The 72,089-nt window shown below is 41.1% G+C and overlaps 2 protein-coding genes across 2 annotated transcripts; one reads left to right on the top strand and one right to left on the bottom strand.

Annotated features, from left to right (window-relative positions):
- Positions 1-13,783: 13,783 nt before the first annotated feature.
- LOC131069919 (protein DETOXIFICATION 19-like) lies at positions 13,784-70,900 on the bottom strand. The gene is made up of 2 exons (XM_058005467.2): positions 70,304-70,900; positions 13,784-14,332 (listed from the first exon to the last, which is right to left on the bottom strand). Exons 1-2 carry the CDS (start codon positions 70,547-70,549, stop codon positions 13,784-13,786), a joined length of 795 nt encoding a protein of 264 aa, XP_057861450.1. The 5' UTR covers positions 70,550-70,900.
- On the top strand, positions 49,033-50,371 carry LOC131069927 (uncharacterized). The gene is made up of 3 exons (XM_058005477.2): positions 49,033-49,617; positions 49,730-49,945; positions 50,047-50,371. Exons 1-3 carry the CDS (start codon positions 49,092-49,094, stop codon positions 50,289-50,291), a joined length of 987 nt encoding a protein of 328 aa, XP_057861460.2. The 5' UTR covers positions 49,033-49,091; the 3' UTR covers positions 50,292-50,371.
- Positions 70,901-72,089: the final 1,189 nt, after the last annotated feature.

Here is a 72,089-nt window from a genome sequence, read left to right as displayed (position 1 = left end):
ATGGTAAGAACCAACAGACCCCGCCAACCCAAAGCTATAAGGCCAATTGCATAAAGTTTGCTACTCGACCCTTGCGAAGAACGGGCAAAAGACGATTTTTGCCTCCTAAAGAATCAAATTGCTCAGCCCAGCGCCTGGGTATTTTGATGCCTCCCAAGTCCAAATTTGTGGAGTCTGGCGAAGTTGCTGGGAGGTCCGACATTCTGTGTAAGTTTCCAAATTTTCTCTAAGGAACAGATTCCCCCTCCCCCGAGATCACCAATATAGGAGAACGATTTTCGGACCCTAGGTCCGAAATTTTTGATGAAGGCGGAATGTTCTGAAAAGGATGCATAGGGTCCGAAAGCCCGAAAAGACGCTTAGGTCCGAGGTTGCGGTGTCTTGTTAACGCGTTAAGCTCCGAACTTTAAAAAACAAAGATAAAAGAAGCGGAGTTTAAACCGAATGCAATCTCATTTTTCGGACCCCACGTCCGAACTTCGTCCAAAGTGAAAGTTTAAACCGAATGCAATCTCATTTTTCGGACCCCATGTCCGAACTTCGTCCGAAGTGGAAGTTTTAAAAACCTCACGCGTCCTTTTCGGACTCTAGGTCCGAACTTTGCGAAGGCAAAGTCAAAACATAAAGGCAAGTCAAAACCGAAGGCGCGATCACACTTTTCGGACCTAAAGCTCCGAACTTGGCGAAAGTCAAGTTGAAAGTTTAAAACATAGCGCGATCACACTTTTCGGACCTAAAGCTCCGAACTTGGCGAAAGTCAAGTTGAAAGTTTAAAACGTAACACGATCTACCTTTCGGGCTTAAGCTCTGAACTTCGGCGAGTTAAAACGCAAACTTTGGCAGGTTAAAACGAAAACGCAGAGGCCAAGGCAATCACTTTCGACGCTAAGCTCCTAAGTTCTAAAACGCAGAGAGCAAAGGGAAAAACGCAGAGGCCAGGGAAAGGTTAAAACACGAAGCCAGTTTTAACGCGGAAACACGAAGAAAACGCGAAGGCAAAGTTGAATATAATGCGCTCACTTTCGGGCTGGAGGTCCGAAGTTCTTTTAAACAGCGAAGTTTACAACCGAAGGCGCTCATCTTTTCCAACTTGAGGTCCGAAAGTCCGAGTTTCTTATTTCCAACTTGAGGTCCGAAGTTTTAAAAACAAAGATAAAGTTATATCGCAGAACTTATTTCCAACTTGAGGTCCGAGGTTAAAACCGAAGCCGGAAGGTTTTAACGCAGTTTGTAACAGAGAGCCAAAGCTTCAACGAAGGCACAGTTTTAACGCAAAACCCAGCCTTCAGCGCAAACCACACCCTTTACCCCAGGTCCGAAGTCCGCGAAGGTTAAATCCGAAGCCTCCAATTTTGTCAAAATTCGAAGTTAGAAAGAATGCAATTCAAAATTTGAAAGAGCTCTCAAATCCAAAAACAACGAGGTAAGACGCCGCATTACCCTCCCGTCAACCATTTAAAATTCAGATTGCTAGGGATAGAGCCATGTGAAATTGATAAATCTTCTTTCATCCTCCAAACCGTGAAAATTTAAATAGGAAGGATAACCGTTGGGATTCAAATTTTGCAGGATCGTCCGTTCGCTTCGCGCAACGAGGTTGGGCAATCTCTCGTCATTCGCTCCCATCAGGTAAGTACGCTTTAACGCGTATGGTCATTTAAAATGTGTAAATCAAATAGGCAAATGCGCAAAATTTGACATGCTTGGAGTCCGCATCTCCTTTTTATAAAACGTTATTCGAACATCCGAAATTTAAGATTCATTCCCGAGGTTTAGCCAGAAACTGCATCTCTTTTCAAATTCAAATTTCTTATGTTTTGCCTCTGTTCAAAATTAATTCAAAATTCGAAAGTGAGAATGCATAGTCATAAATCTTCAGGAATATGATGCTGTTAAAGTTAATCAAATTGTTAGCCAAAATGATGTTTAAACTAATCCTGGTCTGTTGAAGCACTTTTGTTATTACCTAACCCGCATCATCGTTCTCGTATCACCTTGTAATCCGTGTCTGGCTGTGCAGGATAAATGCCTAAATCGGCGGCGGAATCATCAAAAACACCCGCTGCAGCCGAAACCTCACGAGCATCCAAATCAGACATCCCGCGGAAAGTTGAAAGAATGAAGTATCAATATCAGAGGGGAGGATTAAGAGAGTCAAAGGTCCAGAGCGTCTGGGACAACATTGGTGACACCGACCTTGGCCACATTGATATTCAGGATTTCAGGGACCGGGTCTTCTCACCCAACGCATATGGCAGGCCTAGGCAAATGGTGGAAAGTGGCATTGCCCAAGCAGCAGGTTTTCCTCCAACAATCCAGAACTATGAATTAGTAGTGGAGGCTGCTCGGCATTATGAACCAAAGTCCAGATTAGTGCTTCTGGAAGATATAACTATCGCCGACTTCTCCCCTGAGGCTATTGGTGATGCATTTGATATCCCCTTTCCAAATAATCCCATAGCTACAACAATGGACGAGGCGCAAGGGGCATATGATATGAACCTAGCCCGATGCAGGGCATTGATTAATGAAGAATGGTTCAAGGAGAAAAGGCCTTCAAGCACCAGGATTGTGAAAAAGACCCCCAGGAGTGACTTTCATAATGAACATGGGGACATGGTCACCTTACTTAGCCGAGTCATGGGACTTCCTAAGTCCAGCTACTTTGAAGAGTGGATGTTCTATTTTACAGAGCAGGTCTTTGCCGGAAAGTCTAAATTTGACTGGGCCCAGATCATAAGTGATAACATCCACGCTCAGCTGATTGAGCTTGAGACAAAGAAGTATTTCACCATGACCTCCTATTTGGTCTATATGTTCGCAAAGAACCAGCCACTACCAGGATTAATAATGAAAGGTGAGATCGGGAATGGGCCTGGTCAGGTAAAGGTTTATGACTGCTACCCACAGCTGCATTACCAGGATATAGCTCAAAGGGAAAAGAGCAGCCTGGCTTACGCGGTTGGACAGTACGAACGTGTCAATGACGCCTTCACAATGCGCCTAGTCAGGCTAATGCAGGGAGGGTTACACATAAGGCTCTCGGAGCAAGCTACCATTTTAGTGCAGAGGTATGGGGCCTGGTTCATTCAGTTCCCAAGGTTCTCCTACATCCGAATAGCTGGCTTCGAAGGTGCCCCCTTTTGACTTCCGCGGTACCCAACCGATAAAGTAGTCCTCATGGAGGTGGCAAGACAATCACGCCCTGCCGGCATATTACTACGAGAGAGCAAGCAGGCTGGATTCGCATTTCCAATGATCATAGGCAGCCATGATGTCCAATTGAGAACCCCCACCCTAGCAGAGGAGTCCCTTGCAGAGCTAGCCTCTTATGGCCTACAGGAACATTTCCCAAGGAAATGTTTTGATCATGACAATTTGGCAAAGAGAGCTTACGGTAGACGCTACAGAGCAAAGGAGTCAATTGAAGATTATTGGAAAAATTGCTCCGATGACTACGAAGTCAGGCGACGGGAATATTCTAGATTGAGTGTGTAGCAAATGCGACTCTTTGAGTACCGTCAGGTCCCGGATCAACTCACAGACTCGGGGAACTGCCTCCAAGTCCGAGAATTCGAAGCAGTAAGACACCTCTTGCCAGGCGTTGATTGGTTTCAAGACCCAATCACGGATTTCGAAGCAGTCATGGCAGCCCCGGCAAGATACACAGATCAATGGTTACATCACCAGATTGAGAGGCTAGTCCATGAGGGGGTCCAGTTTACTTACCATCTGATGGGCAGTTTCGACTCTCAGTCTTCCGAAGACGAAAGGACATCAGCTAAGAAACCAGAGAAAAGAAAGAAAGCTAAGGCTTGCAGAGGAACTCCGACATCCAAAAGAACAAGAAGGGAGAAGATTCCCATAAGGAGGCAGTGACCACTTCATCTTCGAGGGACCCCAGTTCGTCCGACGATGCCATAGATTTGGATTGCATACCTGCCTCGCCTTCCTAGAGCGACATAGAGGCATTCCAAGCCAATGATCCTCCTGCTCCAGATATGCCGGACACCGAACAAAGTGGCCCCAATTCGACCAAGCCGGGTGACCAAATAGAAGAAGGAGAAATCCCATCCACCCAGGGGATCGAAGTGCATGAAACTACCCAGCAGAGCCGCCACGAATTGCTACTCCTCCATGCAGCCAAGGACGACTCGACTGTCGAAGGGGAACAAAGAACAGACAAGATTCATGAGCCCGAGGGAACCAAGGAGCCACCGTCACAGGAGGATGTCAGACAATTGTTCAGTGAAATTGGGGAGAACTCAGATGCAAACAAGGAGCTTCCTCCTTCTTTCACTCCTCCGATGGCGGGACAGCTGCTAATTTGTGATCAGCCAGTTGAGAGCATGGGAGAACAAGGTGCTAACTTAACCCTATCCTCAACCCAGACGGTGCCTCAAGAGTGGCTGATCGCCAGAGCTCAGCGCAGGGCCGCCACCAAGTCACCCATCGATCTAGAGGACATCTTCTCACGAATGGATCAAGCAAAAGCGAAAGGGAAGAAGAAACCAAGATCATACTCTAAGATAACCAGGGATGAGCAAAGGAACCGCACTCTTCATATTGCCACCCCGCCCGTGAACAAGCCAGCAGATCAAATAACACTGGTAGATTATAGCGTTACGACTGTCCCCATCGGACGAGCTACAAAAGAGCAAGAAAAGGAGGAATTTAAGGACTCAGTGCAGAACATACTCAGACAGCTCGAGGAAATCACTGCCGAAAAGGATATGTATCGGGCCCGTGCTGAACAGGCCGAGGGATACATCGATAAGCTCCTGCGGCCATTACACAACCCCTCTGAATCCCATATTCCCCCAATAGCATTGGCGCAAAGGACCACAACTGAATTTGAAGGAATTCGGGATACCGCAAAGGCCGTCAAGGAATGGGTGCAGGACATCAAGAAAAAGGGAGAACAGATCCTCAGAGAAGTAAAGGAAATGGCTCTCCATCGAGAGCTCACTCTAGTCAAGCTGTTGGAAGTAAAGAGGGAATCCCTTCACATGCATGAGGTAGCGGCCTCTACCCTTCCCCTCCTAAGAGCTCTTTTCTGGACACATACACAGATTCCCACACTGCCTGACATCCTAGATCCCCATGGCATCAGTGTTCTCAAGGAATGGTACTGGACCGTCACCATGAAGAACGACGCCCAGGAAATTATTGACAAAGAAAATGACGCATGTGAGGCAATTCTGGGGAACATGCAAGAACTAGGCAAGACCATCCTCCAATCAATGGTTTCGGGGTGGATAAATGACCTATCCGACAGTGTAATCCGGCCGGATTGGGAGGAAAGGTTGGGAGCAGATAAGGTTTCTTATTCCATTGAAGACTTGAGTTTTGCTGGTCAGTTCCATTCAGACATATTGTGCTTCGAGCGTAATCGCTCCAGGTGGAAGGACGGTTTAAGGCACATGGACCAGTATCTCGAAGGCATGCAGTACAAAATTCGCCACCCTCCCATGCCACCTTTTAGTCCCCTCTTTCAATTATGTATCAAGTTTCAGGAATATGTCCGCAAGGAACGAGCAGCAGGTTGTGATTTATGGCGAGAATACCTGCATGGCGAAGACCAGTTTCTACAGAAAGAATGTGAAACCAGAATAGAGAAAGTAGTTTCTCAAAAATGCCTTTTTCCCTCCAAGTCTTAAAAGGTGCACTTTTGTCCCAAAAAGGTGACAGTTGACTTTTGGTCAACATATTGTAAAGTTTTTGTGCACCTCCTTTTTTGGATTATTTCAAAAGTTGTAATTATCCTTTTTTGGTAGTTATTGCTCCCTTTGGGGTGGTTGTTGATATTTACCCCCCCATTTATGGCTATGGGTCCCCTTTTTGTAAGGATGAATCTGGGCCACTTGTCTAGATTAGATCTTGGCCATTCATCCATTTTTGGAAACCTATTTAAGGGGACTGGTTTTCCCTCATTTAGGAGGAAGTTCTTGGATTGTTGCGAAAGCTCTGAAGGAATTTTGCAGGAATTAATACAATGGATTAAAATTACCTTCAAGTTTCCTTGTGAGTGCATGGTCTCCTTCTTCATTTAATTTAGAAAGCTTTTAATTATGTCTATTCATTTTGCATAGCAGTTCTTACCAAGCATCTGATAGAACCTTCACAGTCCATACCATTAGAGGATAGCTGATTGCTTTTTTTCCTTTCTGCATGGTTAATCTGGGCTATTTTATGATTCAGTTCGATTATCAAATATATACATATCATGAATGTAGAAGTTCTAATATCATATTTGGTAATATGAAAATCTGGTTTCTCCTTTGAAGATTGCACTAAGTTTATGCAAACATTGAGTCTGAATTACTGATGATGCTTAATTTGGTTTCCTGGAGGTGTCTGTCTGCTTGAGTGAATCTGCTGTCTTAGTTAACATTTACAGTTCTCTTTCTCCCTACCCTTCCTTTCTTTCCTCCTAATTTTATCCCCCTTTTTAGAAATCTGCAGTCCTGCTAAATCAGCTTCAAATTAATCAACATCACCTAAAAGAAAACCGTAAAAGGTCCCTTGGAATTTATGCATGGAATTGCCAATCAAACGTAAGTCCCCCTTGTGTTTCTAGCATAAACACATAAAGCCACTGAGAGATCCCGCAGTCAAGACCTGACAAAAGAAACCTTGAGGTAGTCTCCTTTGATCAAACTTAGAAAACAGCATTAGAGACTTCCTTATCTCAAGAGAGAGTAGGATAATCAGTCGGCTATTCTATTCTGCGTTGGCCGTATGGAGTTTGCAGCAATGCGATTTCATCCGCGTCAACAGTACTATGTTTCAAGTACGAAACCGGGAAGCACTAGGGAGATGCACTCCGAAGCCTCAAGTTCTGTCGCCAAACTGGCAACATAACATTACAAATTTTCAAGATGATGCAATGGGAGCCCAAGTCTCTTATTTATAACTTCACACCATCAAAACCAAATGCAAATTCCCTCAAACTCAACTTCTCTCATTTGCATTTCATTCCACCCCACGTGGACCCCAAGAGTGGCGCCATACTCTCAATTCAACCCTCACGCCAAAAGGCATGGGCCCACGAAAATCACTTGGCAACATTAGAGATAAGTCATAAAATAATATCTCTCTCAATAATTTCGACATCTCTTTATTAAACATGAAATTTGCCAAATACTTAGGAGAATATAGACATTAATCCCAAATTCAAGAATCAGTAGCAATTAATCAGATTAATTTAAATATTAAACCTTAGGATAAGGAAATAATATTTAATTGTGTCACATATGATTCCCATACTGATCACTATCAAAATTGGGATGAAACTGAGCCAGGAAGACCACCGAACTGCTATAGAATCAGGACCCTGTCCATTGCCAAAAATAGAATTATGCCACACTGCCACTTACTAAAAATAGTAAGTCAAGAACTAATGTTCCGGAAAGCATGATCTTCGCGCCCAGAGATAGAGCATGGAGAGCTCAGTACGACAGTATCACCAAAATAGCCATTCCCTGACTTACTAAAAATAGTAAGTCCTCGTTTCATCAATGCTAGACCCTCATTCTTCATTCCACCTAGCCTATGGGTCTCAGGAATAGGCTAATGGACCACTGGAAGGTCGTCAATGAGAAGGGGACATTACAGCAATGCAGTTTCCAAAACCCGGAACTCACTTGTGAGCCCATTTTTGCATCAATTTATCCCTTCCCTTGTCTGTCATGTTTGCACACATGAGCTACCAAATCAATGGATTAAGGCATGGGCCTTATTTTGCAAGCAGATTCCAAGATTGGAGGATGATACAAAGAAGAGATACAACAAAAAATCATGGTTGAGAGCATAGAATGCTTTCAAGATAGAGATAGGTTTCTTACTTCAGCCTTGCAAAAGACCTCCCTCCTGAAAAGCTAGTACTACCCCAAGCAAGAAGATAAGGTTGACGTTCGTTGGCCAAGGACACAAAGATCATTAAGGATGCAAATTCCCATTCCGGTTCAAGATGTCTTCACCAATTCAGAATACTTCAAGCGGCATGAATATCCTCACAAACAAAGGATGATACAGTTGGAGTCGTGTCTTTGGACACTTAGATTAATTATGCATTTGTAATTTTGTTTTGACAAATTACATGTAATGTCAAATTTGTAATTGCTAGTGTCACTTTACTTGCATTTTTGTAAAATGTAATTACATGTAAAGCAACTACAAGTTGAGTTAGATTAGGATTGTAGTTGGAATAAGTCATGGTGGTTGAGAGAATTTCTCTAGTTAGTTAGGATCCTCCCACCTTTTTCTCAAGGCTCCTCTCCTATAAATACTTGAGGGGATCTATTGTAATTTTTATCTTTTGGCAATGTAACAAAATTCTGCTAGTTTGTATGTGCACTCTAAGACTTTGAGCTTAGATGTAAATCAAATTGCTTTCAATAAAGAGGCAAGTTGTGTTGAGACTTTGTGCCAATTCAAGTTGTTATGTGACGACATTTTCTGGAGTTGATTGTGATATTTGTTCTATTGTTCAAGAGGGATTTAAATGCAATCTTGAAGACTTTGAGCTGCTAATTGTATTTGGAGATATAGGTTTGGTTTTTAGACTTGGTCATGCAGACTTTGAGTTGTTTATCATGTTTGAAGCTAGTGTAGAAAGCTCAAGTAAGGAGATAACTTGTAGACTTTGTGTTGCTTCTATTTTTAAAACTTGTGCATGAAAGGTGAAGTACATCATATAGACAAACTTTGATCTGTTGTGTGTTGTACATTGTTATCTTTTTGAGAAGGTTGATAGGATAGTAGAAATGCTGAAGACTTTGTGCTTTCATTTTTGTTTTCCTGTCCCGAGGAAGTGATGAAGGTCTTTGTGCTTTCATGGAAACTTTTCTTCCCTTTATGTTCTAGAAATCCTACAAAAAGGTTTCATTTTTGTATTTGTTGTTATTTATTTCCAATTGCTATTACTTTTTTAAGAAGAGAAAAGAGTATAGTTTTTCTTGATAGAAGAAGAAAGACTGTTGTCCCACCCATATTAGATTAGTTTAGTTTGTAGATAAGGGGAGCCTTCCCTAAATTAGGAGACTATCATACTCACACACTGGCTGAAACCACAATTTTGCACATCCCCCAGGTGTACAAAATTTTCAACCAACAACCTTCACCCCTACAAGTCTGTTTTTTTATTGTTTAGGTCTAATTCAACAGGTATCTCAAGTCTGATCCACGTGTGTTTTAAAGTCTGATCACACTTCAAATCTGATATAACTTGATTACCCTTTCCCTATGAGCGCATATAAACCATAGCCTTGCATAGCGGGTTTGAGATGATCATTTGCACTGCTATATTTACTAGGAAGGTTTAAGTAGGTAGTATGCATAAACCTGAGTGCACTTGGACCATGCGTTTGCACAAAGTTACCTCTCCCTAGGGAGGAAATTAGAACTCAGCTTGCAGAGAGGGTTTAGAAGGCGCTCCTGCACAAATTTATGCATGAAACAAGGGGTTTGAATTTTACTTAGCCAAATTTTATGCATTTCTCCTCTTGGGCGGGATTTAGGGGGTGCCTTGAGTGCATTTTACATAGGTTTCTGCACAAAATTTTTCTGGCTGGGCGCATCTAGCATGTTGATATGCACAAACTAATTCATAAGCGAGTTTGAGGGTCTGATTTCCATCCTTGGTTTGAGTTTGTCTTCTTCTCATGAGCACATATAAGGCATACCCTTGCATAACGGGTTTGAAGTACGTGCATGAACAAAATTATGCATGATCTCCCCCCTCTTATCCAACACTTAGTCAAATTTTAGCTTGGGTGCACATGAAGGGTGGCACTGCATTGGTGGGATTCAAGGGTAGGCTTGCACAATTTTGATCTACCTCTTAGTGACTTAACACTTTCTTCACTCACCCTTCAAAATGAGTAGGTGTCTTGCATAGCAAGATGAGCACATGTAAGGTGTACAGTTGTACAAACGTATAAAGCGGGTTTAAGCAGCTTGTGTGCATCAATCATAGGCTTGAGGTTGAGCGCATATGAGGTAAAGTCCTACACAAAATTCTCCTCCCTTTCTTGAGCACATATGAGGGGTTAAGTTGCACCAAACAAACATGCTGACGCCCCCCCCCCCCCTTGAACCAACACTTAGACCATTTTCAACTAATATCAAGCACAAAGATTGCGGCTTTGAGGGAGTCCATTACACAAAGTTGTAGTGTATTTTAGGGGGTTTATTAGAATGGCGGTTTTAGAGGGTATGCTTGCACGCTTAAAGGGGGGGCAGTAATCCTTTAGTCAAAATTTTCATCCTCTTCATTGCACACCTTGGGTGCAAATCTAGCCTTTACTCACACTAGCTTGTACATGAAATTACCCCCTTGGTTCAACACTTAGACTATATCTTAATCATGAGGTTGGGTACTAGTACAAGATTTGCCCCCCTAAACCTTGCACAAAATTGTACATGGCAAGAGGGGGCTGACCCCATATTTAGACAAATTTTCATGATTTTGCCCATAGTTGAACTACTCGCGACTCGGTTTGACTCGCCAAGCCCCTGAGAAAAAAAATCGGCGAAAACTCGGGAAAAACTGGGAAAAACTCGGCGAAAAACTCGGCAACGTAAAAACACGCTTAATTTTAATAAAAAAATGCATTTTTTTTGCAAAATTTAATGAGAAGATGTATCCAATGAGTCAATAAATGATAACACAAAAGAAACAAGCTGATTCTAGATATATTTAAATGCAAAGTGTCTACAAAATCGCATCCTCATGAGAAATGCTGATGGTTGGAAGCAAAATAGTAAATAGTTTTGGTAAAACCAAAAGTAAATACAACTTCCTCTTCCCAGCTCTAGCCAAAACTAGTTTCAAACTTTCATCATATTTGAAATTTCATCATTCATACTCATAGTTTCAAAATTTCAACTCTAAAATGTATAATACCAGGATTTCTTCAATGCTAATTATGTTGTTATATGGAGCCTAATCAGATTCGGAGGTTAAATTTTCCCTACTTCCATCAGCACAGTTTCCCCCTATATTTTTCGATGGGGGTTTGGGGGCAGCGCCTTCAGGTTGGGGTCAAGGGGCATCGCTGAATCCTGAAATTTGACTAAGTCTGGAAAATTGAAGAATCCTCCAAAAACTAGATTTTGCATTATAACTCTTGGAGGTCTGAAACCACTCTCAAACATCTTGACAGTATATATGGAATATAACTTAAAGTATAAGCTCTTATACTTAAATGTTATATTCCATGTGTATATTCTGATGAAGAGAATGAAACTGACCTAAAAAAACAAAAATTGATAATTTTTTCACATGTTTGGGCCTCTTTTTGTAGTCTAGCCGGGTTTTTAAAAGAAACTCGCCGAGTTTTTGCAAAAACTCGGCGATTACTACAATATGATTTTTACCCCTCTAGGTCTTGTATTAGGCAAACTTAAAATTCTTGACCTTAGGTATTATGCTTGTAGTTCCGGCAGGAACTACAAGAAAACTTAACACTCCATGCCCTATCATCCATCCCTCACAACACCTAACGCTCTGACAAGACTTTTCCAACTTTTCCAACTTTTGCAACAAGACAACATCGACATCTTAGCAATTTTGCAACATTTGCAACATTGACAACATCCCTCAACCTTGACATTCACACAACATACCTTCTCTCACTAGCAAAGGCTAACAACTACGGCCACTGCCAGGCTAAGACAACTCATCTAGAACACCTAAGTGAAGCAAAAAGTGGGGGTCTCCATTTGCAATGGGGCGTGTATTTTTGCAACATAACAACATTATGCCCCCCTTTCAAGATTTTTGTGTTTTTGTGTTATTGGGATTGTTGGGTGTTGCAGCCCTTCATCACTCCCCTACTAGAAGACTCTTTTTTATTTAAAATAAAAAAGATTTTCCCAATTTTCTACTACAAGGGATGCCTAGGAATCCTCAGTGCAGTTAGTAGACACTTGGGAGTCCCTTAAGCATCTTAGGGATGTCCTAGAGTCTCAGAGGCATCCCCATACCAAGGGGAAATTTCAAAAACATCCCCTCATTGAGGAAGACTTCTTTAAAACATCCCTAGGTATGTAGCAGCAATGGTGGGAATCTGGGGGGATGTTTCCCCCAGTTTCCCGCATCTCCTAGACATCCTTGTCCCAGAAATGCATGGATTCGAGAGGGGAGGGGGCATGTCCTCATGGAACAAGGATCTTTGGGATTCTTGTTTTGAACATCAATTCATTATGATGGCATAAAAACAGCCTTCGGGTTAATTGAAACAGCATGAAACTCAATTCGATTCATCTGCCAGTCTGTTTTCTTGGTTAGGTGCATAGGGAGTTTGACTGCAGTAGAAAAGTGTGCGTCTGAGAAAATTACAGAGCATTAGATCTGCTGGGATATTATTGTAGCATTCATTAGTGTCCTTGAAGACATCAAGAAGGTAGTAAGCTTGTAATTTGCAACAGAGATGATGGCAAGTGGAGGCAGATTACCTTGCTCTTTTGAAGTTTCTTACTAAATTGAGGTTCCAGTGTGATCTCCCATGTTGCTCCCTGTTTTTCTGATGTTTCCAGTTCTTGTCTTCTTCATTTAATGCTTACAACTATTTCTAATTATTTCAGCACTTGAATAACTTTCTCATAGGCATTTGTTGACTGTTGTCTTAAGTAAAAATAGAGAGAACAACAAGTATAGTTAATCAAGATGTTTGTAGAAAAGATAAAGATTCTCGTTGGTAAAGAAATATCTATACTATTTACAGACCACTGGATGTCTAAATGATGCATAGTAGGAAAATTTCGGGAATTGAAGTATTACCTGGGGGCCATGTGTAAACACTAATTATTATTGGTCTTGTCTTGACCAGTGAAGGTGTCACTAGTGACTAGTGTAAGAGATGAGGGAGAAGCTTATGAAAGAATATGGCATAAAAAATCTCTGTTTCGTACATACAAAGAAATTTGCTATCACTTAAATGCAATTCACAAAGAATGATCCAAGCTTGACACTACAAAATTGTCAAAAATTAGACATTCATCAGTCAATCTGTGGAAAGTGCAGGATGTGTGGATAGCGGCAATTAAAACTATAGTATGCAAAAAATCAGAATCCACAAAGGAATCGGTATAATTGAGTTAAGAAGGATATATAGATCAGGATAATCAACAAGATAAAGATATTCAAACAAAAGAAAATTTAAGAAACAAAATCAAAATAGATTAGTCTATGGAAGAGAAGGGATTGAAATTTGCGTTGTACTGTGTTAATGAAAAATACAAGGGATATTAGCTATGGCAAAGATTTCACTGACCTAGGAGAACAAGATATACAATAAATTATTAGACATTCCCTACCCTCAAGCACCTGTTGAAGAATCAGAGTATCAAGGGACATCCGCATTCCATCAACGGGCCATGGAGAGTCAAAAATTCAAATTTGATATGCAGAAAGATATGGATAAAGGAAACAGTGGACAGGGATATAACCAAGGAGGAAACTAAATAGTTCTCTAGCTAAATAATAAAGAATAATTTTAATTTGAAGAAAATCCTGATTACAGGAATATGACACTGTATAAATAGGAAGAATTCACCTATATCCATACTGATTTGAATTTCAGTATCTACTCTTGAAATCTCAAAGAAAATGTTCATCTTTTATAATTTATTTCATTCCATCTCTCCCTCTCTTGGCATATAGCACATACAAGAAAGAACGTGTTCAATTTGTCTAACTTGGCACTAAATATCCACTTCTCATATTCATTACAAAGCCATATGTTTTCCCTTTCATATGATAAAGAAGGTCAAAGACTTACCACACCATGATTGCAGATTGAGATCCCAGTTTTAGAAAAGGAACAATAACCTTGAAAGCTTTTTGTGAAAATCCTCCCCAAGTATTTTGACAGCTTTGTCCCAGTTTCATATAAAGTACCAAACAAAAAACTGTCAACCAAAATGATATCGAGCTTGCCAATGCAGCTCCATGAAAGCCCAATGTTGTCTGATGAACTAATAGATAACAAAGAATAAAATGGACAATCAAGGGGAAAACTGAGCACATGGCCAAGGGCATCACAATGCTTTGGGTCTGGAAAAAACGTGTTATGGACTGCATCATAGCATATGCATATATACCAGGAATTAGACTCCTCAAGTAAATTGTTGCCATCATTGACACATCAGCTTGTTGCCCCATGACTATGAATATTGGCTCTGAATATAGCCAAAAAACAGTTACAAAAATTGCACAAACAAATGTGACAATCATGGATGCTTGCAAGTACACACCCAACATCAGATATTCCTTTGCCCCATATGCTTGTCCACACAAAGTCTCCAAGGCACCAGTCAAACCAACCTACATCAATAAATGAGGGCTTAGTCAAGAAATAAAAGATCGTATAGAACAAATAAGCATATTTCTAGAAACGAAGATACATCTATGTATAGGATGAGGTCACATTGAATGTAAGACATCATGTATTGTCCAAACAGAACAAGAACTGACACCATGAATTACTTTCGTCTGCCACACATTCTAACATGCCTGCTAAATTTAAAACTGGGATTTTCCTTATCATTTTCTGAAATCTTGAATTGGGATTCTAAGGGGATCTATCTCCATTGTGGGTTTTTCTTTGTTTGTAGACAAGAAGAGTAAGTTTTCAGTATTTAAAATATGAAAGACAGTTCAGATATTAATCAGAAGGAAAATAACAGATTCCTTATTGAATCAACCCTTGGAGACTATATTGTTGTCACAAATGAGCATTATAACTTATTATAAATTTCCGACATCATAACAATTTCATTTTTAGTTAGTATTTATCTATATATGTTGCTGAAGGAGATAATGAATCACACTTGATCACATCTATTTAAAAGGTTATGATGTTATATTTTCATGCAAAGAATATTTTTTTAAGATTTAGTTGCACCTACATCCTATTGGCACCCAGAAGTTTCCTTCCTAATTTAATCTAGCAGCACAAAGTATGGAATTCCAATGCATTTTAAAGTGGTGGTGCATAGACTCTATAAAGAGGTTCAAGTAAAAATCAGAACTCATGCAGGTACTTCAAAACTTTTTAGGAGTGACATTAGAGTTAAGCAAGGTTGCCCTTTATCTCCTACTCTCTTTGGCCTTTACATCAACAAGATTGAGCCTTGAATAATGGTTGAATATGAAGGGTGTGGATGGTGTTCTCTTAGGAGAGTACATTGTTAGGCTCCTGTTGTATGTCAATGATATTTTGACAGCTAGGTCTACACAAGGATTGCAAGAGAATTTGTGTGCCCTTGAGCACTTTTGCAAAGAGGTAGGTATGTAAGTTAATACTAGCAAGACCAAAATCAAGATCTTCTCCAATAGAAAGAAAAAGAATCAATTTGACTTTTATTTTGATGGAAGTATGCTAGAGGAAGTAACAAATTATAAATATCTAGGGATTGACTTCAACAACAAGTTTAGTTGGGAAATTTGTAAGAAGAGAATGCAATCGTAGGTTTTGTTGTGGTTAATAAATAATGTTTTGTTAAGTAATAGTCGGCCATGAAATTGTTAATTTTGTGGATCAGAATTAAAATTTATCTTCTTCTATGTATTATCTATCACTGAATTGTTGTATAAATCTGATTGTCTTCTTTTATGTTGCAGGAGAGGAGGAGCATTTTTTATTTCAATGTACATTCTCACACATTTCATTTGGTATATGTAGTGGGCTGGGTATGGTCAAGTGATGCCTTGACCGGCTATGTCTTTTGGACATGGCCGATCAAGACATCACTTGATCGTGCCCCCTCACGATAATAAATGTTTGAATGAGAGACTTCATTTATCTCTCATTCAATCATTTATCTTACCGAGGCTATCATGCATTAACATTCCCTCTTAGCTAGGTAAGATAAATGTAAAAGGTATTGGGAGCAATATTCATAAATCGTATGATGTTTATCTTGGGACCATAGTTTCAAGATGTGAATTGCCTCTGTTGGCGTTTCTATTCACAAACTCTTGAGTGGATTGCCTCTGTCGGCGATTCTATCCATAAGCTCTTGTGTGGATTGCCTCAGTCGGCGATTCTATCCACAAGCTCTTGTGTGGATTGCCTCAGTCAGCGATTCTATCCACAAGCTCTTGTGTGGATTGCCTCAGTCGGTGATTCTATCCATGAGCTCTCAAGTGGATTGCCTCAGTCGGCAATTCTATCCATGAGGTCTTACGTGGATTGCCTCAGTCGGCGATTCTATCCATGAGCTCTTACGTGGATTGCCTCAGTCGATGATTCTATCTACAAGCTCTTGAGTGGATTGCCTCAGTTGGCGATTCTATCCACAAGCTCTTGCGTGGATTGCTTCAGTCGGCGCCTCAGTCAGCGATTCTATCCACAAGCTCTTACGTGGATTGCCTCAGTCGGCGATTCTATCCATGAGCTCTTGTGTGGATTACCTCTGTCGGCGATTCTATCCACAAGCTTTTACGTGGATTGCCTCAGTCGGCGATTCTATCCACAATCTTGAGTTATTGTAAGATCGTCACCTTCCAATAACCTCAAAAATACAAGTGGAAATCATTTGGAAGTCGTCACTTCCTTATGATTTACACAAGGCCCATAAAATAATTATTAGTATTAATAATAATAATCAATATTTACAATTTTTACCTCAGAAGTGCTCAATCTTGATTAGTAAGCTCCCTCTCAATCACAAGGTATCTTGAGTTTCTTCTAGAGAACATATTTTTCTGAACATACGTCTGAATTTCTGACTTCAGCAAGGGACGCTTGTAGTTTAAGTTTGAGAGGACAAGTTCTTGCAATGTGGCCATATTCGAGACTTTCAAGGAGATATCAATCTGATCTTAATCGGATCTTCCTTCAGGCGGTTAGGCTTTATAGAAGGAAACCTGACTCTGATACCATGTTAATTTTGTGGATCAGATTTAAAATTTATCTTCTTCTATGTATTATCTATCACTGAATTGTTGTATAAATCTGATTGTCTTCTTTTATGTTGCAGGAGAGGAGGAGCATTTTTTATTTCAATGTACATTCTCACACATTTCATTTGGTATATGTAGTGGGCTGGGTACGGTCAAGTGATGCCTTGACTGGCCATGTCTTTGAATGAGAGACTTCATTTATCTCTCATTCAATCATTTATCTTACCAAGGCTATCATGCATTAACAGAAATGACATTTGTTTTCGAGTAGTTTTTGGTTGCCGACGTTTGGTACTCTTAACCAACCGCCAAGTACTATATGTACTTCATGGTTGTCTTGGAAACCATTATTATTGATTGTACACATTACATTATGGAATAAATAATACATCTTTTGGGCCATATTCTCATGTTGATGTTCTTATGTTACTTTACTATTTAATATGAATTCTATGTACTATTTACTCAGTGTAATCTAAACTAGTTTCCTTTGAGAGTAAACATTTTGGCACTGTTGCTGATACAAACTTGGAGATCTAAGCCATAGAGAGGTAGCATGGCGATAGGCAGTTTGGCAATATAATGAGCCGACCGTTGGACCAAGAAGCACCAAAAAATACCAAAATAAAGGAAGAGACAATGGAGGATAGAGTGACACATCTGGTGTACCTGTGGGAAGTATCCATCAACCAGTACTTTTGAAGGGAGGCTCTCTAGCAAGAGGTCCCTGGGAGCATCATTCGTAATGACCTAATAGTGAACGACGTGGTCAACACCTTCTGCGAAGGATCCCAAGGTTGTTGGCAAGAAACTTCATCAACCTTCAAGAGCTTTAGGAGGAGAGGGACCAAGATTAGTGTTAGCAGCAAATACTATGATGGTACAAAGAAAGGAACCGAAGGGATGAAGAGGAGCGTGACACAAGAAGACGTCATACCTTCGGCAATTAATGCTTCGGCCAAATAAGGAAAGAAGACGTACTGTAAATAGTTGAGAGGAAGGAGCGAGTTGGTGAGAAGATTTATTTGGATCAAAGAACAAAGTGAACAATGACAATGATTGTGGATGATTGTTGAGGAATCACAGAGTTCGACAAGAAGTAAAAGTAGAAGTGTCAGTTGAAGCCATAGTCGGGAGAGACCATCCAAAGGCACAACACCTCATACATTGACGCAGCCATGGTCCAAAGGGCCCCCAAAGAGAACAGTCTGGATCATGAAGCAAGAGTAACACAACGAAAGCACGAACACAAAACATAGAAAATCCAATCAGAGACATTCGCAACATCATATATTCATCATAAATCAACCGGCAACATCCGGAAATCAAAACATTCTTGCAAGACCAGTTACATCATACATTCCAGATTACAATCATCCAGATCTCCAAATTACCGATTATGAAACTAAATTATCACATTTCTTCTTATCTAACTCTATATCTGCTTCCCCCTCTCCTAAAGATCAATTACATAAATATATATATCATCTGGAACACATCCGGGTTGGCCACAAAAGATCACATTCTCCAAAATAGGAAAATGAAACGTGTAAAATAGGTCGGCCCCAAAACGTGAAGATCTCCACCAAGAATGCAAATGAAGTGCAAACCACCAAGGAGGGTCAACCAAGGGCCAAGGAACATCGAACATGGTACCAAACAGATCTGCAAGCCAAGAAATCGCTCCGCACGAGAAGAAATCTCCAACTAGCCGTTAAGCTCAAAACTGCTTTGGGAACCAGGAAACAGGCAATCCAGAAGCAATAACTTGTCGGAAAAGAATCCAAATGAACTAAAAATCCTAGACAAGGAACGAGAACCCGTCTAGAAGCCAACAATCTGATCCACAACTAAAAAGGAACAACTACCGGAAAATTTCGGAAGAAACACAAAACAAGAACAAAACTGAAAGCAAATATGTTTGGTTGATGCAAGATTGCTCATTGACCAAGGATGCTCTTGCATCAGACACCCCAAGTAGAAAAAGATGTTTCATGAGAGGCAACTCATGAACATCAAAAAGGATTCGAGATAGAGACCCCATCCTCACTTCTGATCCAAATGTCTTCTTTGTCTAGAAACTTCTTCCCTCCTGCCATTTTCAGAACTTTAGTTAGATCTTCCAATCTCTTATCCTCTTCTCCTCTCTTTGCTTGTTTCATACCTACACTCTGCCTCTTACCACTATTCCCTTTCTTCTGCAAGTCCAATCTGTTCTTTCCACCGGAATCCATCTTACCTACCACCATAATTCTAGCCTTGTTGTCATCCGATACCACCTTGTTATCAGCTAGATCTTTCTTCAAATCCATGCCAACATCCAGAATAGCCTCTGCAACTTGTTTCTCAACACTGCAATTCTTCACAAAACTCAAGTTCCTCACCTCTTTCTCTTTCAAAGATGCCAAAGTAAACTTCTGCCCATCCTTCTCAATAGTGATCAGGTTTCTTCTACAATCATAGATAGCTCCTCTATCATACTGCCAAGGTCTACCCAGCAAAACATGACAAGCATTCATGGGCAAAACATCAAACAAGACTTCATCTTCATAAGGACCAATATTAAAATTCACCAAGCACTGCTCTCTCACCTCTACCACATGATCATCTTTCAACCAACCCACCTTGTAAGGACAAGGATTCTTAAGCCTCTTCAAACCAAGTTTCTTCACCATCTCTTTTGATACCAGATTATCAGTACTTCCACTATCCACAATAACCTTACAACACTTACCTCCTGATTTGCAAACAGTCCGGAAAAGATTCTTTCTCTAAGTAGGTCTAGTATCCTCATTGCTCTGCTCCATCAAGACTCTTCTAAACATAAGGGATTCTCCTTGCTCTGGTTCTATCAAGTTCTCCCTTGCAACTCCAGTTTCCGAATCTTCACATGCTAATAAATTCCTTGCCTTTCCTTTGTTACCTTGAGGACATTCATAAGCTCTATGTCCGGTTTCCCCACACTTGAAACATGTACCCAAGAACTCCTTACTGCTACCTCCTTTCGTTTGTGTCTTCTGCTCCAGTTCTTTACTCCATTTAGATTTTGGTTCTTTAGTAGTATGCTTCTCCATACTACCACTCATCTAACCTCTATCCGCTACATGTCTCTCCCTTCCCCTAGGGTTATTCTACTATCTTCTCTTCACTTTATCTTCTACCTTCAACACATATTGATAAGCCTCCTCAATTGTAGAAATCTTCAGCATACTCATCTCATCCTAGATGTTAAATTGGAGTCCATTTATGTATCTAGCCACCTTTTCCCTATCCATCTCTCGATGACCGGATCTGATCATCACCTTGTAGAATTATTCAATGTACTCCTTCACTCTCATGTCCTTCTACTTCAAGTTCTGCAACCTTTTGAACAACTCCAACTCATAGTCCCACAGAATGAATTTAGCCTTCAATCTCGCGACCATTTGCCTCCACCGGGTGATTTTCATCTCCTCATTCTCCACTCTATCTCTCTGCAACTCTTTCCACCATAAAGCAGCATGCCCTTTCAACTTAGTTTGTGCTAACCAGACCCTTTGTGGGTCCTTAACATCTTCAAACTCGAAGTAGTCCTCCAACCCTCCAATCTAGTCTATCAAGTCTTCCGGATTCAATGAACCCGAAAAGTTAGAAACCTCAACTATTTTGCCCCTCAGGGGTGTGTGTGCATTCAGCGCATAACAATACAATAGTACATGAAATGTAACAGTACACAAGGATGCAAGTGCGAAGAACTCATATGTCTGTATTCATTGTTTCCAAAATGCCAGTACATTCAAGACACAGTTTCCCTTATGCCTCACACATATATTGAAATAGAAGCCCAAGTACATATATATATGTGTCGGTATAGGTTGTCAGGTGCCAACTACCGACAACCGTCAGGTAACCACCGACCCTTAACACACTTAACATTCTAATTACAATATGACATAATTACCCGACAACATCATCCCCCCGAAAAAGGTCATATGTTGACAACTGACAAAAAAGATGGGGAATGACACCAAGACAAAACAAGAAAAATTAAAGTTGAGGGGGTACAAAGGGCATTCTTGATGTAGAAAGGGCTGACGGTGCTGCCACTGCCAACTGCTCCCTCAGCTGGTGGACCTGTTGCGTCCTATGCTTCAGATCTCGCTTAGCGACCAACTGCCTCTCCCTGGATTTCTTCACCATAAAAAATGCTTCCATGAGCTCCTCCTTCTTGCCGTCCAACTCCTCGAGGGTAGAGGTGAGACAAGTCTCAAGGGCTGTCCACTCTGCCACTTCCTACGTGCGCCCCGCCATCTCCTAGACCAACTCTGCCTTGGCACGAGCCAACTCCTCCTCCAGACTAGTCGCTCAGGCCCACTGCTGTGCCAACTCCATCTCCATCGTGTGCAGGCGAGTGACTAGCTCCTCTCGAGCTATGATGGCCATCATCCGCTCTCTCTGCTGTAGATGCACTATGCTGGGTACGCCTAAGATGGTAGTACCCGTCCCGGAAGGCCTGCTCTACCTGCTGTAGCAACAAGTGTACTCCCCTAGCCCCAACTGTCTCCTCACTCCTCCAATCCACCAACATCTCCGGAGTCTCCACAATAGGCCAACCCCTGGCCTCAAAACATCTCCTAAACTCCTCAGCACACCCTCCTGTGGCAAAGTGGAGGAGATCCTCAATGTCAAGATGCCTAAGAGCCCACTCCTGAATAGAGTCTGCCAATCTCCATGCACTGGCCTCTACCTCCACTGCCATCCTCTGCGTACTGGCTCCCATCTCTGCCAAAAAAATCTCTATGACCTCTGGTTGGATCTCTGTAGTGGCCTGCGTCTGCTGCTGCATCATTGTCATCTCCTCCCCAAACCCAACGGTGTCCTGCACGAAGTCCATCGCCAACTCCTGCCACCCCTCCTGATGAGAACTACCCTTATCTAGGTCCACAATCTCAGGAAAAGGACGTGGCTGGGGTGAGGCAGGCGGGGGTCCTAGTGGTGGCATAGCAGGCATCTCATAGCGACCTAGCCACTCATCCATGGTGGCATCATCATCTTTGGCCATTACGATCACTGTGCCCTCTGCTATTGTCACCTCTATATGTATAGGCTCCCTCAGTACGGCGCTATGAACCAATGATACTGCTGGAGCTCCCTCTGCCACATTCAGTGCTTGAATCACTGGTATATCCCCTGTTGGAACTGCTATGGTGACACTAGAGGGTGTTGGCAATGGAGGTCAAGGTCTCAATTGCCCAAATCCTAGAATGGGCATGGCTGGTATGGCTCCCACCGTCACTCCCGAAGCCGGGAGGGGTGTCAATCCTCCATCTGGAGTCAATACTACTAGTGCATACACTAGTCGGCCCACTCCATAGGTCACACTCCACCCGCGGGTAATCCACGGATACCTCTCGTCACGTGCCCAAAAGACACCGCACGGCCACTACTCTCCTTTGTACCAAGGGTTTTCTCTACTTCTTTTTGGCTAGCAAGGCAGAATGCGTCATGACTCTGGTTGCTCCTAGAAGAAGTATCATCGGAATCTTCCCCTTCCTTTGCACTACTATCATCCTCTTCTTCAATCTCTTCTTCTGCATCTTTGTCAACTGTCTTTGTCTCTTGCTCATTTTCTGACACTACTACATGTGGTGGTCTCCTTCGCTTCTTGCTAGAATGGTCTTCCCCACTACTTGCAACGATATCCAGGTGGGTCCAATAAAATATAGCTGGCTGTGAAGATTGCAACGTCTCTCGAGGTTTCTAGATATACCTCTCTGGAGAGACCTGTGTGCATACAACATCAAGAAATAACCCTATGGCATGGAACGACATGTAAAAAGCTTTGTGTTGTAGGGTCAAAAATTCATGAATTCTGTCGGACAAGACTGCAGCCCAATTGTACACCATCCCATTCCTCAATCCATTCATAAGTGCAATCATGGGTACCGCTGTAGTTGGCATAAAATGCATATGGTTATATTTGATAATTTTGGTCACCCGAAATTGTATTAAGTGATTGTCACTCTCGGTAGTTATGTGTCGGTTGGTTGACGATTGTGTACCTCTCGGCAACCATTGGCTTCTTTAAATATATTGTGAACCGCCAAGGAAGGTAGTACGGTATTGTCGAATCTATTGTAATCCTTGGCCAACCATCTCTGGTCTTCTTCTCTGTAATGATTGCATGTGCGAATAAAGATATATTTTACTGATGTGTCTGGTATGCATTGTCATGTACATTGTTATTTTCTATATTTAATTTACTAGTTGCAGTGGTAAACATTTTGGCGTCGTCGCCTTAAAAGAAACCGAGTTAGCCTTGAGTGATTCATGTCCGTAGATCCCATTAAAAGTGAGAAGAGGCCACAGGGTGGTCAAGACCAAGTGATTAGGTGATCCGACGACCCTCCACCGAAGGAAGCATAGAGACGAGTCGAAGCCTGGAAGTACTTGGAGTGTTGGGACGCTGGAGGTGGATGTGTAGAGGACGCGCGCGTGTTTGAGAGTGCAAGGAAAGCATCGAATAGTAGCAGTCGGAACAATTCACTCAGGTCTGACACACCTGGAAGTACTCGGAGTGTTGGGGCATTGAAGGTAGATGCATAGAGGACGCCTGTGTGGCCAAGAGTGCAGGGAAAGCACCAGAACGTAGGGGTTGAAATAGTCCACCCATGTCTGGCACACAAGGCGAATACACACGTACCTTCTGAGTGAAAACAATGTTGAACACCCACGAGAAGTAGAAACTGTCGAAGTTCACGGGAGACGGGTCGAAGGACCCCGTATGACATTGTAAAACATGCATAACCATTTGGGAGGCAAATGGCCAAGATGACCAAGATACTGGTTGAAGGTGTTTCCAGCCACCCTTCGAGGGATTGCAATTGATTGGTACACGGACCTCAACGCCCAACACAAAACAACATGGAATAATCTGAAGAAGGCCTTCCAGGAGGAATTCAAACTCCTGAGGGGTGATAATGAGATCGTGGCCGAAATTTATAATACCAAGCAAGGGAAAAATGAGCGTGTACGTGCTTACAACCGTAGGCTCAAAGAATTGTTGAACAAGATGGAGAACCAGCCAGCCGACGGGTTGAAGAAGAGGTGGTTCACAGAGGGATTGATACCCTCATTGTGCAAGAAGATGAAAGCAGTGCCTCCCTCCTCGTATGCCGATGCTTACAATCCAATGGACATCGAGAGTGAAAACAAAACCTCCTTCTGAGAGAAGAGGAAGACCGATGATGATGAGAGCACGAAAGGTAGTAGTGACGAAGAATTCAAAACCGTACACGCCCTTTGACGAGATATGTTGAGAATGATGAAAGAATTGAAGGCTAAGAAAGGAACCAACATAGAAGGTAATGAACTATAGTATACTGAGTGCAAAAGTGAGGAGCACACGAAAGGTAATTGTCCTAGAAATATGTTTTGTGAGATTTGCCAAGTGCTGGGGCATTCAATCAAGGAGTGCCCGTACAATTTGAAGATGAGAAGTACACAAGTAATCTTCACACAGGGAGATTCCAGCCCATCGAAATCACAGAATGTATCGCCAAGCGGTTATGAAAATCAATGAGGGAGAAACCAAATACAGTACGACCCCAGAGGACGTCCTATCATACAATCACAACAATCTAGTGAATGGGGACACTTTGCGAGAGACTGCCATAACAAGAAAGACAACATACAATTATTGTGCAAATGGTGTGGACCAGGTGACCATGAAGACACCAACTGCCCGAATCACAAGGGTATTAATATGTTGGACGTGGAGGAACAAGAGGACGCAATATTAGCAATCAAAAGAGAACAAACAAAGAAGGCGATGTATTCAAACTCTGGTATGGAAAAGGAACAAGACGAAGTAGAACAAGTGTTGGCGAAGGAACGAGTAACTTCCAATGGAACTGCAAGTATGTCATTGCGGGAGTCAGAGAAGAACATAGTCTGGCAGGTGCTACAAACAACCATACCCATCAAGGTGGCAGACCTTCTTCAAACTATGCTGCAACTAAGAATGGCAATCGCGAATACAGTCAGTGATGACATAGTCATCCATAAACAATGTAAGCCACACGAGGAGGAACTGATGGGAAAACCATCACTCAAAGGGAATGAGTCTAGTGATACAATGTTGCTGACGGTGAGCATCGGGAGGAAGTCGGCGATCGTCGAGATGGACATAATGGGGAATAAGTTGACAAACACCATTGTCGATGGAGGCTCGAGAGTAAACGTACTACCAGAAGACATGTAGAAATGTTTGGGGAAGCCGAATCTTTGGCCGCCAAGCTTCCACTTGGTAGGTGCCGACAAACATGACATGCAGCCATTGGGAACATTGATGGCACAAAAAGTAATGATTGGGAGACAAAAAAAATTCTTGGACTTTGTAGTCATCTGGTTACAGAAGAAGGCATACGATGCACTCCTCGAGAGGGGATGGTTGGTCACTACCAAGGCGAATCATAAGTGGAAGTGAAACACACTCTTGATTGAGAGTGACGAGAGGAAGCACGTCATTGACTTGAGGAACCAGACGGTGAGTGAAGAACTGGCACCCTTGGACTCTGAGTTTGAGGGTGGAGAGTTAGGTATGGACGAAGGGAGGAAAGGCATGAAACCCAACGATGAAGGGGTGCTCGAACTGGAAGATTGCTTTGAGGATGAGACGAGTTCTCTTAATGGATTATTTCACTGGCAGATGGAGGATTATGAAGTCTTCCACCCCGACTATAACATGCTACAAATTGGCCAAATTGAGGAAGTGCAAAGTCCATTGTACGATATTCATCTATGCAGATCCGGCATTGGTGTGTCTGGGTTGTACGAACAGTTGCCAAGTGAGCTTGTACCGTATGAACAGAGGTCACCGAGTGGGAATGTGGAAGTGTCTAAGGTGTATGAAGAAGATTCATAGGGCGAGGATAAAAAATTGGATGTTGTAGAGCTTGGTGGAGATGCCCCGAAGAAGTTAATACTATACCCTAAACAGTTCACATCAGTCGAAAGTAATTCAGCCGTATGGTTCACATCAGCTTAAAGTAATTCCATTCTATGGAAATCAGCTGAGAGTAAGTTGACCATACAACCCATAAGAGCTGAGAGTACATGGAGCGTACGGTCCACAGGAACCAAGAGTGAAATTGCCGAACGATTGTCACTGTACGCCAAGACTAAAGTTGTTGAAGAACTGTCACCGTACGCAGAGAGTAAAGTTGTCGAATGATTGACTAAGTCCATACTGTACACCGTATGGTTCAAAGCAGACGAGCAAGTTGGCTCCTGAGAGTCCAAGTTGCGTTGACGTGACGAGGTTTACCACACGAAGCTAAGAGCCCCAACTACACCATACAAACTAGAGAAGTGGAGTGCTAGAGATCTATACGGTCAAGGGAGCCAAATTGCAGAGCATTGATACCGTACCCCATACGGTTGGTACACATAGGCCAATCCGTACTAGTAGGTGCTGCACTCAAAAAATTGTGCGGCTGTACGAGCAAGTGTGGAGGCTGCCATATAGAAAACCCATAAGTATATCGTACGTGAAGAAGAGAAGGTCGTACGTGAATACATTGTACGAGAGAGTGTGGAGAAGGTCGTACAAAAAAACCATAAACATGTCGTACGAAGGAAAGGTTGAACCGTATGCAAGGATTGCTAGGCCGTACGGAGGAAGAATTGCATTGTCGGAGAGAAAATTTGAACCGTACACAAGGATTGCTAGGCCGTACAAAGAAAGAGTTGCATCGTACGTTATAATTCTTGAGTCGTGCAACAGAAGTATTGTACCATACGGTGGAAGTGTTGAGTTGGATTAAGGGAGTCTCAAGCATACACCTATGTATCGTACAACCAAGAGAGAAGCACAAGCCTGTACACAAGGAGGATAAGCCCATATGGAAGGAGAACAAGTCAGAGAACACAATACTTGTACAGGAGAATACACCTTGATCAGAATTTTGACTTCATTGGCCTTGTTCCTGACGTCTTAAAAAAGAAAAAAATTGATGCACGCCATGGAGTTCCGTGTGGGTTTGAAGGTTGTAATTTGGTGTTGGCGGCGGGGGCTACCCCGAGACCCTGCCAATACAAGTTGGGGTTGTCCAATGCAAGTCATTGCCTACACTCTTGTCATTAGTCTCACTAGTCTCTCCATATATTACTTGATATTAACTTGTTCTCTAGAAGACAACTTTTTCTTTTGGGGGGGATAATGTAGTTGGCATAAAATGCATATGGTTATATTTGATCATTTTGGTCACCCAACATTGTATTAATTAATTGTATTAAGTGATTGTCACTCTCGGTAGTTATGTGTCGGTTGGTTGATGGTTGTGTAGCTCTCGAAAACCGTCGGGTTCTTTAAATATATTGTGTACCGCCAAGGAAGGTAGTACGATATTGTCGGATCTGTTGTAATCCTTGGCCGACCATCTCTGGTCTTCTTCTCTGTAATGATTGCATGTGCGAATAAAGATATATTTTACTGATGTTTCAGTATGCATTGTCATGTACATTGTTATTTTCTATATTTAATTTACTAGTTGCAGCAGTAAACAACCACTGTGTCGGATGCCCTACTGGCTCCAGTAAGTCTTCTTTTCATGACATCTAGCAGACACTGCCATTCTTCTGGCACGATGTATGATTTTTTCAATCCTCTACCCTTAGGTGCCTTAATCGCTACCCATTCTTGTTCTGAGAGATCACTTCGACATATCAGTTGTAGCAGTTGCTCTTTCCTCGCTGGCGACATCTTAGTGGCATTCTTGTCTACCTTCTTCCCCTCATCTGGTATGCCAAAGACCCTGGCAAAATCCTCGGGTGCAAAGGATATGGTCACAGTGCTATGCTAATAAGAGAATGACGATCCCCTAGTTGCGCTGTCATATGTGGCCACCATCATTCGTAGACATGATTCAAAATCCCTGATCACAAAGATGGGCATTTTGAATTGCCCAGTGCACCCATGCTTTCCTGAGAGACTACTTAATCACATTACTATTTGAGGTCTCCAACCACCAAGTTCTGCATACACTTCCACTTAATCCTTCAAATGTAATAGTGTAGATGTGATTTTTACCGGCATTGTCTTCTTTTTGCCCTTTTCTATGTCTGTTGGCCTTGCAACTTTTACTCCAGACTCCAACACTCGCTTGCCCTTGTCCATGCTTGTCGTGCTTGCGTCTTCCATCCTTCCTGACTTGGATGGTTGCTCTAACTGCTGCAACCATTTTCGCCAGTCCAGCTTCCCCAGTCTTGGTTTTCCCAATTCCATCAATTCGTTTTAATTGCCAGTGCCAACACTTAAATATTAATCAAATACCATTATTTCCCTTTTGCTAGCTCCAGCGATGTTGGTACAACTTTGTACGGAACTCTTTATGCTTGTACGGATTGCAATGTGCGAAGCTATTCATTTCCCTGTTATTGGATACTTTGTACGGCCTCCCCAATCACTGTACGGTCTTCTTCCTTTTATGCGTTGCACGGACAGACTTCTTCCTTTATTGTGTACGGCTTATCTCACTACAACCGTAGGAAAATCATTCTCTCCAACCGTACGAAAAATCATGGTATCTCACCGTACGACCACTTTCTTTCCTTCAACAGTACGATATCTTCCTCATGAATCCGTACGATCTTCCTCGCCACCCTTTGGCCATACGTTGTCCTCCTTTAGCGTCCATACGGTTTTCGATTTGCACCCTAAAATTTTGGTAGCCATACTATTCTACTTGAGTCGTACGAATTTCATTAATTGCACCGTACATGTACGATGCTCTTCTCCTCCTTAGTCGTACGGTCTTTCTTGTCTACTCCATCGGCCGTACGGATTCTTCTTGATGTTGTCATACGACCCTCCATCTCTCCTCAGTCGTACGATGTCCTTCGCCCTGCGGCCGTATGGAGTTTGCTTTGGTTTGTTGGGGAAGTCATACTATCTGCTCTATGCGACTTATGGAATGTCCGTATGATTTTAATGACGAGGCCATACGGTGAGTTCTCCATCATTTTTTAATTTTTTTTTACTTTAAAAAATAATTACCTTTTCAAATTGGTCGGGTAGGCTAGGCCTCAGGACGAACTAGCTCATTCCGCTGCTGCCTGCGGTGGTAGACTTTTACATTCGACCCATTTACCATCTCCTTGATCAATTGGTCGTCCAATGTGGACAACTTAATCGCTCCATTCTCAGCTATGTCACAAATTTTATTTGGCCTCAACCATCTGACTGTAATATCCCCACTTTGAAATAGAATTTAATAATAAATGATAATAATATCCCCACTTTGAAATATAATTTAATAATAAATGATAATAATATCCTCACTTTGAAATAGAATTTAATAATAAATGATAATAATAAAATTAAAATATAAAATGATATAATTAAATATGATTAATAAAAAATTAATTAAGTTAATGAAAAGTCAAAAGACATGAAAGGAAAAGTTGTGACTCCCTCAACAATGATATATAAAAGGGAGAAGAAAACCTCATTTGAGAGGGGGGATAATTTGGTGATGAGAAGTGCAGATTTGATTTAAATAATAAGTGCAGATCTGATTATGAAAGGTTGTGTCCCTTTCAAATGGTAGAAATAATGAAGAGTTCCACTCTTTCAAAGGGTGCTAATGGTGAAAGGGTATGTCTCTTGCCAAAGGGCATACATGATGAAGAGGTGTGACCTCTCCCTCAAATTGAAAGATATAAAGGGAAGGAATCAAAAGCATCTAGTGACATCACCATTGATAAGATCAGATCAGAATTGTTATCATGTTACAGAAAGTAACATTTGTGTTCATTATGGTATGCCTCTCAATCTGCAGGCAACATCTACAGTGCGAACTCCAACCGTAGGCTACAATCTGCGTACAGGTAAGAGGGGTTAAGAAGTCTTAAGGTATAGATGTGTGTGGACATGTGTGCCACACACACACATATGCATTTTTATGAATACATATATCTCTAATGATTACTTATATGAATGTAGCAATAAAGATAAGAATCTATGTAGAATATGTATGTATATTTAGGATCATTAGAAAGATTAAAGAATATGTAAATGAAGACGTAAATTATGGAATGGAAAACAGTAATGAATTATAAAATGTAATATTAATGTGATTATATGATGAAGGTTATAGGGAAGAAATTCCCTTAGCCTAATGGAGGGATTATGATAATCCCTAGAGGGCAGTATATACTGAATATCTATATGCATATATATGGCTTGGTTGACTAAGCTCATCCAAGAAGAGACGGATCTGGCCGGTCCCCTCTGAGGACTTGGATGATGGGATCCATCATCAAGGCAAGGAATTGACATAGGGTCTTCCTTGGATGGCTTGGGTGTAAGAGGTTACACCCAAGACAGGAATCGAATTAACCTTCGATTTCCTGGAGGGCTTGGATGTAAGCAATCACATTCAAGACAGGAATCGAATTAACCTTTGATTTCCTGGAGGGCTTGGATGTAAGAAATTAAATTCAAGACAGGAGTCGAATTAACCTTCGATTTCCTGGAGGGCTTGGATGTAAGAAATTACATTCAAGACAGGAGTCAAATTCACCTTTGACTTCCTGGAGGCCTTGGAACCAAGATGGGTTCCAAGAAGGCGAGCTTCATGGCCGCCTAAGGACATACTTTCGTATGGCAATCGTATCCTTTTTATTAGATAAAAGTTGTGATTATGTTAAGTAAGTATTTTAAAGTTAGATTGCAGTTTAGATTACTTCTATATATATATATGTTTGTTGTATTCTAACAATCTATTTTGCAGGTTAATGATCTCTAACTAGTAGGGACATTACACTGACCTTGAAATTTCTAGGTTTGATCTCATTTCGCCCGTTATACTTCAGCACCCACTGTCCTAGACGAAACTCCATGCGCTAGATATGCTTATCATGCCAAAATTTTCTTCATTGTTGGGCGGCGTCAGTGGCCCATTGGGCCATCATCCTTCGTTCGTCCAACTTACCCAACGCATACAGTCGCTCCTGCAGGCTCTCCATATCTCCTAGCCGGTTCTCAATTGCCATCCTTAGACTCGAGACCATGAACTCTGCCGGTACAATGGCCTCTTGGTCGTAAATTAACTAAAAGGGTGTCTGGCCCATCATGACTTTGTAGGTGGTCCAGTATGCCCACAGTACGGATGACAACTTCTCTTCCCAGTCTTCCTGTTCATCTCCGCGAGACTTATAGATCAGAGACACCAATATTTTATTAGTGGCCTCGGCCTGCCCGTTGGCCCTTGGGTAGTAGGGCTTGATAAGGAATGAAAAATTTTGAATTTCGTCGTGAGCAGCTTGACTACATGGTTCACAAAGTGCCCACCACGATCACTCGTGAGTTGAATTGGAATGTTGTACCTTGTAATGATTTGTTCATAAATGAACTTAGCCGTACTCAAAGCTGAGTTATCCAACAGTCCGCGTGCCTCAGCCCACTTAGTGAGGTACTTTGTCACCACCACAATGTAACGATATCTCCGTTTTCTGCTGGCCTTAAAGGGTCCAATGAAATCTAGACCCCAGCGTTCGAACAACTCCTGGGCATGGGATGGATTAAGGCCTCAGTGATTAAAAATAGACCAGTCATCCAAGAAGGCCTTAAAGTTTCCCACAGACATTTTGTTGAAGATGTACGGCATTCACTTGTACGCATAAACTCCATCCTCCACCACAAAGGTGGTCTTTAACTTGTCCTCAGCTATCGAAATTTGATTGTATCCTGAGAAGCTGTCCAGAAATGAGTACATTTCATGGCCAACCACCTCCTCTAGGATGTTGTCTGTGAAAGGTATAGGAAATGGATCCTTGATGGTGACTCTGTTGAGGCACCAAAAATCCAAGTAGATGCGGATTTGGTTGGCCTCCTTCAGCGAGATCACGATCGGCGAGACCCACTCACTTGTCTCCACCTGAAATATGATGCCGACCTCCAGCATTCGCTTGATTTCTTTGTTCACCTTGGCCACATAGTTTTTATTCATGCGGTACGACCTCTTCCATACCGACTGGGCTCCAAGGACCAATGGTATCCGATGGACGCACAGTTCGGGCAGGACTCCTTTCAAATCTTTGTAGGACCAAGCGAACACGTCCTTGTATTCCATGAAAATTTTGGAGGCTGCACCCTTCAGCACCGGATTCCAATCATCTCCTACCCAGATATTTCGAGGGGTGGCAACATCTCCTAAGTTCGTCTCCTTCACGGTGGGGTCTTCATACGACATTGGTTTGTACTTTGTAAACTTGTACGTCGAAACATCATTCACTCTGGCATCTCCCTCCTTATACTCCTTGTATTCTAGCGGGAACTCATCTTTCTTGCCTGGATCGTCTTCAATTTGCAGCATGAGGCACGCAAGATGGAAGACTTCATAATCTTCCATCTGCCAGTGGAATAGCCCATTCAACGAGCCTCCCTCATCCTCAGAGCAGTCTTCTAATTCCAGAACACCTTCATCATTAGGCTCCTTTTTGTTCTCATCCACCCCGAAATCCCCATCGAAGTCGGAATTTGAAGAAGATGCCATTTCTTCACTCACCATCTGTGTTCGGAGGTCGATGATGAATTTCCGACCCCCCTTCTCCATGGACAGCGTGTTCCACATCCAGTTGTGATTTACTCTGTCTTTAATCAGCTAGCCTCTTCCAAGGATTGCGTCATAGCCCCTTTTCTTCAAGGGAATCACCACAAAGTCGTGAATGAAGCGTTGAGTGCCAATCGTCACATGTTGAGCCATGAGTGTCCTAATGGGTTTGGTACTGTGTTGTCTACACCCACCAGGTTGAAGGTCGGCGGCCATAGTGTCAGCTTGCCCAATTTCTGCCACATCTCCTTGGAAAGTACATTCACCCTGGACCCTCTATCTATGATGGTGTCTGTGAGGATCGTACCCAATATCCCCATTTCCACCACTGTCGGGTGTCTCCCGTTGTTCACCGCCAACATGGGGTCAGCCGAGGGGCTGACTAACACCTCTGTGTGAAGTGTTGTTGTACGGATAGGAACTTCTATGGCATTAGTGATGGCTTCTCTTAATCTCGACATGGTGTTGAGGAGGTCGTGGAGTTTGACAAGTACCTCGGTCCTCATTTCCCGCTCAATATCAGCCTTGGCTGCCCGTACTCATTCCTTCTCCATGCGGGGGCCAAGATAAGTAGCCTTCTTTGTTTGTGCTCTAGTGATGGCGAGCATCTCCCTTTCATTGGACTTTTCAATTGTTAACAAATTTACTCAAGACTTCGGGCAACTCCCGTCATCGTGATCTCCCGGCCCACACCATCGGCACATATGCTAAGAGGTGTCTCCCTTGGGACAATCACGGGCATAGTGTCCCCATTCATTACAGGTTTGACACTGGATCATGGGGCGGCCTTTTGCATCATACTGCACTCAGCAGTTCCTATTGTTGTTTTTTCCTCCTCGTCTATTGCTTTTGTACCCGTCGGAGGATGCTCTGGATTAGCAGCTATCGTGGCTATGGAAGGTTGCTCCTAAATCAGAAGCACTTGGGCGCTTCTTGTTTTCATATTGTACGAGCACTCCTTGGTGGAGTGTTCCAGTACTTGACAAATGTCACATAAATCTTTCTTCAGACACGTACCCTTAGTGTGGCCTTCCTCCTTGCAATCTGCACACCACAATTCCCCTTCGTTTTTACAGTTGCTCCCCTTCATTGCTTTGAATTATTTCATCACAATATGCATGTCCTTCTGTAGAGCGTGAACCTTTTGCTTGACTCCTCTGTTAGATAGTTCAAGTAACCGGAATACAACTGAGAGGGGGGGGTGAATCAGTTGTCACCAGATTACCGAAACCTTAAGCAATTAAAACTTTAATACTGGAACACATAAGATAAATACCAGAATGCATAAACCAATTACCGAAACAGCAGATATACCAATTAAGCACAAGCAACAATTAGAGAATAGATATCATCCACATGACACCAAGATTTGTACGTGGAAAACCCGGTAAAGGGAAAAACCACGGTGGGAAGCCTACCCACAATCAGATAATACTTCTGCAGTAAGTATGTGATTACAAATTGAGGGGTCTGCACTTGTAGGAAGGCCAACAGCCTAGAGCACACTGCTCATTACAAAAGGAGTCTCATTGACTACATAAAAACCTAGACTACAATTCGAAAGGAAGAATGAACTACAATGATAGCATCTCCTATGCCTCAATACAGTTCCAGTTAAGCTCAATATCGGAGGACTTAATCCTCTTGCATAAAACCAACTCGATCACCAATGATCGACCAAATCCTCTGCATGAATGATTATTACATTATTCACTTCTATACCATCCTTATCATTATTCCTTACTTGATTTACAATGAGATCTTACATCATTAATATACAAACCCTCGACCATAAACAATAAGGTCGGCTACCAGACAACAAACCAATTACATAATTACAAAACATGTTGGCCTGAGACCAAACAAATAATATCCAACCCATAAGACATCCCGGAAGCACATCGAGAAGTCCAATCAACACGTTACATTAAGCCAGTCCATAACCTAGATAGTACTAGACCCAATTTAGGTCCACACACGCTAAAGGAATGATCCCAATCAGCCAAGTCTTGAACACGATCACCATCAGCATCCTGAATCCTTACTAGAAGCTGCACCAACACCACTTATGCATAATATCAAAATATCTTCAACCAAGCTCTGCTGGTGAAACCCTCACTGAATCAACAAACCAAGCTTACCAGTATATAAGATAGCATCCGATCACCAAATTAAAACCGACTGACTAAACATGTATCCCAGTAGCATGAATAGTAGATCTAAGCCAAAGCATATCAGAGTACACCGGATCATCATGATCTTACCAGCCAAAAACCAAACAACCTACCGGGACCAAAAGGATACCGGTAAAGCAACCAAAGCAGCTAGTGTTGACATCAATGACAAAACATCAATGCAACACATAATCAATTCCTCCAAATGGGCCAACATCCTCGTCATTGCTGCTCTCAGAGGAACCATCGTCACCCAATGATTTATCCTTCTTCATCGAGGTCTTGCCTTCGCTTTCGAGGTCCATGGCTTGATTGTATGCATCCTCGTACGAGGTAGGAGGGACAATCTTCATCTTCTTCTTGAGAGAGGATCTCAGTCCTTCGACGAACCACCGCTTTTTCAATCCATCGGCGGGTTGACTATCCATCTTTCCGAGCAATTCTTTGAGTTGTCGGTTGTATGCTCGTACTATCTCGTTTTTCCTCTGTTTTGTGCACAAGATTTCAGCGACGATCTCATTGTCATCCCGAAGGAGTTGAAACTCTGTCTCGAAGGCTTTCTTTAACTCATCCCAAGTACCTACCTTCGTCTTGTTTGTATCGGAGAACCAGTTGATGGCTACCTAGAGTAGGGTGGCGAGAAACTTCACCACCCATTCAGCTTTGTTGGTCACTCCATTGGTCGACCAAATCGTCTCACACATACGACAATGTCGTACAGGATCTTCCTTCCTGTTTCCAGTGAATTTAGGAAACTTCTAACTGTTCACCATTATGCTCCTTCGTTGTGTCCCAGTCTGCCTTCCAAAACTCCACCCTCCAGAAACTGACCCTCCAAAAATTGGTCCTCCAGAAATTGGTCCGCCGAAACTTGGTACGTTGGGTCCCACCAAGTTACTCTGACTTCCAGGGTTTGATGAGCTTGAACCGAATAGATTGCTTCTACCACCGTGCCCTTGTGCCCTCTCAACACCTTCAACCGCACCGATATCTCCCACTTCTCTGTTCTCGGTCTCGGTCTCCTTTTCTCTCTTGGTCTCGTCACCTCTAAATGGTGTGTACAGCTCTACCGTACTCCCATCGCCAATCTCTTCCAACGTGAGGGAAAGGTCCCCCAACCGCTTTCTAGTGGTTTCTATCAATACAGAAACTTGGCCCTCGCCAGTGGAGCCATCATTGCCACCTCCACTTCCTTCCTCGGCAATTTTCTTCAGTTGTCTCCTTTGTTCAGCTTGTTGCTCCAATCTTAGTGCCCTCGCTGCTGCCTCGTGTCCGTCTTCCTCTTGTCAATTCGATACACGATTTCAGTCTTTGTTCAGCGTCATGGGCATCAATTCCTACATTCCGTCGAGTGGAAGGTTCTTTGTCGGCCTTCGTCACGTTCCTCCTCCTCCCGTTGACTCCTTTCTTAGAATTGTTGTAAAATTTGTTGCCAACGGTTCTCACGGTAGATTTCCTCTCGGCGAGTTTGTAGGGCAATAAATGCTTGTTCCAACAGGCTAGGCAGGTTATTGATCAACCGATTCACCGCTGGACTTACGCCAAGGGCACTCCACGACGCTCTCAGGGATGTCCTACGTGGTGGCTTCCCTTCATACATAAGTTTCAATTGATGCTTGTAAGATGCAGGTGAAGTCCCTTGTCAGTGCCCTCTCTCCTTCAAACAACTCCTCTGACTCTTCCTCGAGATTGCTACTTGTCCCCTCGCTCAATGGTTGTCCCATTATCGTCGTGCCATGTAGTATGCTCCCGTCATTCCCAAGTTTAACTTAGCAATGGGGCCAGATGTTTTTCCCCTGAGGGGTGTGTGTGCATTTAGTGCATAACAATACAGTAGTATAGAAAATGTAATAGTACACAAGGATGCAAGTGCGAAGAACTCATATGTCTGTATTCATTGATTCCAAAATGCCAGTACATTCAAGACATAGTTTCCCTTATGCCGCACACATATACTGAAATAAAAGCCCAAGTACATATATATAGGTGTCGGTACAGGTTGTCTGGTGTCAACTGCTGGCAACCGTCAGGTAACCACCGACCCTTAACACACTTAACATTTAATTACAATATGACATAATTACCCGACAACATCAACTTTATGAATTTTACTCACTTCCGCCACCGCTGTAAGAAATATTGCTTCTCCCAGATTTGTTTGTCCTTCAACATCTTCGGCCTCAAGCTCTTCTCTTGCCTCTTCATATTCATCCTCCAATTCCGGATTCCTCTGCAAACCAGCCAACGCATTTCCGATATCATTCCTCATCTCATTCTTGAAATCCTCCATCATCTGCTCTACCCTCCTAGGATTCATCCTCCTCGACGACATCTCCTCCCTTTGCTCTGGTGCAACTACCTCAACTCAGCGATTTGACTGCAAGGTTTCAATTGCCTCTTCGTCAGCGATCTATTGAGCACACTTGCAGCCTGCCTCAAATCAGCGATTTGTTCACCCAAGGAATGCCTCGAGGTTCGCAACCAGCTCTGATACCATCTGACACAGCCATGGTCTGGAGGGCCATCAATGAAAACAATCTAGATCATGCAACAAGAGTAACACAATGGAAGCACGAACACAAAACATATAAAATGCAATCAGAGACATCCGCAACATCATATATTCATCATATATCAACTGGCAACATCCAAAAATCAAAACATTCTTGCAGGACCAGTTACATCATACATTCCAGATTACAATCATCCGGATCTCCAAATTACAGATCATGAAACTAAATTATCACATTTCTTCTTATCTACCTCTATATCTGCTTCCCCCCCTCCTAAAGATCAATTACATCAATATATATATATCATTCAGAACACATCCGGGTTGGCCACATAAAAAAACATTCTCCAAAACAGGAAAATGAAACGTGTAAAATAGGTCGACCCTAAAACATGAAGATCTCCTCCGCCAAGAACACAAATGAAGTGTGGACCACCAAGGAAGGTCGGCCAAGGAACATGGTACCAAATAGATCCACAAGCCAAGAAATCGCTCCGCACGAGAAGAAATCTCCAACTAGCCGTTAAGCTCAAAACTGCTTTAGGAACCAAGAAACAGACAATCCGGAAGCGATAACTTGCCAGAAAAGAATCCAAATAAACTGAAAAATCCCAAACAAGGAACGAGAACCAGTCTAGAAGCCAACAATCTGATCCTCAACGAAAAAGGAACTACCGGAAAATTCCAAAAGAAACATAGAAACTGCAACACAGAACAAGAACAAAATTGAAAGCAAATATTTTTTGTTGATGCAAGATTTCTCATTGACCGGGGATGCTCTTGCATCATGCATGGAGTGAGTGGTAGGAAGTTACTAGGAACCTACCACTCCCCAAGGAAGTAGATGAAGACCTGGTGGACCAAGTAGACAACCAGTACAATTAATGTCCAATGGAGACTCCAAGCAAAAAGTCCATAGAAATTGAAAGTAGCCCGTTCGTACAATCCATATGTGACGAAGAAGACGAAGGACATAATCTTGAGGACAAGGTTGCCGCAATATTTGAAAATAATTTGCATGGTATTCAAAACCTATCTACAATAGAGGGACTAAGAATATGGGAGCCTAAGCCAAAAACCTCGGGGAGGAGGAAGTCTAGGAGTGAGGAAGGTAGCCAAGGTGTCAAGGATGCAGATGGTGGACATGTAGAGGGATCACACATGGCCGAGAGTGTAAGTCAAGCACTGGAACATCTAGAGCGAAACAATCCAGTCTACTGTTGGGCACATAGTACACATCATTTGAGGAAAATGATGACCCCTCGACGAGTCCAAGTGTGGATAGGCAGAGACTTCCCAAGTTCACCGATAACGGATCAAAGGATCCCACAAGACATTGCAAGACATGTGAAACCATATAGCTAGCAAGTGGCTAGGATGACAAAGACTATTGGTTAAGGTCATTCCCTGCAACATGAAGGGGAGTGGCAATCAACTAGTTTACCGACTTGGAAGATGAACACACAAAATCTTGGGAAAAATTGAAGGCATTCTAGGAGGAATTTAAACTCTTGAGGGATGACAACAAAACTATGGCTGAAATCTATAATACCAAACAAGGAAAAAAAGAAAATGTGAGAGCTTACAATCGAAGGCTCAAGGAGTTGTTGAGCAAAATGGAAAATCAGCCAGCCAATGGGTTGAAGAAGAGATGGTTCATTGAGGGATTGATCCCCTCACTAAGGAAGAAGATGAAGGTAGTACCCTCATCTTTGTATGTTGATGCTTACAAACGGGTGATGGATATTGAAAGCAAAAGTAAAACATCGTGGGGAAAGAAAAAAGAAAGTGATGATGAAAGCACAAAGGATAGCAGTAGTGACGACAAGCCCGAAACAATACAAGCCCTCAAATAGGATATTCTATGAATGATGAAAGAATTAAAGGTTGAGAAGGAAGGGTCGAAAGAGAACAAGGAAATGTGGTGCATCGACTGTAAGGTAGAAGGTCACACAAAAATGACCTGTCTAAAGAAACTATTTTGCAACATCTGTCAAGTACTAGGACATCCATCAAGGAATGCCCGTACAACTTAAAAACAAGAAGCACACAAGTGCTCTTCTCCCAAGAGGAACAACCAACCTCTTTGACCACACCACCAAAACCTCTTGCGAATTCTAATGAATCACTTGGTGGATACGGTAACAATACGAGAGAGAATAATAACCGCTATAATAATAATAGTGGCACAAGTAGTAGAATACAATATGATGCAAAGGGGATACCAATGATCTAATGCCAAAAATGTAATGAATGGGGTCACTTCACTTGAGAGTGCCAAAGTGGTCAAAACAATACAAGCATGTTATGTAAGTAATGTGGACCCAGAAACCACGAAGACACTGATTGCCCAAAACAAAAGGTGGTAAATATCCTATCCGTGCAAGAGCCAAATGAAGAAGTGCTAGCAATTACTAGGCTGCAAACAAAGAAAGCAATATATCCAAATCCTCGTGTGCAGAAGGAAACGCTTCGAGAAGCCAAAGCTGACGTGGAACAGGCAATGGCGGATGAAAGAAGAGCCTCAAGTGAAGCCGCCAGTACTCTATTATGGTCAAAATCTAAGAAGAACACGGTAAGATAGGTACTGCAAACCACAATACCCATAAGGGTAATTGACCTTCTACAAACTATGCCACAATTGAAAATGGCTATCATGAATATAGTCGGTGACGACACAGTTGGCCAGGAACAATGCAAGCCACAAAAGGAACCAATAGTGACGTCACCAAGTAACCTATCCATTGATCCCATGTTGCTGATGGTGAGCATTGGAAGGAAGACTGTTGTCATCGAGATGAAGATAATGGGGAGGAAGCTAACAAACGACATTGTCAACAGAGGCTTGGGCAACAATGTATTGCCAAAAGAAACATGGAAATGTTTGGGAAAGCCAACACTTTGGCCACCAACCTTCCATTTGGTGGGTGCCGATCAGCATGGCATCGAGCCACTAGGGACATTGATGGCACAAAAAGTTAGAATCATGACACAATGCTTCTTCTTGGATTTAGTAGTTATCCCATTGCAAAAGAAGGCATACAACGCCCTCCTTGAGAGGGGTTGGTTGATCACTGCCAAGGCCAACCATAACTAGAAGCGAAATACATTCGCAATCAAGAGTGAAGGGATGAACTAAATCATCGACTTGAGGAATCAGGCAGTGAGCGAAGAATTGGCATCCTTCGACTCAAAGTCTAAAGATTGAGATCTTGAGATGGACGAAGGGCGAAGAGTAATAGAACCTAATGATGGAGTACTTCAACTAGAAGATTGCTCAAAGGATGAGACAAGCTCTCTCAATTGGTTATTTCACTGGCAGATGGAGGACTATGAAGTTTTCCACCTTGAATTGAATATGCTATAGATTAGGGAGATTAAGGAAGTTGACAAGGGTATAGAAAGTGCTACCTTCCAACCGGAGTACGAAGAGTATAAAGAGGGAGTGGCATGAGTGGATCTAGGCGATGAAGACAACCCGAAGGTGATATTAGTTGGTGACGAATGGAACCCCGTACTAAAAGCCGCTGCTTTCAAAATATTCATGGAGTACAAGGACACCTTCGTGTGGACGTAAAAGGATCTAAAGGGCATATCGCTAGAGTTGTGCGCACATAGAACCCCCCTTGTACAAAGTGTACAACCAATACAGAAAAGGCCTTATTAAATGAACAAAAACAACACCACCAAGGTACATGAAGAGATTGAAAAGATGCTAGAGATGGGTATAATCTTCAAGGTGGAAACTAGTGAGTGGGTCTCACCAATTGTCATCCCTCAAGAAGGAAGCAAATTAGATAAGAATCTATGTTGATTTCAGGTGTCTAAACATAGTGACAGTCAAAGACCCTTCCCAATCCCATTCACCGACACCATACTCGAGGAGGTTGCCAGCCACGAGATATACTCCTTCATGGATGGATTCTCAAGGTACAACCAGATAAGCATTGTTGAGGAGGACAAACTGAAGACTACCTTTGTGGTAGAAGAAAGGGTGTATGTGTACATCAGGATGTTGTTTGGCTTGTGCAAGGCCCCGACTACCTTCTAGCGAATAATATTACACATTTTTGACAAGATGGAGTGGGAAACTTCAAGGCATTCCTTGATGATTGGTCGATATACAACAAGCAGGAGACTCATTTCACCGCACTTCATGAATGCATGGAATGGTGTCAAAGGGCACAACTAGCTCTAAATCTAAAAAAGTGTAGATTTATGGTGTCACAAGGAAAATTTATTGTCCACATAGTGTGCAAGGAAGGACTAAAGATAGACCTTGACAAGATAGGATTCATCTTCCAGATAGAGGCCCTAGAAAATGTAACAAGAATGAAATTGTTCCTCAAGCATGTTGGCTACTACTGGAAATTCATAAAGAACTTCACTCAAATATCATACCCATTGGATATGCCAAAACAAAAGGGGGAACTGTTCACATGGGGAGATGAACAAGAGAAAGCATTCAATGAACTAAAATCAAAACTGGTCAATGCACCAATCCTGGAGTACTCAGATTGGGACAAGGAATTTCATGTGCATGTGGATGCCTCCAACTACGCAATCGAGGCCACATTGGCACAAGTGTGTATACGAGGAATGGACCACCCGGTTTTATTTGTTAGTTGGCTACTCTCCAAGGTCAAAAGGGACTACAACACAACTGAGAGAGAGGAACTGGGCATGGTGTACTCTGTCCAAAAAATTTGGTACTACCTACTAGCGACACCCTTCACATTCTATGTGGACCACCAAGCACTAATGTATTTTATGAACAAGCCAATTATCCAAGGTAGGGTGAGTAGATGGTTGCTCCTACTGCAAGAATTCACATTCACCATTATCGTGTGGCCTAGCAAAAGTCATGTCATCGTCAACCAACTATCGTGGATAAAGTCAAGGGAGTGACTTGATGGGATGAATGAGGACTTAATAGATGCGCACCTCTTCCAAATTGCAACCTTGTTGTCATGATATGAAAGAATTGAGGAGTACTTGTCAACATCCACCTTTCCAAGGGAGATGCTACAAAGGGAAAGGAGGAAGCTAGCACTTAAAAGAAAAACTGTTTAGTTGATAAATGGGTTGCTATACAAGACGAGTCTTGACCAAGTGCTACGAAGATGCGTCATGCAAGAGATTCCTAGAATGTTGGAAGAGTCACATGAAGGGTTGGCAGGAGGCCACAAGGGACTAGATGCCAGGGAATGTGAGGTGTTACTAGCAGGACTATGGTGGCCAACATTGCATACAAATGCCCATGAGTGGGTAGTGGGATGCAATACATGCCAAAGAGCCGAAAAACCACTGAAATGAGACTTCATGACTCTATTTCCTTCACAACCCCAAGAACTATTTGAGAGATGGGGTCTTGACTTTGTTGGACCACTTAAGGCAAGTCAGACACATTAGTGCGAGTATATTGTGGTGGCAAGAGAGTACCTCACAAAATGGGTAGAGGTTGAACACTTCCTAATAATATTGCCATCAGTATGTCAAAGTTCATCTATGAACACATCGTGACAAGGTATGGTATTCCAATTCAAATTATAAGTGACAAGGGAGTACATTTTGTGAATCATGTCATTCGATCAATGACGATAGAGCTTAAGATCTTCCACAAGCTCTCAAGTTCGTACTACACCCGAGTGACTGGTCAGGCCGAATCGACAAATAAAGCCTTGGTTTCCATAATATTCAAGTCATGTGGCATGGAGGAAGAGGACTGGGAAGAGAGACTCCTGCTAGTGTTATGGGTGTACCGCACAACATACAAAGTGATGATGGGACATACCCCATTCCAACTCATGTATGGGCAGGAGGCAGTGGTCTTAGTGGAGTACATGGTGTTGAGTTTGTGCATCGTCGTGGAGAACCACCTTGGAGATACAGAGAGCTTGAAGGAACATCTGCTTACCCTCAATAAGTTGGTTGTGCGTAGAGTGATGGTATAGTGAGCAAAAAAGGTGGTACAACATTAGCAAAAGTTATGGCACGAAAAACATCTCCGAAGGATGAACTTTTGGCTAGGTCAATTGGTTTTAAAGTATAACAGCCACAATGAAATTAAACTAGGGAAGTTTAAGGTTTGTTGGCTCGGACCCTATAAGGTAAGGGAGGTTGGTCAAAATGGAGCCATTAAACTTGCAATGCTTGACGACACCCCATAAATACCCAATGAACAGCTATAAACTCATGATCTACCAAAAGAGGAAAGGACTTATTGTAGTAGTAAACATGTTGGGAAACGCCACCTGTGGGGATTGGACAACTGGGAGAGACAAAGTACAGAAAGAAGACTCGGTGATCAAGGACCAACCATATGCACTAGATAGAGACTAGGCCACACCTGTAACGTGGATCGAGGAAAGGTTGGCAAGAAAAAATGTCAAAGGCATTGTCGTACCACACATCCACAAGCAATTAATGAATGCTTATTTTAGTACACCTACACTTTGGGTATAGATGGCTGGATATTGGAGATGGAAAGCACCATGCAATGAAATACGCCAAGGGTACTTGGTCTATAATATTGATGAAGCAGAGAAGACACGAAAGGAAGAACAAGCCGCCAAGAGAGTTGAACCAATGGAGGAATTGGATGAGGAAATTGACTTGGAGGCATATGGGGAAAAATTGGGCTCATGCCTAAAGATAATTGTGAAGGTAAACGACATGTTTATTGCCAAGCAGGATGGATACAATGAGGACATGATTAGGCACTACATTGAGAAAGGCATGGAGCCTCCACAATTTCCAACCTCGAATTCATTGTGACAAGTCATCCCCAACTCGACGAGGCCACCAAAGATTGATGGGGAGGATGCGACCTGGTACCAACAATATAGAGGTCGGTATGTGGATGGAAGCTACAAAGATATCAAGCTTGCACCCTTGATAAAATATTCAACTTAGAATATATTGGTACCTACTAGAAACCACCTGATACGTGTTGGTGGCGATACGCCTTTGAGATCAAAGTTCGATCTGGTGTTAGACATAGGGGGACAAGGCAGAAAACTAAAGATGAAGATGGAAGACAAACCAAAAGGTAGAAAAGTGAGGAGGTAAGTGGAAGTTACGAGAAATTGAAAAAATTAAAAATTAAAAAAGCAAAGGGTAAGATTTTTTATAAAGGGCTAAAGGTGAAAAAATTAAAGACGAAAAGAATATGGAGAAAAAATTGTGTATTAAAAAATCAAAAATATGGTGGAAGTACAAAGGATCTTGGAAAAAGAAATAAAAAATATGGAGCTAAAGGAAAAAAATTAAAGATGTTCAAATATTAAAAATAAAAAGGGTTAATGATATTAAACGAAGGAAATTATTTTTTGTAACAATAATAAAGTAATTGATCAAAAAGATAACCCTAGAAAAAAGAGGCCCTTATAATCCAATCCAAAGTCATCTTTTCTTACCAAAAGCACAAGAGCCAAGAAGAAGCATATCAACAAGGGCAAGGAATAGAGGAAAGAGACCAAGTCACTGAAAAAAGCTGCCAGAAGGTCATGAGTGTGGTCTGTACAGGTTGAAGTTGTACAGGTACAACAAATTGAAAAGGTCATACAAAGGAGAATCAAGTTGGCACACATGAGAGAAGCTTTACGTGGAAGCATTGCAAGTCGTACGAATCCATTGGACCAAAGCCATATGCGACTAGTAGATAGAGGAAGTTGTACGCCAAATCATTCACACTATACGAGGAACAAGGCTAGTCATATGGGGCTCAGACCAAACCGTACAGAGTGCAAGAACACCTAGCTAGTCCATACGAGAAGTGCTCCACACAATACACCAAGAATACCCATCCGCCTGAGAGGTGAAAACATACAATTTGTATGCAGTCGTACGAGGAGACATCACGCACCCGTACAACATCCACACAAGTTCATATGAACAAGATTTTAAGGCACCGCGCGGAGGGAAAATGCACACAGGGGAAGTTTACAGGCAGTACAACCAAGCAACACCTACTAGGCCATACGAGCACAACAAAAGGTCATACAAGGAGGGTAGGAGACCATACAGGCAACAAGGTATCACGTTGGGCACACATACCAAGTCATATTAGAGAGGATATGGTGAAAGTTTTGGAAATCCCAATCGACAAGGAGGCACCAGAGGCAGTTACCATAACAACCAACTAATTTATAAAGGCCAGACTTCTCATTCAATATCAACTGGTAGTAGTAGTAAAAGCAAGAATGTTCGTCCTCAAGTACAAGCAGACAATGACAGGATCACGACAGATACTCTCACCTAGGAGAGTCTGAGAGGCATTGAGTGTCACAAGTGTGCTTAATGTTTGAGATTTACAGAGATTTGGCTGAAAATTAGAGATCATTTTCAAGTTTGATTGAAAATTGGGAAAATTATCAATCTGTTTTTTAAAATTAATAATCAATATTTTTTAAGAAGAGAACCCTTGCTTCAAATATCAATTATCCTTGATCAACATACAACTCCATGTTTTCCCCCGAGGTGTGTGTGTGTGTTTAATAGTGCATAAAAATACAGAAATGTAGGAAATGTGACAGTACACAGCAATGCAAGTAAACAGAAGAACTCATATGTCTGTATTCATTAATGCCAAATGCCATTACATTCAAAACATAGCTTTCTTCGACAATATCTACACACTAAAATAAGAAACCAAGTACATAAATATAGGTGTCGGTACAGGTTGTCCGGTGCCAACTACTGACAACCATCCCATAACCACCAACCCTTAACACACGTAACATTCTAATTACAATATGACATAATTACCCGACAACATCATTCCCCCAAAAAAGAAGGTCGTCTCCTGACGACATACAAACAAAATGGGAAATGACACTAAGACCAAACACGAAAATCAAATTTGAGGGGGTACAAAGGGCTTCCCTGATGAAGAAGGGGCCAGTGGTGGTGGTGCTGCCAACTGCTCCCTTAGCTGGTGAACCTGTTGTGTCCGATGTTGGAGATCTCGCTCGGCTACCAACTGCCTCTCCCTAGATCGTTTCACCTTAAAAACTGCTTCCATAAGCTCCTTCCGCTTCCCATCCATCGCCTCTAAGGTAGATGTGAGACGAGTCTCAAGGGCTGCCTGTTCTGCTACCTCGTGTGCACGCCTCGCCTTCTCCTAGGCCAATTCTGCCTTAGCACGAGCCAACTCCTCCTCTAGACTGGTCGCTTGGGCTCTCTGTTGTGCCAGCTCCATCTCCATCGTATGCAGGCGAGTGGCTAGCTCCTCCCGAGCTTTGATGGCCGCCACCCACTCTGTCTCTGCTGTCGAGGCACCATTTTGGGTACATCTAAGCCAGTGAAACAATGATTGGGAAAAAATCGCGATCGATCGCGATTAATCGGGAATCGCAGAGGGTCGCGTTTTTTTCCCCAAAAAAATCGCGAAATACGCATTGACCGCGGGTCAACGATTTTTTCCCGTTTAAACACGATTAAGCCCGATTAATCGGCAGATATTAATCGGAAAAAATAAAAATCGCAATTATTTGCACGGAAACCCTAAAAACACGAAAAAGGTGCAAAAGTTTCGGAGAAAAATCTACAAATGGACGCCGCCTCCCTATTGTTTTTCGTCCAAAGTTTGCAGGTGGGAAATTTGAAGTCCATGTTCGTAATTAATCGGGCTTCCGATTTTTCGAGATTGATTGTCTATTACGGTGATTGAAGGAGATCACCAAGCCGGACTATTTCTTACAGTTTAGCGCAGAGGGATCACCAAGCCACAAGCCATCACTGCATTCATCGAGCCTTCCAGGTATTTACAGTTAAATTTTTGTTTTACAAATTTTGTTTTTATAGATTTTATTTAATATTATGTTCGTTTTATTTAATTTCTTAGTTTAAACTTTATTTAATTTCTTAGTTTGTTTTAACAGTATATTAAATTTAACTGTTAAATATACTATTAAATTTAACAGTTAAATATATTTAACAATATATTAAAATTTAAATATACTGTTTAATAATTTAACTGTTAAATTTATTATACAATATACAGTATATTTAATAGTTAAATATTAACTATTAAATATATTGTATATTGTATAATAAATTTAACAGTTAAAGTTAAACTATATAATAAATATAGTTTAATTTAATTTATTAGTTTGTTTTATAGAATTATATTTAACAGTATATTAAATTTAACTTTTAAATTTAATATACTGTTACATTAAACTTAACTGTTACGTATATTAACATGCCGTTAAAATTTAACTGTTAAATTTATTAGTATATATTTAACAGTATATCAAATTTAACTGTATATATTTAACAGTATATTAAATTTAATATACTGTTAAATATATACAGTTAAATTTAATATACTGTATAAATTTATTAGTATATATTTTCAGTATATTAAATTTATTTACTGTATATATTTAACAGTATATTAAATTTAACTGTATATATTTATATACAGTTAAATTTAATATACTGTTAAATATATACAGTTAAATTTAGTATATATTTAACAGTATTTTAAATTTAACTGTATATATTTAACAGTATATTAAATTTAATATACTATTAAATATATACAGTTAAATTTAATATACTATATAAATTTATTAGTATAAATTTTCAGTATATTAAATTTAGTAACTGTATATATTTAGCAGTATATTAAATTTAACTGTATATCCCTCAAAAGTTTAAGATTGAGTGTAATGTTTTTACAGATCTGATTCTTGATAATGCCGCGTCAAAAAGACTTTGCATGGACACATTGCACAACAGTTCCGGGTAGCACGAAGGTCAAGTGCAATTGGTGTCTAGAAGAGATCAATGGTGGAATTTATCGTTTCAAATGGCATTTGTCCAAAGAACGAGGAAATAACATCGTGATATGCAAGGCATGCCCTGCAGATGTCTCGTATCAGGCAAAGCAATCTCTTGACGGGATTGCTGAGAGTAAGGCCAAAAAGGCAAGAATTGGGGTTGAACTAGGTTCTAGTTCTGCAGATCCCAGGACGAACCATTTGGGTGAGGAGGATGGTGAAGATGGGAGTTTCAGGGAATCTGGGTTGACACATAATTCTATAGCACGTGGACCAAACACAGGTGGAGGAAACACTAATGCTTTCTTCCAACCTCGTACCACAGCAGGATCACAAACCACTTTGGAGAGTACAGGATGGAGGAAAACTGTCACTGAACAAGCAAAGAAGGCAATTGCTAATTATTGGTACTCCTCTCACACGGCATTCCATGCTTCCAGAAATCCATATTGGCAACCCATGATAGATGCTATTGCAACTGTAGGTCCTGGGTTTCAAGCCCCATCTTGTGAATCATTAAGGGTTGGTATGCTGAAAGATGCAGTAGAGGATGTTCAAGATGTTAAACAACATCGATTGCAGTGGGCTAGAACTGGTTGCAGCATCATGTCAGATGGTTGGACAGATAGAAGGAACCAAACTCTCATTAACTTCCTTGTCTCTTGTGAGATTGGCATTGTTTTTTTGAAATCTGCGGATGCATCTAATATGATGAAATCCACAAATGCATTGTTTGAGATGTATGACGTGGTAGTTACAGATGTAGGGCCACAAAATGTGGTTCAATTTATCACAGACAATGCTGCTACTTGTGTTGCTGTAGGGAGACTTCTGACAGATAAATATCCTTCCATGTTTTTTACACCATGTGCAGCACATTGCCTTGATCTAACCCTAGAGGACATTGGAAAAATTGAATGGGTTAAGGCGGCATTTCAGAAAGCTCACAAGGTTACCAAATTTATTTATAATCACACAAGGGTTTTGGCTATAATGCGCTCTTTCACAGGAGGCAAGGAGCTAGTTCGACCAAGAGTGACAAGATTTGCAACATATTTCCTTGCATTACAAACATTATGTGAACAAAAAGGTAATTTGAGGCGAATGTTTGTTTCAGCTGAGTGGATGGAGTCTGGTTTCACAACTCAAGCAAATGGCATAGCAGTGGCAGAGTATATGTATTCTACCACATTTTGGGAATCTATTGAACAAATTGTAGAATTTTCAGAGCCTTTAGTAAAAGTCTTGAGACTAGTGGATGGAGATAAACCCCCCATGGGATATGTGTATGAGGCCATGGATAGGGCCAAGGAGGTGATAAAGAGTAAGCTGGAAAATAACAGGGATAAGTATATGCCGTTGTGGGACATAATTGATAGGAGATGGGATGGACAAATGCACACTCCTCTCCATGCTGCAGGATATTTTCTCAATCCTCTGTTATTCTATAAGACTGACTTCCTAGAAATTGATGCTGAGATCAAACAAGGCTTCTTCAAGTGCATGGAAAAAATGTTTCCTGACTTGGAAAAATTTGATGCGGCTACGATAGAGCTGGAAATGTACAAGCATGCTAAGGGCTTTCTCTCTTCTAGGGCTGCTATACAAAGCAGAAAGACAATTCAACCAGGTAGACTCTATAAACTTTTGACAATCTCTTTATTTTGCCAACCACTAAGTTTGTTAAGATTATAAGATATTCTTAGTCTTACAATATCATCTCCATATAATGTGTTTTTCAGCTGCATGGTGGGCTTCTTTTGGAGATGAAATACCAAATTTAAGGTGGATGGCGGTGCGTATTTTGAGCCAACCATGTAGCTCATCAGCTTGTGAGCGTAATTGGAGTGTGTTTGAACACATACATTCTAAGAAACGCAACCGCCTATCACAACAACGGCTGAATGACTTGGTATTTGTTCATCACAACCTCCGCTTGAAGATAAGGAAAGCTCAAGGTGAGAATATTAATATATAGTTGCAGTTTTTTGAATTGTATTCACTATTCATTGATTTTCATTTGTAAGGGAAACACTAATTTCTACATGGGCAAAATCAGGAACTATTGAGGAATGCTTGCCAATTGACCTCGATGAGATATATCCAGAGTGCGAGTTGATTGCTGCTGATGATGCTGATGATGATGATGATGATGTTGATGATGATTATGTTGTTGCTGATCATCCGCTTGTGTCTGAAGATTTTGATATCATGAGGCAAGCCAACTTTCATCCTGAATGGGTTGAAGGAATTAGGACAGGCTCTTGCCCAGGAGCTTCATCATCAAGGCCTCCTGCCCTCTAGCATGTCATTGCCTACATTTGAGATTTTGGAATTTTGTACTTAATTTACAGGTTGACTTTGTTCAAAGTCACAAACTATATTGTAATTGACATTTTGACATCTATCACCATCTAGATATTATTTATGGTGTAGTATATTTTGTGGAACGTAATCAGTGATATGAATATAAGCAACGAAAATCTATTTCCTGCAATTCATGTTTTCAAGTGTCTATTTTATTTGCCTACAATATCTCTATGCCATGGAAATACCCTAAAATATATTAAAAAAGTAGTTTTTGATTGTTTTTCTGCAATTTTTTATGTTTTTTTGTATATTCGATTTTTTCCCGATTTTTTCCGAATTTTTTGAAAAAATCTTATACTTTTGTTTTGCCGATTAATTCCCCAAACGATTATTGTTTCTATGATCTAAGCTGGTAGTACCCGTCCTGGAAGCCTTGCTCTACCCATTGTATCAACAAGTGTACTCCACCAATCCTAGTCGTCTGCTCACTCCTCCAGTCTGCCAGCATATCGAGAGTCTCCATAGCAGGCCAACCCCTGACCTCAAAACATCTCCCAAACTCCTCAGCACACCCTCTGGTGGCAAAGGCGAGGAGTCCCTCAATGGAAGACTGCTCGACGGTCCGCTCCTGAATAGAGACTGCCAATCTCCTTGCGCTGGCCTCAACCTCTACCAAAAATATCTTTATGCCCTCTGGTTGGCTCTCGATAGTGGCCTACTCCTGTTGTTGCATCTCTACCATCTCTTCCTCAAACCCAATGGTGTCCTGCAGGAAGTCCATCGCCAACTCCTGCTGTCCCGCCTCCTGATGAGAACTACCCTCATCTAGGTCCACATTCTCAAGAAAAGGACGTGGCTGGGGTGAGGCAGGCGGGGGTCCCAATGGTGTCATGGGAGGCATCTCATAGCGACCCAGCCACGAATCCATGGTGGCATCATCATCTTCGATCACCATACACTCTATTGCCGAGACCTCTGTATGTACTAGTTCCTTCCATATGATAGACCCAATGCAAGGAGGTTCGTTGGGAACCAATGACACTGCTGGAACATCCTCTGTCGGAACTGCTGTGGCAACCCTAGAGGGTGTAGGCAATGAAAATCGGGGTCTCAACTGCCCAAATCCTGGGATAAGTATGGCTGGTATAGCTCCTACCATCACCCCCGAAGTCTAGAGAGGTGTTAGTCCTCCATCCTGAGTCAATACTACTGGTGCATACACCAGTTCGTCTACTCTCGTAGGTCACACTCCACCCGCGGGTAATCCATGGATTCCTCTTGTCACATGCCAAAAGACACTGCGTGGCCACTACTCTCCTTTGTACTAGGGGCTTTCTCTACTTCCTTCTGGCTAGCAAGACGGATTGTGTCATGACTCTGGATGCTCCTAGAAGAAGTGTCCTCGGAATTGTCCCCTTCCTTTGCACTACTATCAGCGTCTTCTGCAGCCTCTTCTTCTCCATCCTCGTCAACTGTCTCCGTCTCCTGTTTCGTGTCTACTTGTGGTGGTCTTCGTCGCTTCCTACTAGAATGGGCTTCCCCGCTACTTGCCATGGTATCCAGGTGGGTCCAATAGAAAATGGATGGTTGTGAAGGGTCCCTCGTATCCCGAGATTTCCAGACATGCTTCTCCGGCAACACTTGTGTGCGTACTGTTGACGTGGATGAAATCGCATCGCTGCAAACTCCATACGGCCAACGCAAAATAGAATAAACTCACTGAGTATCCTACCCTCTCTTGAAATAAGGGAATCCCTAATGCTGTTTTCTACGTTTTGATCAAAGGGGATAACCTCAAGGTTTCTTTTGTCAGGTCTTGACTGCGGGATCTCTCAGTGGCTTGATGTGTTTATGCTGGAAACACAAGGGGACTTACATTTGCAACAAGCTAGTCTGCTGTGATTCTCAAATTATGCAATCAAGAGCAAAAGGAAAGGGTTAGGAGATCTAAAACTAACAACACGAGTATGTGGGTAGACAGATTCAACATAACCAATTCCTGCTTGGTCAGAATAGCTCACAACCTTGCAGGAACGGTGCAATCTTCAAAGGAACTTGGAAGATTTTCAGATTGGAGATGCACAGCTAAGCACCCAATTCTGGCGCAGCTCAGACGGACACCTGCAATTGAACTAAGCACAATTGAAGGCTCAGGTTAACCACACAAAAGGATACACAATCAGCATATCCTCAGTGGTATGAGCCTGAATCTATCAAATACCTGTACGCCCAAAACATAAAGATCTATCTAAAATGCTGAAAGAAACCATGCAAATAGGATGAAAACAAGACAATAAACACCAAATCAATGTTCATATATTTATCTCATCTGCCTATTACAACAATTTCTGCAACATCTCTATGCTACTGCTAAGATCTAACCTATTCTAACTCTAAAATCTAACTATCTAACCAATTGTCTGACAAAATATCCAACTATCTAACCATCTAACCAATTGCAAAAGAAAGGCCTCTGCCTTTTATAGATATTACAATTTTGAACCAAAGGCTAGGATGGACTGCATCCAAGGGTCCTGATTTGTCTTCCAGAAGCTGACAGCTTTAACCCATGCCCATTATATTCTCAGTTGTCCAACCAACAAATATCTCAACTACCAACCACTTTTGGCTTTAATTCAGGTTTATTCGGTCTTCTTGGTGGTTGGGAATAGTTATCCACAAAAATATCTTGCACGAGACCCATAGGCAGTTTACAATAAAGCAATTTCAGCTTTTTAGGAATTAAATCCAGCTGTGTCTCTTTTCTCGAGAATGCATAGACTAAGTGTTCTTTTGCTTTTTGCCTTCAATTTTGCCGGTGGACTTCATCTATGTTCAACGGCACGGTTCCCAATGCTCGGTTGCTCTTGCGCTCTTGCATCTTTTCTTTTCCAATCTTCAGCGCCTGGCCTTGAATTGCGATCCCTCCTCGATTTGCATTTCAAGTCTTTCTCCTGGTTCTTCGATGATGTCCTGCGATCAACCAATTTCACTTAATTAAATTAATTTGGAAAATTAAATAATTTAATTTTAACAAACATTAAATTTAATTACGACGTCTGGCTTGAGAAGCTCTTTGTGAGATGTATCTTGAAAATGCTTCTCTTTCTCTTCGAATGTGAAATCTAGTCCTTGGTCTTGATGGTGTTCGGGCGATTTACTTCTACGTGTTTTTACCTTTGGAGTCTTGGGCGTTTTGAAATCTTCTTATGGCGTTTGAATGATTCTTATAGCGCGATTCTGGAGGTTTGAAGAACTTCTGCAAATTTTAAAATCATAACACTCATGCTTTTCTGGTGAATTTCGGAGAATGGAGGGCACTTTTTGTAATTTCATCATATTCTCCAATTTAGCACCCCAGGGTCCGAAATTGGCATTTTAAGTGAAATTTCGGACCATTTGGGGATTTTTGCAACTCTTCCAAATATTAAATTTCGACCCCATGATCCGAAATTGATGTTTTGGACGAGATTCGGAGCTCTTGGGGTTTCGTACAAACTTTTTAAGAATTTTCGGACCTAAAGCACCCTTTTGGGAAATTTCGGATTGTTTGAATTTTGCAACTTTATCATTTTCGAACCTCCTGGCGTTCTGGAATTTAAAAGAAAACTTCGGACCATAAGGCGTTCTTATAAATTTCGGAGCTAAACGCGTTCGCAAATTTCGGAGGTTTGAAGGCATTTTAACCCTCTGGCGAATTTCGGAGCGCTTGGGGTTTCGTTCTAGCTGAAGGGTAATTTTCGGATCATTAAACACCTCTGCAAATAAAAAAAACTTCGGACCCTTCAGCATATTTGGAATTTCGCGTTTTAACCTTTTTTATCCCAAGGTCCGAATTTGGGAACACTTTCGGAGCTAAACGCATTTTGGCAAATTTATAACAAACTTCGGAGCTTTGGGGGGGGGCTTTCGCGATTTCCTTTTATCTTTCATTTTGGAGCTAGGGTCCGAAAACAAGCTCTAAGTGCTTTTCGGAATTTTAACGCCTTTGGAAACATTTTGCGTTTTTTTTACTATGGTCCAAAGGGTCCGAAAACATAATCAGTTAGTGATTTTCGGAGGTGGGGGGCACTTTCGCGATTTTCGGACCAAATGCGTCCCCTTTGAAATACTTCGCGTTTCTTCCTTTTGGTCCCCAGGGTCCGAAAAGGAAAACTTAAGTGATTTCGAGGCTTATAGCATTTGGCGAACTAGGAATACTTTGCAAAATCGCGGTTTTTAATCATTTCGCCCAAGGGTCCGAAAATGGACATTTGAAGTGTTTTTCGGACTAAGGGTCTTTTCACTTTTTCAACTTTTGGCCTTTGGGTCCGAAATTGAGCGTATGGAATATAACATTTAAGTATAAGTGACAATACTTTAAGTTATATTCCATATATACTTTCAGGATGTTTGAGAGTGGTTTCAGACCTCCAGGAGTTATATTGCAAATTCTAGTTTTTGGAGGTTTCCTCAGTTTTTCAGAGTTAGCCAAATTTTAGGATCAAGGCATTCCAGACTTAGCCAAAATTTCAAGGTCAGGAAATTCCAAACTTAGCCAAATTTCAGGGCATTTGGAGATCAGGATGACATTCCCGACTCCATCACTCACCAACTTGATCCTTCATATCCCCTCCCTCTTCCGCAAAGACAGAAAGGCACAAAACCGAGGGGTCCCTGTCCAAGATGGGGATGGGTGTGCGATTCGCACAACACGTACAACGTCGAGGAACAACCCTATGGCGTGAAACGACATGTAAAAAGCCTTGTGTCGCTGGATTGAGAATTCATGGATTCTGTTGGACAAAACTGTTGCCTAGTTGTACACCGTCCCATTCCTCAGGCCATTCATAAGTGCAATCATGAGTACCGCCGTGTTTGATGCCTTGTTGGCTCTTGTAAGTCTTCTTTTCATAACATCCAGCAAACACTGCCAGTCTCGTGGACTGATGTAGGACTTTTGCAACCCTCTGCCCTTGGGTGCCTTGATCGCAGCCCATTCTTGGTCTGAGAGATCACTTCGACAAATTAACCACAACAGTTGCTCTTTCGTTTCTGGCGACATCTTCATGGCATCTTATCTATTTTATTTAGCCACCATCATTCGCAGACATGATTCAAAATCCCTAATGGCAAAGATGGGCATTTGAATTGCCCAATGCACCCGTGCTTTCCTAAGAGATTCTTTAATTACATAATTATCTAGGGTTTCCAGCCACCAGGTCCTGCATACATTTCCACTCAATCCTTCAAATGTAATAGTGTCAGTTGTAATTTTCTCTAGCATCGTCTTCTTCTTGGTCTTTCCTGTATCTGTTGGCCCTGAAACTTTTACTCCAGACTGCAACACTTGCTTCCCCTTGTCCTTGGCTATCGTGCTTCCTTCTACCATTTTCCTTGACTTAGACGGTTGATCCAACTACTGCAACCGTTTTCTCCAATCCAGCTTTCCTAATCTCGATTTTCTTAATTCCATTTGAATGATTTAACTGCCGGCGCCAACACTTAATGAACTCTTTTTTTTTCAAATGTCGTTACTTTCTATTTTGCCAGCTACAGTGATGTTAGTACAACATTGTACTTCCTTGCACAGATTGTACGGAACCCTTGTCTTTTCGCTCAATTCGCTTCACAGACCACTAGTACGGATTCCACGTCAGCACCTTCTAATTTGTATGGATGACTAGGGGTATACAGACTCTTTTAGACTTCCAGCTTTGCTAAACTTGGTCGCCTGTGTATGGATTTAACCATACGTACGGAAGTGGAATTGGTGTCTTTCCTTGATTGGTTTCCACCGTATGGACTTATGGTGCCAACTTGTACGGATTTTAACTTGGCACGGTTTTCTCTGTAACTCCAGTTGTACAAAAATCGTCATGGTATCTCACCATACAATTCCTCCTTCTCACTTGGTCGTACGTTATCTTTTGCTCACTTGGTCATACATTGCCCTCCAATCACTGTACGGTTTGTCTTCTGCTACTACTGTACAAATTTGATTGTAGTTGTACTCCCCAATTTAATGCCCATCATACGGTTTTCAAAACATCCCCTGGTCATACAGATTTCTATGGCATGATTGTACGGATGCGTCCTTCCTTTCCATACGGATTAAGGAATATCCCGTACGCTCAATCTTTATTTTGTTTGTTCCCCCGTCATACGGCCTTCTTGTGTTATTTCTACTTTCCATCGTACGGTGTACAGCCTTTTTCACCGTATGGTATGTGTGAACACTTCTTTTTTTTCTTTTTTTCTCTTTTCTTTTTTTTCAATTTTTTTCCACTTTCAATTTTTTTCAATTTTTTTTTTCAACTAAAAAAATCAAATAATTACCTTCTCAATTTGTTTGGCTGGGCCCCATCTCCGGACGAACTAGGTCATTCCGCTGCTACCTGTGGTGGTAAATTTTCAATTTCAACCCATTTACCGTCTCGTTTATCGGTTGGTCACCCAATGTGGACAACTTAATTGCTCCATTCGCAACTACCTCGCGGATTTTAAATGTCCCAAGCCATCAGACTTTAAATTTCCCAGGCTTAATCTCATTTTGCCCATTATACTTCAACACCCACTGACTTGAACGAAATTCCATGCGCTAGATGTGCTTGTCATGCCAAAATTTTCATCTTTGTTGGGCGGCTTCAGTGGCCCATTGGGCCATCATTCTACGTTCATCCAACCTGCCTAACGCATACAGCCGCTCCCGCAGGCTCTCCATATCTCCTAGGCGATTCTCGATCGCGATCCTTAAACTCAAAACCATGAATTCTGTCAACACAATGGCCTCCTAGCCGTACATTAACTGAAAGGGTGTCTGGCCTGTGGTGACTTTGTAGGTGGTCCTATATGCCCATAGTACGGATGGTAACTTCTCCTCCCAATCTTCTTGTTCAACTGCGTAGGACTTATAGATCACAAACACCAATATTTTATTAGTGGCCTCGACCTGCCCGTTGGCCCTTGGGTAGTACGGGCTTGACAAGGAATGAAAAATCTTGAATTCCATCGTGAGCAACTTGACGACATGATTCACAAAGTGCCCACTGCGATCACTCGTCGGTTGTATTGGGATGTCGTACTTTGTAATAATTTGTTCATAAATGAACTTGGTTGTACTCAAAGCTGAGTTATCTGGCAATACTCACACCTTAGCCCACTTGGTAAGGTATTATGTCACCACCACAATGTAACGACATCTCCGTGTTTTGTTGGCCTTCAAAGGTCCAATGAAATCCAGACCCTAGAGTTCAAACAACTCCTGGGTATGGGATGGATTGAGGGGCATAAAGTTCTGCTTTAATGGTTTTCCTGCCCTCTGGCACGTATCACAACCCACCACCCATTCCCGTGCATCATTATACAGGGTGGGCCACCATAGTCCGACCAACAATACTTTGTGTGTGATGGTGTCTAGACCCATGTGGCCTCTTGCGGGCCCTTCGTGTGCTTCCCGGAGCACTCCCAGAATCTCTTCTTCCATCACACACCTTTTGAGGCCTTGGTCAAGTCCCATTTTATACAGGAACCCATTAATTAGCTGAAATCTCCTGCTTCTCAAGACCAGCTTCCGTCTCTCACTCGGTAACATTTTGACTGGGAATAGAGAGGTGGACAGGTGTTCCCCAATGTTCGCATACCACGACGGTGATGCCGCAATTTGGAACAGATGTGCATCAAGAAAATCGTCATTGACTCCCTCTGGTGGCTCTCCTGACCTAATTCAGGACAACTGATCAGCGATCACATCGCTCTTGCTTGGTCGTACAATAATTGTGAAAGTGAACTCTTGAAGGAGCAGTAGCCACCTACTTATTCTACCTTGGATAATGGGTTTATTTACCAGGTACATCAATGCCTGGTGATTCACATAGAAAGTGAAAGGTGTCGCCAGCTAGTGCCGGAATTTTTGTACAGCATAGACCGTTCTGAGGGCTTCCCTCTCAGTGGTATTGTAATTCTTCTCGGCTTTCGACATCAAGCGACTAGTAAAATAGATGGGATGGTCCAACCCATGTCCCCCTTCCTGTGCTAGTGTAGCCCCAATGGCATAGTTCGAGGCATCCACATGTACGTGGAATTCTCGGTCCCAGTTTGGATAGGCCAGAATGGGTGCGGCCACCAGTCTCCTCTTGAGTTCCTCGGATGCTTCCCCCTGTGCCAATCCCCATATGTACGGTTCACCCTTTCTTGTCAGCTTGTCCAGTGGGAATGAAAGTTGGGCAAAGTTCTTGATGAACTTCCGGTAGTATCCTATATGTCCCAAGAAGGACTTTACTCCCGTTACATCAATGGGCGACTCCATCTCCACAATTACCCGTACCTTATCCGAGTCAGTTTTTAATCCATCTTTACAAACAATATGGCCCAACAACTTTCCTTGCGGTACCATAAATCTGCATATCCTCAGATTCAAGGCCAGCCTAGCCCTCCGGCATCTCTCTATGCATTCTCTCAGCACCACCAAGTGAGTGTCTTCACTACTAAAAATCGACCAATCATCCAAAAAGGCCTTAAAATTTCCCACAGACATCTTATCAAAGATGTGAAGGACTATCCTCTGAAATGTTGTGAAAACATTGCACAAATTGAACGACATTCAGTTGTACGCATAGACTCCGTCCTCCACCACAAAGGTGGTCTTCAACTTGTCCTCCTCAGCTATCGAAATCTGATTGTATCTGGAAAAGCCATCCAGAAATGAGTACATTTCATGGCCAGCCACCTCCTCCAGGATGTTGTTTGTGAAAGGTATAGGGAACAGATCCTTGATGGTGACTGCATTGAGGCATCGAAAATCCACGCAGATGTGGATCTAGTTGGCCTCCTTCAGCGAGATCATGATCGGCAAGACCCACTCAGTTGTCTCCACCTGAAATATGATGTTGGCCTCCAACATCCGTTCAATCTCTTCGTTCACCTTGGCCACATAGTTCTTATTCATTCGGTACGGCCTCTTCTGTACCGGCTGGGCTCTCAAGACCAATGGTATCAGATGGACGCACAATTTAGGTGGGACCCCTTTCAGATCCTTGTAGGACCAAGTGAACACGTCCTTGTATTCCATGAAAATTTTGAACGTTGCAGCCTTTAGCACTGGGCTCCTATCATCTCCTACCCAGATATTTCAAGGGGTGGCAATATCTCCTAAGTTCATCTCCTTCACGGTGGGGTCTTTGTACCGCATTGGTCTATCCTTTGAAAACTCGTACATCGGAACATCATTCATTTTGGCGTCTCCCTCCTTATACTCCCTGTATTCTGATGGGAACTCATCTTTCTCGCCTAGCTCTTTCTTCAATTTGCAACATGTGGCATGCAGGATGGAATACTTCATAATCTTCCATCTGCTAGTGGAAGAGTCCATTCAATGAGCGGATGTCATCTTTCGAGCAGCCATCGAGTTCAAGCACTCCTTCATTATTTGGTTCCATCTTGTCTTTGCCTTCGTAGGAATCCCACTCCCATCTGTTTGATTCCTCTGAATCAGAGTCGGATGATGCAAGCTCCTCGCCAACGACTTGGGTCCTCAGATCAATAATGTACTTCCGCGCCCCTTTCTCCATGGAAAGGGTGTTTGTAATGTCCCCAATTTGGATCACAAAGATTTTTTGGCCCATATTCTTAAATTGCCAACCACTTCATTCTATTTTGGTTCTTAGTGTTGACAATTTTATGTTTTATATTGCCAAACAAGATTCAGGTATAGAATGACTATTATTTTAGATCTACTATGTTATCTAAATGGAATAACATAACTACAATCCGATACATTAGATATCAATCTACAAGTTTAGATAGATATCAATCTTATTGATATACGGGTGCACTACTATGACATCCAACTTGGTCGGTGTCTCTGATAATGACTCAATAATAATTACTGCAATTATGACTTTAAGGGAGTAGTGAGTGCTACCGTTGTAGTCCTTTTATTTAAATATAATTGTATATCTTCCTGGAAGTAAGACGATGGGCACTATAACCAGATATCCTTTCTCCCGTATATCCAAAGTATCTGTTATTGATCCCTTCTTATACTTTACACTTTGAAGCGATACCTCTGAAAGACATGACTTTGTCCCTTCAAACCATACCACTTCTTAATAGTTATCGATTAGATTTCTTTAACCGATACCTTCTTAATCTTCCTATTTCTTATCTTGCCTATGCACTACTTTGATTATCGGGAGCAAGCTAATTATCAGTGAGTCTTTGATATATTGATGTAGTCGATAATTACTGATTTAATCAAATGGGAGTCACAATAATATCAATCCCTTAATAACGATAGTTGGGTGATTAGTCGAGCGCTGTCATTGATTCATAAGACTTGACAAATTATCGATAAGTAGTTATCGCTATATATCCTCAATTAACTAGTTATCACCCTCCCATCAATCGATAGTAATATATAACCTTCCTTATGAACCTTGATAATCAATGCTTAATGGAATGATAATTGGTACCAATCAGATCTACTATGATTAGTGCAATGTAATCAATGTTCAATATGGATAGAGTACCTCTGCTGTCTTTCATATGATGGCGTACATTATGCTGCTTAATTTGTTGTTTTGATTTCATGCTGTTAATGTATGCGATAGTATATTGTATTGGTTTGATAAGACCTTCAATCTATGAATGCTTGTCTGATGTGTAAGATGATGTAGTGATTCTATACAATCATTAGATATGGTTGGTTATTTACCTTATCTTGTGACTTATAGCAAACCTGATAGTCGATGTGTCTGATATGTTTAACTGGTAAATGTGTATCCAAAGGTCAAGGGCTATTTACTCCAGCTGAACGAATCCACAAAGGATGAATAAGAAGTAAAAGATGTTTCATGGGTCATTGCCTAATAGACTTGGGAAATCCTTGTTAATATTGATAATTGATTATTAATATCGATATTATTATTATGTTTTTTTATATTGTTAGAATTAGAGTTGTTATAGCTTTATTTATTTAAATTAATTTGACAAGTTTTTAAGTTATTTTTTATACAAAGAGAATATAGGGAATAACAGAGATGCATTATAATTGTTTGATAGTTGCCATATAAATAATAATAATTAATAATCATATATATAAATAATAATAAATGATAATCATATATAACAATAATAATAAATAATAATCATAACAAATAATAATAAACATTAATAATTATATATTAGAAAAAATCGTGAAGTCTCATAAATGAGACGATTTTTAATATTATTAAATGTTAATGTTTTAATTATCGTATTTATTTAATCCAATGTCCAAGGAGGGGTTATGACAGTGTTCTTCTTCCAACTATGGCTCACTTTTGCTGTGACCAGCCACCCTCTCCCTAAGATGGCATCATAGCCCTTCTTTTTAAGTGGGATTACCACAAAATCCAGTAGGAAGGGTTGTGTGCCAATGGTCACGGGTTGGGCCATAAAGGTGCCGAGTGGCTTGATACAGTGTTGGTCTTCTCCCACTAAATTGAATGTGGGTGGCCATAGTGTTGGCTACCCAAGCTTCTTCCATGTATCCTCTGGCAGCACATTCACCCCAGAACCTCTGTCCACGATGGTGTCCTTGAGGATAGCCCCGAGGATTCCCATTTCCACACCACAGGATGCCGACCACTATTTAAGGCCAACAACATTGGATCAACCGAGTGGCTGACCGGGACTTCCGTCTGGGTCACACCTGAAGGTGTGTGTGCGGTGCTTTGTACGGTACTGAAAATGGCGGTCCTCAATTGTGGCTTTGTGTCCAAAAGGTCCTTCACCCTTATCGGCACCTCCATCTACCAGACTTGCCCAATAACATTCTTTTCTACTTCAGTACAGGATGAGGTACTCACCACCTCTGCATTCTTTCGTCATTCTGTCGTCATCTCCCGCTTAATGTCGACCTTTGCCTCCCGTAATCTCTCCTTCTCCGTACGGGGGTTGGGGGTTGGGATAAGTGGCCTTCTTAGTCTGAGCACGGGTGATTGTTAGTACTTCTTTATCACCAATTTTCTAAATATTGAGAAGATTAACCCCTGGCTTGGGGCAATTTGTGTCATCATGGTCCCCAGGACCACACCATATGCACAAGTTCTGCGGTGTTTCCTCTTTCTGGCAATCCCGCGCAAAGTGTCCCCACTAGTTGCAGGCCCAACACTAAATCATTGGTCATCCTTTGGCATCATACTGCATTCGACTCCGGTTATTGTTATTATTATTCTTGCCACTTCCTCCCCTTCAGTTACCTCTGTAACTGCCAGATGATGTCGTGGTGTTGGCTTGAGGCTGGGATGTGCTCGCTGTAGCGAAGGATGATGGCTGCTCCTGGGTGAAGAGCACATGATTCCCTCATGTCTTCATGTTGTAGGGACATTCTTTGGTGGAGTGTCCCAACACTTGGCAAATGTCGCAGAAGGCCGTTTTAGGACAGGAGCCTTTTGTATGACCTTCCTCCTTACACTCCGCGCACCACACTTCCTCGTTTTTGCTGGTGCTTCCCTTCATACTTTTGAATTCCTTCATCATGTGATGCATATCCTTCTGGAGGGCTTGCACCTTCTTGCTCGACCCCTCGTTGCTGCTACTACCCTCGGAGGAGTCCTCCTCCCCAAAGGATTTGTCTTTCTTCTTCCTGGATGTCTTGCCTTCACTTTCCAGGTCCATTGCCCGGTTATAGGTATCTTCGTAGGAGGTGGGTGGTACAAATTTCTTTTTCCTCCTAAGGGACGATTTCAAACCCTCCACAAACAACCTTTTCTTTAATCCATCACCGGGCTGGTTGTCCATTTTTCCCAGCAATTCCTTTAGGCGCTAACTATATGCTCGGATGGTCTCACTTTTCCCTTGCTTGGTACTCAGGATTTCCACCACGATTTCATTGTTGTCTCTGAGAAGTCGAAACTCAATTTCGAAGGCTTTATGTAATTTATCCCAAGTTGCCAGCTTTGTTTTATCAGCATCGGAGTACCAATCGATGGCTACCCCTCGTAGGGTGGCGGGGAATTGCACCACCCATTCTGCCCTGTCGGTCACGCCATTGGCTGACCAGATTGTTTCACATGTACGGCAATGTCGTACCGGATCTTCTTTCTTGTCTCCATTGAACTTAGGCAATTTTTACTGATTCGCCATCATGCTCCTTAGCAGCGGCCCAATCTACCCTCTGGAACTCGAACTCGACCATCCAGGAACTCCTCCAGACACTGGTCCTCCAAGAGGTACTCTGTCGAGATTTGGTACATTGGGTCCCACCAAGTTGCTCTGACTACCAGGGTGTGATGAGCCTGAACCGAACAGATTGCTTCTACTACCCTGACCTTGTGTCCTCCTGACACCTTCGGTCACACTGGTATCCTTCGCCTCTCTATTCTCGGTCTCTGTCTCCTCTTCCTCCTAGTCTCGGCACCCCTGTAAGGTGTGTACGGCTCTACCGTACTCCCATCACCAATCTCTTTCAATGTCAGGGAAAGGTCCCCCAACTGCTTCCTGGTGGTTTCTATTAGTACGCAAACTTGGCCCTCAGCACCCGAGACATCATTGCCAATTGTGCTTTCTTCAACAAGTTTCTTTAGTCGTCGTCAATGTTCTGCTTGTTGTTCTAACCTCAGTGTCCTCGCTGCCTCGTGTGCGTCTTCTTCTTGCCCCTTCGGCACACGGTTTCTATCCTTATTCAGCATCACGGTCATCAATTCCTTCTTGTCATGGGGTTGAAGGTTCGTCGACGGCTTTCATCACGTTCCTCTTCCTCTCGTCGACTCCTTTCTTCAAATTGCTACAAAATTTGTTGTCGACGGGTCTCACGGTAGGTTTCTTGCCGGCGAGTTTGGAGAGCAAGGAACGCCTGTGCCAACAAGCTAGGCAAGTTGTTCTTCAATCGATTTACGACCGGACTTATGCCAAGGGCACTCCACACTGCGCTCTCAGGGACGTCCTCAACCGTGGCCTCCCTCCGTACGTTTCGATGGATGCCTATAGGATGTAGGTGAAATCCCTTGTCAGTGCTCCCTCTCCTTCGAACGACTTCGTCGGCTCCTCCTTGGGATTGCTACTTGTCCCCTCGCTCACTAGTTGCCCCATTATCGTCGTGCCATGTAGTATATTCCCGTCATTCCAAGTTTAATTTGGCAACGACGCCAAATGTTTTCCCTCGAGGGGTGTGTGTGTGTTCAATAGTGCATAACAGTACAGAAATGTAGGAAATGTGATAGTATACAGCAATGCAAGTAAACAAAAGAACTCATATGTCTGTATTCATTAATGCCAAATGCCAGTACATTCAAAACATAGCTTTCTTCGACAATATCTACACACTGAAATAGGAAACCAAGTACATATATATAGGTGTCGGTATAGGTTGTCCGGTGCCAACTGCCGACAACTGTCTTGTAACCACCAACTCTTAACACATGTAACATTCTAATTACAATATGACATAATTACCCGACAACACTCCAGCTGACCAGCTTGTAAATACTATAAACTCTCAAGGTAGGCCATACATCTCTAGAAGTTGGTTGTACCAAGTAAAGGAGGCAATGATAAGTTTTGGGGCATATAGTGATTGTTTTACATAATGTCCACCAAGGAAAAGGGTGTGAAATTTCCAGGTACTAGTGTGGATGTTAAAGAGGGGTCATGGGAACCTCTAATACCCAGGCACACCTCTATGTGTAATAACTACCCCAAAAAAATTGAAATTTTCAATTGAAGCAAAGCTACAATGCAATGCTCTTAACACTTTTTGATCACCTAGTTCTTGAAACGGAAAAGGTATGAGCATACGATATATAGGACCACACTCAAACACGAAGTGATCTAATCAAGTAAGCACACAAGGAAACAAAACTAGCTAGGGCTTCACTTCTTCAATGGATTGTGTTTGATGCAAGAAATTTAAAAGAAAAATACTAGGCGGAAGAGCTAGTCAAGTCTACACTTCTTCAAAGGAGTGTGCCTGATGCCAGAAATTGAAAGAAAACACAAAAGGCAGCAAAGCCAATCACTTCTTTTCTTATTCAATGGAGTGTACAATTACATTAAAATGCAAATATGAAACCATTGAGGTACTATGGACTACCATCTAGGTTATTATAAGATATCTACTATTATAAGATTAAACAATGAGCAATGGCTGCAAATAAGATCTTATACTAAGTTGTTACAAACTGAAAAATACTATTGCAATTGTTAGGAATTGCACGTAGAAAATATAAATTATATGCAAATAAAGATTAAACAAAGGAATGAAAAACACAAAAATAATAACAATGAGGAGACAATTTTTAACGTGGTTTACCCAAACTCAAGCTACATCCACCAAACAAAGAGTCTAATATTATTATCCAGCAAATCAAACAGATTAAAACCAGCAATGTCTTGCAACTCAATACCATTGCAAATGCTACAGAAAATTCTCTATAGAAAACCCTAACCCTTAACCATTTTATCAAGACTTATGTCGGTTACAAAAATAGGGTTAGAATATGTCAACCAATAGAAAAATAACTCCCGACGCCTTTATAAGATGATAAAAGTTGTTTGGGGTCCCACAGGGCGTTGCCCCTCGACCCTGCCCTGTACCACAATAGGGAGCGCGCCAAGGGCGCTGCCCCCAAACCCCCATTAAATGATTTGGAGGGAAATTGCACCGATAGAAGTGGAGAAAATTTAACCTCCGAGTCTGATTAGGCTCCATACAACAACAACAATGATCCTCAATTAAACCAAATAGCATACATAAATCAGTTAAATCAAGAACCAGCTATTTAGTGCCATGTAGGGATGAAATGGAATGCTGTTGTACGTCTAAAATCAATCCAATATTGTTGTCTCGCTGATAAAAACAGAACTGATACACACTGAAACATGCTGCACAACTCTTGTAGGCAATACCTAGATGCACATAACTTCAAAAAGGACTGAAACACCATTGGGAACACACTTATTTTTCCTTATACTTGATGAATATCAGATTTATGAGTCCATATATACTGCTGCAGTTCTTATACAGAGCATATAAAATGACTTTAAAATCTAATTAAACCTTTATCCCTGAAAGTGATTTATTTAAATATTTAATTATTTCAAGCACATAGTCACAAGGTTAAGCACCCAACATTTAAAACTTTCCATTCTCATTCCAATGAGATATTATACTAAGGTGCCCATTAAATTAATTTAATTAAAATAGTAATCTTAGTAATATTAAATCAAATATAGACCACTATTACACCCAACTTGTGGAAACGGTCAAAATGCATTGGAATCGAAAATTGACAACACAAAAGTGATACTAATGATGAATGATGATAATCAAATCCGACAAGGTGACTTATTATAAAAAGATGCTCTCTCCAAAAATCTTAGAGATCACACTAGAAGCCAAAAATAATTTCAGAAAGTGCCCTCCAAGTCCTCTCGACCATCTGAGCTCACTGGTAACATAAAATAACCACTCTGATAAGGCTGACACACACCTAGAAGATCAAAGCCAACTGCAAAGAGAACACGAAAATCGGGACATTACAAATGCCTCCTTCACCAACTTATACAACCAGCAAGTGTAATGGTACAGCCTCCTAACTTCACGCTTCACTTCATAGCAACATGGGCAGCAAGAACAAGTTTGTACAGCCAGAAAAAATGATGATTATTTTTGCAACACTACACACAAAATCAAAGACTATTGTTGTCACGACCCCCAAGAAGAAGTATAACCAGCATAGGGAGTAGTACAACCTCCAGGGACCTCCAAAGTCACCCTACAAATACTTCAAAACAATTGAGATATTTAAACAAATAACATCCTAACCATTGCAAATAAAAAAAGTCCATTTTCAACAATTAAAAAACTTTTCTTGCAGGCACACCTGGACTTTTGGATGAAATCACTAAGTCCATCTAGGAGGTTTTTCATCCTTGAAACTAATATTTCAAGAGGGTTTTCATCCTCAAGAATATTAGAGATGAACACAAATTCTCTCAAATGCAAAAGCAAATATCATAACATGTGTAACCTCCACAATAAGCTCAAATCCTCCTTTTTGTAACACACTAGAGGAAATAAAATGTTAGTTTCCTCGTTTCCCTCCAAAAATATTTTCTTCAAATTAAATAATAATCCTTCATAAAAGCAAAGTCCCCTTTGTGCCTAGTGCCCTTCTAAAGGCTCAACTTAAAATGCTTTCTATAAATTAATTATACCTTAGTTGTCCTTTTGATTTATCCTTCTTAGGACAACTTAAGTTATAACTATTTAATTATTTAATTATTCAGCCAAGTTGCTGAAAGCATCAAAATGAGATAAATATAAATATTTTACCATATCATAATGTTTTTAAAGACATAGGATGATGAACTGTAACAGCTTGATATCAATCTAAATATAGATTGCTTCTCCTAGAAGTGTGGAGAGCTCCCAAAAGAATGAAATCACATTCTGAAAGCATCATGAGGCTCACCAAGATCACCTAAACTCACTGCCATAAACAAAACTATTACTTGATCAATCTTGTGCTCTCCAGGAAAGTTGTTGTTCTGCCTTGCTCACCAATTGTCCTACAGAAAAACTCAAAAAATAGGATAATTGTTCTCAAACAGATTAAGCTTGAGAAGGGTACATTACACTATGTGGGTTAGACATTTTCCAACTGCAGATCACAGCAGATTGTAGTGGGAATTATATGGTTTTTAATGAAGTTAGCAATCAAAAATAATTTTAATTATGGGATTCCAATATGAGTCTATAACTTCATCAATCAGAGGTTAGATATTTTCTTTTTTCAGTTCTGCAATCCATCAAATACATCAGTCATTGCAGTAATTATTTGTAGTAGCATGTTGAGTTATGAATGCTGATCTATCTATGGCGATTTCCTCATGGTGTTGTTGAACAACAAAGTCTTGGCTGTAATTATTTGTAATAGCATGTTGAGTTATGAATGCTGTTCTATCTACGGTGATTTCCTCATGGTGTTGTTAAACAACGAAATCTATTTTCACATTTTTATGTAATGGACATTTTGTCAAGCATTTATTGAAATATGCACACAAAGAGAGAAAAATTATGTAGTTGAAATATCATAGCACTTATCAATTAGCAATTTCGTTAAACATTTTTAATCAGTACATATGACAAACAAGCTAGAAAGATAAATTATTGCTTCTACACAACTATCAAAACGGGTAAAAAGAAATTAATGAATTTTTAGTACAGGTTTCTAGCCATTTGAGAGGGGAAATTTTGGGAACTTTGGAGCTTTACTTTTTTCTTCATAGCTTTCTTTATCTTACATATTCTCAAGAGTATTGAGAGTGAGATTTGCACTGATCAACAAGGAAGGAAGATTCCCATTGTTTGTGACAGCTCTTTTCCATTTAATTTATAGTCCTATGGTACGACAATGTTATATGCTTTATTTCTCTTATAACCGGATGAATCTACAGTCAAGGAAGAGCCTAACAGATTCAAATGAAATAGCCCTTGGATTTAAGGGTTTTTTTCCATAGCTTTCTCTTTATGGCGTATTCTAAGGGCATTCACGGTGAAATTTGCAGTGATCAACAAGGAAGTAAGATTCTTGTTGCTTGTGGCAGAGCTTTTCCACTCAACGTCTCTTTCATGACGGTTTTAGAGTGTAGCAATGTTATATACCCTATTTTTCTCAGCAGGAGCTGAAGGTTGCAAGAATCACAGAAAGGATGATGGAAAGCCCTGAAGAGATAAGTAAAAGTATTGATACCACCTCATATGGGTCTTTGCAATTGACTTGTATTCTTTTATTTCTGTGACTACCCATTTAGCTCCGGAGAGGCATTAAGCATCTATATATGATTTGTTTACTGCCCAGTGTCCTCAATGGCTAAATAAAGAAATTGATGCCACTTCCTATGGGATTTGTGTTCGTTATTGTACTCTTGTATTTCTGTATAAACACTTAGTTTGGTTGCGCATTAAGCACCTGCATATGGTCAATTTTACTATTAGTGAAATCTATTTATTTTCTTATTTCCTTGTCTTGCTTCACGCAAGAAAGCAAGACCATTCAATGAACTAGATTGTCAATACTAAATACTGTAGTCAAAGGAGGTTAAAGTCCTGGGAGACAAATTCCTCTTGTATGCTATTTAACAAACAATAAGTTTTTTGCCATGTAGCAATTGGTCGACTGGTGAAGTTGGCCGGATCAGAAAAATTCCAAAAAAGAAAATTATTCCACCATCCAAAAGCTGGTCTGGATAACACTGAGTCCTTTACAAAATTAGAAAAGATTAATTATCTGTCCATCAAGTGCCAATTGAAAGTTAAATCCTCAATCCTTGGCACTAAAGCTAAGAAGATCAATTACCCGTGCGCCCGATACCGATGGAATGTTAAATCCGGATCCTCAGCACTACTAACATGAAGAAGAACAATTACTAACGGAATATTAACCGTCAACTCTTGCTGCTCAAATGAACCAGATGGATTATATATGTACCAAAAACAAGTGAAATGTTATATCCTCAGTTTTCGATGCAAACAGAGACAATGGGTACTGCTCAAATCTTACACATTAAGCTTTGACTTCTAGTCAGAGTTGACTGATATTCTTTAGACTTATTATGTTGCTTAGCCTGTGATTTAAGAGGGTACTGCTTAAATCTTACACATTAAGCTTTGACTTCTAGTCAGAGTTGACTGATATTCTTTAGACTTAATATGTTGCTTAGCCTGTGATTTAAGACGGGCCGAGACAATGGGCAGTGCACTCCTTTGCACTAAAAGGAAGAAGACCCTTTATCAGAGACAAGATACCATGGAATGTTAAATCCTCAATGCGTAGCTCTAAATCCAAGAAGATCAATTATAGATTTGCATCCCAAACCAACAGAATATTAAAAGTATTCATTTAACATAAAGTAAAATCTTTCTTTATTCTTCTAACGGAAATCGTTACAGATAAAATGCTTCAGATTTGGAAAATGAATCCTATCCTTTACAACCCAAACGGTAAACAAGTAATTGAAAAAAGACTGCTGAGAACACTTACCATTATAACTTGGCCAGTGACCACAGCCCAGGAGCTGGCCAGTGCAGCACCAGCCAACTCAAGCTCACCCAGGTGCCCTGCAAACATGAGGGACACGAGGTTTATAGCGTACTGAAAAATATTTGTTAAAATCATGGGCACTGCAATTTTCAATTGCATCTTCACTTCTTCCCTGTCAACTTTAAAAAATCCCAAGACACCATGTTGCTGCTGCTGCTGTTGTGGTAATAATAGTGGCCTCTCCATTAGTATGCACTGCAAACATAAACTGAATCGATTTCCTTCAGCAGAGCAGGAGCCAAAACTGATAGAGCTTGCATGTAACAAAACACCACTTAAAAAACGTGAATTTAATGTCTGCCAGATTGCACCCTATCGAACGTAATTCCAGATAATATATTATATTGTGATTAGACTTCTGTGTAATCGTTAATCCTCTCCTTGGAAAGCTTATATTGTTGAGTGAAGAATTAACATTTAAGTAGAAAAGACAAAGGGATAGGTATAAGTTTGAGACAGAAATATGGATAAGATGTCGAGAAAAAACACCGTCTGTCAGATTGCACGCCATCTAATGTCATTCAGACTGAGATATGAATCATTGTATTTGCTGTCCATTTGATGGCACATCCAAGAGGAGTAGATTTTATATTATTATTGTAGATTTTATATTATTATTTTCTTAAAAAGCTTTTTGTCATGGTCACCTTGAGATAAAATTTGGATCAAGATGCAGGAATTTGGAGTTTCTATTTATTTAGAGTTTTTAAGTTTGGAAGTGTCTCTTTCACGGCGGTTTTTGAAGTATTTGTTAGTACTCGTCGTTAGTATTATTGTCATCATTTTTGGGCAGTGTTTTTAAATTTGTTGCTAATTGTCTTAGAATTATTGTAAATTTTGTTTAGTGATTAAAAAATTAATTTGAATTAATTAAAATTTAGTAGTTTTTAATTTTTGTTATAAGTGAATTTTTGTGTAGTTTATATGTATATTTTTACATGAAATCTTTTTTTTTTAAATTTTAAGAAAACATATATATATATATATATATATATAGGTGTATTACACTCACATAATAGATGAATAAATATGTGTTAATAAAAACTACAAACATTAAATTTAATGTTTCTGTAACATTCAAATGTATAAAATACAATTTTTTTTATATTTATTTTTCTCCTGTCAACTATTAATTAATTTTATATATCTCCGTCATACTAATAGTTATTAAAAATAGGTATACTAGTATCTATTTTATTAACATTATGTAATTGTAATTGATAATTTTATTAATATATTAGATTTCTTAATAATTAGTTTAAATTTATTTATTTATTATTTTAAAATATATATGCTATACGTTAATAAATTTATTATATATTTATATTTGTGTGGAAGAAGGCATATGAAATAGGACCACCTTTTTTAAATCATGATTCATAATTAAGAAGTTTGCAAGATACAATTAATCTTTTATGCAAGATGTTATATGTGTAAGATGATAGAATTAGAAAAAGAATGTGTATAAAAGAAAAAATTATTTTTACTGGTACCTTGTTTTGATAAGAATATCTTTCATTATTATTTATTTTATTAGGATATTCTATTTACTGTTTTAATTTTTAAAAGGAAAAAGAAAAAATTATTTTAAACAAAAAATTAGCTTTATTCTAATTATTAATTTTTCATTAAGTTTAAATTTATTTTAATTATTTATGTCTTTTGATGAAATTATAAATAATAATTTAAAGTTATTAAAATTAATTTAATTTATCACTAGCATACT

This window comes from Cryptomeria japonica, chromosome 6 (assembly GCF_030272615.1).
Source record: "Cryptomeria japonica chromosome 6, Sugi_1.0, whole genome shotgun sequence".
NCBI classification, from domain to species: domain Eukaryota; kingdom Viridiplantae; phylum Streptophyta; class Pinopsida; order Cupressales; family Cupressaceae; genus Cryptomeria; species Cryptomeria japonica.
Note: the sequence above shows the minus strand (reverse complement) of the source record. Positions and strands in the feature narration are given on the sequence as shown.

Bases quoted from the DNA above. Each gene is read 5' to 3' on its own strand.
- LOC131069927 (XM_058005477.2), top strand. From the start codon at position 49,092: ATGTTTGTTTCAGCTGAGTGGATGGAGTCTGGTTTCACAACTCAAGCA. The intron at 49,618-49,729 runs GTAGACTCTATA...TGTGTTTTTCAG, and splicing joins CAGAAAGACAATTCAACCAG to CTGCATGGTGGGCTTCTTTT. The intron at 49,946-50,046 runs GTGAGAATATTA...GGGCAAAATCAG, and splicing joins GAAGATAAGGAAAGCTCAAG to GAACTATTGAGGAATGCTTG.
- LOC131069919 (XM_058005467.2), bottom strand. From the start codon at position 70,549: ATGGAGAGGCCACTATTATTACCACAACAGCAGCAGCAGCAACATGGT. The intron at 14,333-70,303 runs GTAAGTGTTCTC...TTATTGATGTAG, and splicing joins TCACTGGCCAAGTTATAATG to GTTGGTTTGACTGGTGCCTT.